This window comes from Elaeis guineensis, chromosome 2 (genome assembly GCF_000442705.2).
Source record: "Elaeis guineensis isolate ETL-2024a chromosome 2, EG11, whole genome shotgun sequence".
In the NCBI taxonomy this organism is placed as follows: Eukaryota; Viridiplantae; Streptophyta; class Magnoliopsida; order Arecales; family Arecaceae; genus Elaeis; species Elaeis guineensis.
Genome location: NC_025994.2, coordinates 104,570,900 through 104,625,820, shown reverse-complemented (window position 1 = coordinate 104,625,820; position 54,921 = coordinate 104,570,900). Strand labels below are relative to the sequence as shown.

At 40.7% G+C, this 54,921-nt stretch overlaps 4 protein-coding genes across 6 annotated transcripts; 3 read left to right on the top strand and 1 right to left on the bottom strand.

Annotated features, from left to right (window-relative positions):
- Positions 1–9,968: 9,968 nt before the first annotated feature.
- On the bottom strand, positions 9,969–21,120 carry LOC105049195 (LEAF RUST 10 DISEASE-RESISTANCE LOCUS RECEPTOR-LIKE PROTEIN KINASE-like 2.1). Its single transcript, XM_073252498.1, has 3 exons — positions 20,283–21,120; positions 12,388–12,423; positions 9,969–11,164 (listed from the first exon to the last, which is right to left on the bottom strand). Exons 1-3 carry the CDS (start codon positions 21,046–21,048, stop codon positions 10,131–10,133), a joined length of 1,836 nt encoding a protein of 611 aa, XP_073108599.1. The 5' UTR covers positions 21,049–21,120; the 3' UTR covers positions 9,969–10,130.
- A 3,905-nt stretch (positions 21,121–25,025) lies between these two features.
- On the top strand, positions 25,026–29,096 carry LOC105049184 (LEAF RUST 10 DISEASE-RESISTANCE LOCUS RECEPTOR-LIKE PROTEIN KINASE-like 1.2). Its single transcript, XM_010928753.4, has 2 exons — positions 25,026–26,032; positions 27,268–29,096. The coding sequence occupies exons 1-2, from the start codon at positions 25,120–25,122 to the stop codon at positions 27,327–27,329; spliced, it is 975 nt and encodes a 324-aa protein (XP_010927055.3). The 5' UTR covers positions 25,026–25,119; the 3' UTR covers positions 27,330–29,096.
- Positions 29,097–32,710: 3,614 nt separating this feature from the next.
- Positions 32,711–48,410, top strand: LOC105045580 (LEAF RUST 10 DISEASE-RESISTANCE LOCUS RECEPTOR-LIKE PROTEIN KINASE-like 1.2). Of its 3 annotated transcripts, none has more exons than XM_029266360.2 (5): positions 32,711–33,749; positions 46,056–46,088; positions 46,911–47,174; positions 47,274–48,194; positions 48,276–48,410. In XM_029266360.2, the coding sequence occupies exons 1-5, from the start codon at positions 32,897–32,899 to the stop codon at positions 48,293–48,295; spliced, it is 2,091 nt and encodes a 696-aa protein (XP_029122193.1). In that variant the 5' UTR covers positions 32,711–32,896; the 3' UTR covers positions 48,296–48,410. The 3 variants fall into 3 exon arrangements, with proteins under 3 accessions (XP_029122193.1, XP_029122196.2, XP_029122195.1); XM_029266363.2 differs by lacking the exon at positions 32,711–33,749 and adding an exon at positions 37,966–39,013; XM_029266362.2 differs by lacking the exon at positions 32,711–33,749 and adding an exon at positions 39,875–41,057.
- Positions 48,411–48,561: 151 nt separating this feature from the next.
- On the top strand, positions 48,562–49,813 carry LOC105045573 (uncharacterized). Its single transcript, XM_010923914.4, has one exon. It carries the CDS (start codon positions 48,959–48,961, stop codon positions 49,466–49,468), a length of 510 nt encoding a protein of 169 aa, XP_010922216.1. The 5' UTR covers positions 48,562–48,958; the 3' UTR covers positions 49,469–49,813.
- Positions 49,814–54,921: the final 5,108 nt, after the last annotated feature.

The window sequence follows — 54,921 nt, the reverse complement described above, 5'->3', positions numbered from 1 at the left end:
GCCGTGTGTGGCAAGATTCATGCTCGTGGACTCCTTGTTTGATGATCGTTCATCTCCTAAGTTGTCACCGATGGCTACACTGCACTCTATACTGCCATCCACACACTATAAAAAATAATGATTGACGCTAAATAAAAAAATTAAATATTTTTATAGTATATCTAAAATATTTATAATTTTAATATTTTTTATTTTTCATCTCATCATTTTTTTTTGATTATATATTTTTCTTACAATAATTTATTTCGATTTTTTTTTTCTCAATTCACAAACAAATCTTAGAAGAAAGCCTTCTCATTGTCATCATAAACCAACATTATCTATCGGCACCCATCATGAATGGCTGCCATCTAGCTCAACCAAACACTCTTTCCTCATTCAATTTATAAAATAATACACATGAAAAATATAATCTTAGCATGAATCTTATATTAAACAAACAATAATAAAAATACCCTTTAGGCCCTATCTCTCTTATATATGCAGTGAAAAGACCTTATCAATATAATAATATTTATCTAAAAAATAATATTAATATGTATTATTGTGACTAAAATCTATTTTGAGCCGGAGGCGCTAGAGTGAGATGATGTCCTGTGGGTCGGCGACGACCAGACCTACGAGAAAAGTATCCAACTTCGATGGGAACCCTCCGACGCTCAAATCAGATTTTCCATAACAGATGGAAAAGAGCGAACGTTTATGAGAGAAAAAATAGACATACTTTTCTTGAGATCTCCAGATTATCTTTTATAGATGAGGTTAGAGCCTTGAGGAGAAGAGGGAGGCCGTAGAAAACCTTTTTGCCCCTCATTATGTCTCTGAGTGTCACCGTGCCTAGCCTTTTGACTTTCTTGAGTTGGTAAGTATTTTCAGCTCATAGCATGGGAGACTGCCACTTGTTAAAGACAGGAGCCGTCTGATAAGGGCTGCTTGCCTTATTAATTTGATGGATGATGTGATTTGGCCGTAGAGGGCCTCTCAGCGTCATCATGACTTTTCTGACTTGGCCTGATAGTTGCATGGAGGGTTCAGCTGATGGCAACTAACCTAAGGATCAAGAGGAATAGGCCTCAGGGGTTGGTCATACACCGAGATGCGGCGAGTTTAGTGTGAATGCTGGAGTCAGGGCCAGGAGTTGAAGTTCGAAGTCTATTGGCCTGGGTCAAATGCCGAAGAGGCTTGGTGCCGTGGGGTGACATAGCCCAATGGAACTGTGCGACGGCCAACTCCCCTAAATAATAAGTTTCAATAGTGAATGGCCTCAAGGCCGATTAGGAATAAAGATCGGTCAAAGATCTCCAAGGAAGATGCCAGAGTTGGGGCTTCTCTTGACTCGATGCCTGATGTCCGGATATCACATTTGGATCGGTAGCTAAGGGCTCGAATGAGGCAAGCATCAGCCATCTAAGTCGAGATCATCTGTCGAAGTCCCAATTGATGGATGAAGCCAAGTGATCATAGTAGAAATTTCGTTTATCTAGAAACCGAGGCTAGCAGCTGAGGTGGGGTCGGACGCCCGCAAAGGGTGCGGGCATCCGTGGGTCGAAATTGGACATCTCAGAATATTTTGATAGAGTCACTACCGTGATATATGATTAAGAGTAATAATCAGCCGAAGATCTTTGAAAAAGAAGCTTGAGCCGTAGTATCTCTTGGATCGGTACCCGAATTTCGAAAGCCATCTCTAGGCTAAAACCTAACTTGGCTATGGGTATCTGCTTTATGTCTTTCTTTTGTCTTGTTACGACTCTCATGGAAGGATGAGACAAGAGGGAGAGGGATAATTAACATCTCTATCAGGTTCATATGACCCAGGGCAGTCATGTAATACATGCACAGTGGATGATGCATAATCGAAAATTAATGAAATATATGGGGCAATGTGGCCGACAAAAATCTTTTAGCACCGATAGTGAGCCGGTAAAATTGATAACGTGCTGGGCTTCCGATCTCTTCTTATCTTTGGCTCAGACGAAATTTTCTCCAACACGTGTCTTTGAACTAATCAAATAATAGCTCCCTATACTGTTTTTGGTCCTAATCTCTGTTATTCTTTAGATGGATTCAAGATTTTGGGAAACAAGGAATATATAATCTTCTAATGAAAGGGAACTACGTACGGTCATCATTAAACCATGGAAGTTGAATTTCATGCCTCTCGTGGACAATGAAGGCGACGAAGACGTACACTATTCCAGTTGGAGAATACGAAAAGGTAGAAACCAGCTGCCGTAGCCATCCAGACTGGGGATCTTAGAACCAACCAATAGTTCACCCATCCCGTTTCACCGAAGCCACCAAGAAATAAAATAGAAGCCACAGTGAAAAGTGATTTGGAGGACGATGAACTGCAAGGTTGTCGTGCAGTCTTTCTGGGTGGAAAGTAGTTGGAACACCTCAGTAGGGTCGTTGGTTTTGTTGTAGTCGAAACACCGACCTGTACGTGCAAAAATCCTAAAAGACTATGGTCTGCAATTGTACCAAGTTGGCAGTGGCTATCTATGCTTAATTATAATTCATATTATAAAAATATAAGATCATATTCGAAAAAATTAATCAAAAAATATTATTTAAATTTTTTGATCCTATATAACTATCCGAGATTTATTCATTGCATAGTCAATATGGAACTAAACATTCATTCACATGGATCCTCATATACTTCTTTCATTTAAATCATGTTGTCCTTACTAGGGTTAAGAATTCAAATCTATACAAATCTAATTACAAGCACCACAAATTCAATTTAGACCTGTTAGGTATAAAATACCCACAGCCGAAGTCCTCAGTGGAATCGACTACATGACAACTCCGCCCGAACTCCTACGGGAGCCGGACTCCGTCACCGATAACTCCAACAGCTACGAGCAAATTTCGCCCGGACTCCTACGGGAGCCGGGCTCCGCCGCCGACATCGACTACGGGACAGCTCCGCCCGGACTCCTACGGGAGCCGGGCTCCGTCCTCAGCATCAACCGCTGATAGGCCTCGTCCGGACTCCTACGGGAGCCGGACCTTCCCTCTGACTTTAATTACAGGGAGACTCCGCCCGGACTCTTATGGGAGCCGGGCTTCATCCTCGACGCCAACAACTTCAGCCGCAAGCAAACTCCGCCCGGACTCCTACGGGGGCCGGGCTCCGCCGCCGACATCGACTACGGGACAGCTCCGCCCGGACTCCTACGGGAGCCGGGCTCCGTCCTCAGCGTCAACTGCTGGTAAGCCCCGCCCGGACTCCTACGGGAGCCGGACTTCGCCTTTAACCTTGATTGCAGGAAAACTTCGCTCGGACTCCTACGGGAGCCAAGCTTCGTCCTCGACTCCAACGGCTGCAAGACAGACTGCGTCCGGACTCCTACGGGAGCCGGACTCCGCCGATAACTTTAGCCGCAAGCAGACTCCGCTCGGACTCCTACGGGAGCCGGGCTCCGCCGCCGACATCGACTACAGGACAGCTCCGCCCGGACTCCTACGGGAGCCGGGCTCGGTCCTCAACGTCAACTGCTGGCAAGCTTCGTCCGGACTCCTACGGGAGCCGGACTTCGCCCTCGACTCCAATGGCTGCAAAACAGACTGCGTCCGGACTCCTACGGGAGCCGGACTCCACCGACGACTTCAACAGCAAGGGGACTCCGCCTGGACTCCTACGGGAGCCGGGCTCGGTCCTCAACGTCAACTGCTGGTAAACCCCGTCCGGACTCCTATGGGAGCCGGGCTTCACCTTTAACTTTGATTACAGGAAGACTCCGCCCGGATTCCTACAGAGGCCGGACTCCGACCGCTGCCGAGCTTCAGCCGATAGATCTGCGCCCCTTGGCGGCCCTGCTCCACTTCCTACAACGGATCCCGCACTGCTCCATCACCCCTGACAGGCCACAGTAACGGTCGCAGCCCTGCTCCACTCTCTGCGGCGGACCCTGCGCGACCCCATTACTCTCTGACAGGCTGTATCAACGGTCATGATTCTGCTCCGCTCCCTGCGGCAGGTGCTGCGTGGCTCCACTACTTCATGGCAGGCCGCAATAACGGCCACGATCCTGCTCCACTCCTCGCAACTGATTCCACGTGGCGAGCTACGGCGATAGCCACGATTCCGCTCCACTATTCTTCGCAATAAAGTCCCCCTGACTACGAGCGACTCACTACCAGACGGTTACCAACGTCGCCATCAATCCGTTACCTCCTCCGCCTATAAAAGGGGGACTCAGATACGTTATTCGATAAGCTCATTTCTTATCTCAAAACTCTGCTAAATTCTCCGTTTGAGCACTCCATTCTTGTTGAGGTAGAGAACTGACTTGAGCGTCGGAGGGTCTTGCCGGAGCAACCCCACCTCCGGTTTAGACTTCCTTTGCAGGTCCCGACGGCGACCGCGACTTCCCCGACTCCAGCTCCTCCGACGCAAGCAGATTTTTGCACCAACAGGATTGGCGCTAGAGGAAGGGCGGCCTCTGAACCTTCGCAGTACCCTTGTTCTTAAAGGAGTGTTCAACGGAGCCACCTCCGATCGTCTCTCCGACACCCACTCCTAATTTTTCTCCGCGAGATCCACGCTCGATGCCTCCACGCAAGGCGTCCACACGACGGTCCACGGCCTCCGTGGCCAGATCTCAGGCTCCGGCCTCCCCTCCTGTTTCCCAGCCTCCTCCTCCTCCTCCAGCGGCGGCGGTCGCCGCGGAGCAATTTGACTTGCTGGCACAGCAGGTCAGAGGCCTCATCGAAGCAGTGCAAGCAATGCAGCAGCAGCAACCGCAAGCGTCGGCGCACCCGGAAAGGGCATCTCCGGAATGTCAGAACCCGGCGGCGGGGCGGGCCACCTGGGCCAGCCGCCCCATCCTTCCCGGGAAAACAAATCCGAGGGTAGAGAGCCCTCAATCGGACCACGACTCCACCCCTGGAAGATCCCTGCCCCCGCTCTGCCAGAGGACCCTCGAGACTCGAAGTCGAGAGGATTTCCTGGACCGGAGGCTCCAGGAGATGAACCGGCGGATTGAAGAACTCCGCCACGCGCCCCCGCTCATGGTGAGGATATTTGTACTGACCCTCCCTTCTCTCAAATGATCATGCAGGAATCGATCCCGTCAAACTTCAAGCTTCCCCAGTTCGAAAGCTACGACGGGACTTCGGACCCGGTTGATCATCTGGAGGCCTTCCGGACGATGATGCTGCTTCACGGCGCTCCTGACGCCATCTTATGCCGGGCTTTCCCGTCTACTTTGAAGGGAGCAGCGAGGAACTGGTACTCGACTTTGAAGCCGGGTACCATCTTTTCCTTCGATCAAATGAGCCACCAATTTGTGGCCCATTTTGACAGCAGCCGGCGCCCCCGGAAGGGTTCGGAGTCCCTCATCAACATCAAGCAGAGGGAAGGGGAGTCCATACGGGCCTACGTCAACCGCTTTAACATCGCGGCATTGGAGGTCCGGAACTTGGACCAATCAGTTGCCATGGCCGCCCTGAAAGGTGGCCTTCAGAAGAATGATCTTTTGTTCTCCCTGGAGAAGAAGTACCCCAGGGATTTTGTCGATTTACTGGCTCGGGCTGAAGGATACGCCCGAGCGGAAGAAGCCTTCAAAATGAAGGATGAAGAGACAGCAAGGGAGCGGCAAGCGGGAGATTCGAGTAAGCCCGCAGTTGAGAAAAGGCCAAAGGAAGCCCGGCCGCGTTTCCGATCCCCTCCTGGACATAAGCGCGCCCATACTCCACCCCGGGCACGCAGACAGAGAAGCCCGGACCGCGGGGTTCGGCGGGGCTCCCCACCAGGGAGATTTCGCAACTACGCCCCCCTCAACGCCTCGAAGGCCCAGGTATTAATGGAGGTCAGGGAGCAGCTCCCTAGACCGGAGAGGATGCGCACACACCCCGGGAAGCGTAACCCCAACAAGTTCTGCCTCTACCACCGCGACCACGGCCACGACACAGAGGAATGCATCCAGCTCTAGGACGAGATCGAGGAGCTCATTCGGCGAGGTCGACTCGACAGATTCATCCGCCGCAGGCCTGAGGGTAGAGGAGACCGGCTAAGAGCCCTTCCACAGCCTGAACCGCAGAGAAGGGAGGAGCAACCCGGGGACCGACCTCCCATCGGGACCATCGACTCCATCATCGGAGGGCCCCAAGGAGGAGCGGGAAAACTGTAAATGTATCACTTACGATTTCACCTTGAATCTACTTTCCTTTCTACCTAACGTGTCCCACTCCCCCTGGCAGACGGCTAAAAGCGGCTGACGGTTGGCAGGATCATAATTGCGCCGTACCTAGGCCAGTGTACCTGTGGAAATTTCGAAGCGTCCCCTCGTATCGCTCCAATTCGAAAAGACTCCGGCACGCGCATATTTAATGCCAAAATATCTGGAGGCGGCAGTGCGCAGGATTCGAAGGGACGGTTTCGGCTGTGCCCATCTCTCTCTCTGTACTTCCTTCATTTGAAATTCAAACTCGAAAGTAGGGGGACTGATGTTGGGTATAAAATATCCACAGCCGAAGTCCTCAGTGGAATCGACTACATGACAACTCCGCCCGGACTCCTACGGGAGCCGGGCTCCGTCACCGACAACTCCAACAGCTACGAGCAAATTTCGCCCGGACTCCTACGGGAGCCGGGCTCCGCCGCCGACATCGACTACGGGACAGCTCCGCCCGGACTCCTACGGGAGCCGGGCTCCGTCCTCAGCATCAACCGCTGATAGGCCTCGTCCGGACTCCTACGGGAGCCGGACCTCCCCTCTGACTTTAATTACAGGGAGACTCCGCCCGGACTCTTATGGGAGCCGGGCTTCATCCTCGACGCCAACAACTTCAGCCGCAAGCAAACTCCGCCCGGACTCCTACGGGGGCCGGGCTCCACCGCCGACATCGACTACGGGACAGCTCCGTCCGGACTCCTACGGGAGTCGGGCTCCATCCTTAGCGTCAACTACTGGTAAGCCCCGCCCGGACTCCTACGGGAGCCGGACTTCGCCTTTAACCTTGATTGCAGGAAAACTTCGCTCGGACTCCGACGGGAGCCGAGCTTCGTCCTCGACTCCAACGGCTGCAAGACAGACTGCGTCCGGACTCCTACGGGAGCCGGACTCCGCCGATAACTTCAGCCGCAAGCAGACTCCGCCTGGACTCCTACGGGAGCCGGGCTCCGCCGCCGACATCGACTACAGGACAGCTCCGCCCGGACTCCTACGGGAGCCGGGCTCGGTCCTCAACGTCAACTGCTGGCAAGCTTCGTCCGGACTCCTACGGGAGACGGACTTCGCCCTCGACTCCAACGGCTGCAAAACAGACTGCGTCCGGACTCCTACGGGAGCCGGACTCCGCCGACGACTTCAACAGCAAGGAGACTCCGCCCGGACTCCTACGGGAGCCGGGCTCGGTCCTCAACGTCAACTGCTGGTAAACCCCGTCCGGACTCCTATGGGAGCCGGGCTTCACTTTTAACTTTGATTACAGGAAGACTCCGCTCGGATTCCTACAGAGACCGGACTCCGACCGCTGCCGAGCTTCAGCCGATAGATCTGCGCCCCTTGGCGGCCCTGCTCCACTTCCTACAACGGATCCCGCACTACTCCATCACCCCTGACAGGCCACAGTAACGGTCGCAGCCCTGCTCCACTCTCTGCGGCAGACCCTGCGTGACCCCATTACTCTCTGACAGGCTGTATCAACAGCCATGATTCTGCTCCGCTCCCTGCGGCAGGTGCTGCGTGGCTCCACTACTTCATGGCAGGCCGCAATAACGGCCACGATCCTGCTCCACTCCTCGCAACTGATTTCACGTGGCGAGCTACGGCGATAGCCACGATTCCGCTCCACTACCCTTCGCAATAAAGTCTCCCTGACTACGAGCAACCCACTACCAGACGGTTACCAACGTCGCCATCAATCCGTTACCTCCTCCGCCTATAAAAGGGGGACTCAGATACGTTATTCGATAAGCTCATTTCTTATCTCAAAACTCTGCTAAATTCTCCGTTCGAGCACTCCATTCTTGTTGAGGCAGAGAACTGACTTGAGCGTCGGAGGGTCTTGCCGGAGCAACCCCACCTCCGGTTTAGACTTCCTTTGCAGGTCCCGGCGGCGACCGCGACTTCTCCGACTCCAGCTCCTCCGGCGCAAGCAGATTTTTGCACCAACAAGACCCATGTAACAGTGTTTCCTAATCTATATGAGCTATTAGCTAGGTCCACTTTGATAATTATATTTGTAGCAATCTAAAATCTAATCTAAAAAAAAAATAGTTAGAAGATATTGTTTGAATTCTTTGATTTTATATAAATCTAGAATCCAATCATTGTATAGTCGATATATGACTAAATATATGCCGATATAATTTTCTCATTGTATAGCCGATATGAGACTAAATATATGCCCGTATAAGTCCTCATATATATGGTGGACATAGAATAAACAAAAATCCTAAAACTTTTGCCTACCCTCTCCAATGCTGCCATATTCAGCAAATGCATCTTAGTTGCCATTACCAATATCTTCCATTCCCATCTTGTGTGATACACCTAAATTTGAGTTTATGATATTACAGATTATTTGGGCTTACTTATCAATTTGCAAATTGAAATTTTACTAAGAAGTTAGTTTTTTCAAGGTTCTTATGTCGGTGAACGTGGAAGACCACTTGTGTTGCCAATAAGGCAAGGGATCTGGTTCTCAAGTGTGTCATCAAAGCAACAGAAGCAGGAGTGATTCTCAATTGGGGGATTTCGTTCCTGACCTGGTTCTCAAGTGTGTCATCAAAGCACGGTAGCTATACCATCACCAAGGCTTATCTAAATCGAACTCTTTAACAATCTTAGAATATTATTGCATCTCTCTTCTTGCTCTCATCCTCTCCTCTTGCTAGTGAGACGCCCTCTTGGCCGATGAGAGAGATGAAAGGGCGTAGAGAGAGAAGTGAGAGACGCCCTCTTGGCCGATGAGAGAGATGAATTAACTCCAAACTGTAAACTTCATATTACAAACTCGAAAGTGCAGACGGTCCATGTTCCGTTTCAAATGGTCGGTCGAAAGTGAACTCCGTGCTAGCTCACTGACCATATCTCTCTGTTTCAAATGGACGGTCCATAATCCGGGTCTTGAGTGGTGTGATCCCTCAAGATTTCACCACAACATATGGGTTGGAGTTACTTCCAGGTAAAAATCCTAGGTGTCCTGGACTATGATGGGACTTCCTCCTAGCCTCAAAATGAATGAACTGAATGAATGAATGGACCTCCAAATGAATGAGTGAACGAATTAATCAAAAGATAGAAGATAGGTCTGACACAAGACACAAACCATTATAGCTCTTATTTGCAGCACATGCTCTGACCAATAAATCACATTATTCAAGGTGCAATCTTGAGCAGCAAAACAAATCGGAGCAAAATTGAAGCAGATAATATATGTCCGGATTTGTTTCCACATCCGAATCTAGTGAATATCGATATAGATTTGAGTATTCTATTATCCATATCTATCTCAAAGGAAAACAGATATGCACATGTAGCTACCTCAATCCCTTGACAAATATCCGGTTCTGTTAGCAGTCCCATTGAGTCTTATACAATTTCTGTCAACGAAAATATGTGACAACATAAACATTTTCTTAGCTTAATTACCTTTCATATAATGAAATTTTCAACTTGTCGATCCATAATGTTTAACTACCCGACTTATATCTACATTTATACCCATATCAGTATTTGATTTGCATCTATATTCATTTAAAGCAAATAAAGGAATGAATTTTAGCATCTGATTAATGTCCTTATCCCTATCTATATCCATTAAATAAAAAGTGGATATAGACATGAATATAATGATGTCCAATGTATGTTTGATCAGTTTTCAGCCCACAGACCAAATTATTTTTTTTCTAATTAACCATGTTCTTCTAAACCCAAAAGTTTTGAAAAACATTATTAAGCCTCATTTACATAATATAATATAGTATATACTTATTGCAACAGTACAAGTAGCAAAATAAATGAGATTAACTATGTTATTTCATGGTGGCTCAAACATAAGCGTAGAGATTATCCTTTAACGAGCTAAAAAGTACAATGAGTTTTGCACCTCATAAGGAATACATGCCGTTGAAATATTAGAATCATTGATGATTCTAAAATAGAAATTAACTATGGTTTTGGTGGCATTTGTAAGTCACTAATGCTTCCTTCCAACATATCCACTACTCTACTCATTGAAGGTCGATCTGTAGGCTGCATTTGTATACACCATAACCCAACTATTATCATCTTTTTGACAATCTCTTCAGTCTCACTAGTCACTCTACAAGCTTCTAGGGTATTGTATTGATCGAGGTGATCAAAAATCCAATGTGGAAAATAAATTTCACTGGTATTTTCTACTCTTGCATCTATATTTTTCCGTCCACCAACCATTTCTAGCACCATCATTCCATAACTGTAAACATCAGACTTGCTAGAGATAACTCCAAAATTTCTAGAGAAAACTTCAGGGGCAATGTACCCAACCGTTCCCCTAGCACCATTTATTGAAATGATGCTCTCTTTTGGAGGGCATAATTTTGCCAGCCCAAAATCAGAAATTTTGGGACAAAAATCTTGGTCTAGCAGGATGTTATGAGGCTTGATATCAAAATGTACTATCCGAGTGTTACACCCACGATGCAAGTACTCTAGTCCTCGAGCTACACCGACAGTGATCTCATATAATTTTTCCCAACCAAGTTTAATGTTTGCATTTGGTATCTCTGTGTATATAAATTTCTCTAGTGATCCATTTGGCATGAATTCGTAGACAAGAGCACGCTTGGACCCCTCTATACAGAAGCCTAGTAGACAAACAATGTTTACATGAGAAGTTTTGCCGATGCTAACTACTTCGTTGACAAATTCCTCACCATTTCCTTTGGACTCACTCAAGACTTTCACAGCTACCGGACTGCCATCATAGAGACTACCCTTGAACACATTTCCATAACCACCTTGTCCTAACTTGTGACTAAAGGATTTGGTCATCCTCTTAATTTCTGAATACTTATACCTTTTTGGCACCAGGGAACCATATTTTCGTAGCAAGTCTTCAACACTGTGCACATTCTCTGGGTGAGACTTTCTGTAACGAAGGAGATAGGCTAAAAGGAATAAGCACCACAAAGATAATCCTGCCAAGGCAACAAAGGTTCCTGCAAAGGAGGAAAAGCATAACTACCATTTGATTGTTCTATTGAAGTATTTCACACATCAGTTCAAAACTTTAGTATTAATCTGATAATTTGCATTTGCACACAAACAACACTAAACATATCATTTTGCATCTATAAAATTTTAAGAGCATTCATGGCTATAGTCTTGAGAAAAAAGGCATCCAATGATTGAGATTTTGATATTAGGATTTTACATCATGCACTTGCTTATAAAGTGATTAACTATTTATCACTACTTAGCATTTGAGTTTTCACCCCTTGGTCCACTATTTCCCCTTCGGTATACCTGTCATACATATGAATGCTATAACTCTAACTATAGCTTTTAACCACCTGGCAAATTGCCAATAATTTCCAGTAGACTATAGGCTGTAGTTTTATAGATGTGTTTAAGCCACGACTCTTTTTAAACTACAAAATTTAATCTGAAGAATTCCTTATCGTTTCCTATTTGACGACCCATAACTCTTTCTTGGATTTGTTAACGCTTATTTCTCGGCTATAAATTATGTATATAGCACGGCCTAACAGAAAAGCTTTCTGGGTTTAAGATGATATGAGGAGGCTTGGGTTCCCTTAAAGTTAAGTTGCGCCATTGAAATCTTCATGCAATTATTGTAATGAATAAGGTGGCAAACCCAAAAAATATGGAATAAGGTTCAATGAAGGGATTAAAGGATCTTAAATTGCCCAGAGTTATTGTTTTACGGTCCTATAATTGGGAGTTGAGTTCAGTTTACAAGTGAACTGACAAGGTTCACTAAGTGAAAGAAATAAAGATGACTAACTTAGGTTTTTGAAACTCAGAGTAAGGCTACAAGGGAGATAGAGCACCCATAATTTACAGACATAGGGCTATTTTAACCAATTGACACAGCCGTGGGACATTTATAATTACAGATTCACGGGACTAGGCAAGCTGGCAAGCCTTCGTATTGGATGGGGGGGGGGGGGGGGGGTGGGGGGGGGGCGCGGGGCGGGGTGGTGTGTGGACCATTGTGAGGCTATCCATAATGTATTAGGTGCAATAGACTATCCATAATGTATTAGGTAGATAATTTTCCAATGTGTACTTTGGATAATGCTTCATTTACTTCATTGAGTATCATAAATAAATTAATAAACCAGAAAAATTATTGCCCAATGGAAAGGAAAAAGATAAAAGCCTTAAATGGTAGGCTTAGGAGAGGTATGTTGGTTACCTATCATGATTTTCCTCTTCTTCAATTTGTGAGTTCCTGCAGCATATGAAAACAATTACTTTCAACTGTTAGAACTCAATCCTCTTAATTAGGAAAAATATATAATTACATCGTCTGTTATTCTACAAATATTCTGTCAAACAACCATTCTTCATGAACAGAGACTTGCAAACAGAATTGTGCTTTAAAAGAAAATTGAAAAGAAGTAATGATAAACCTGACAATATTGCTTAAATTAGTAGGGACAAAAATACAAAGAAGTGAGGATGTTGGTTTGCGTCATCTGTCTTGACTTTTTTACTAGAAGTTGGGTAAACTGTTTGTTGCGGTCAAGGGTACTCCTGACTCAAATAGATGGGGCGATCTCCGCTCTCACATGCGTAAGGTATTGTCCGTTTTGACCTGCGGCCTGCAGTTCGAGGGCTGCATGGGTCGTTTTGAGCCTTACGATTTTATTTTTTAAAAAACACCTCATGGAGGAGAGAATATCCTATTTCATATAAACAATACTCTCCCTTGACTCACAACTAATATCGGACTAAACCTATCCTCCTCTCACAACAATAGCCCCTCAGTCAAAGAGGAGTATGTGTAGGGCTGGAGGCGAAGGCTTAGATCCTTCTTCTAGCATCAAATATTGTGGTCAATGATACTCCTGACTCGAATGAATGGATCGGTCTCCACTTCCTCATACATGAAGTATTGTCTGCTTTGATCTGCGGTCTATAGTTCGAGGGCTGTATGGGTCATTTCGGGCTCATGATTTTATCCTTTAAAAGATCCCTCGTGAAGGAGCGAAGGTCTCATTCATAAAAGCCATACTCCCCCTAACTCACAACCAAGATGGGACTAAAGCTGCACTCCTATTCCATCGATGTATGGTGCATTAAAACCTTGTAGCAGAGATCGAAAATCATTTTTCAAACTGACTTCCTACACTTGATGTGATAAAAATCACTTCGTATCTAAGAAGTGGGGGCATATATTGGTGCACCTAACCAACCTCTGGTCATGTGGTAATACCAGAGAAGATCCGTATTACACCGATATGTAGGTGAAGCATCATTTCAGATCAGATTGGGTGGATGCCAACCTCATATCGATGTTCAGTTGATCCGACTGTTTCTACATTTGATTGATATCAAAAGGACATCAAATGTTGACCAACCTCCCATAAGCAACAACAAGATTCCTAAGCTAATTATTCTTCACATGGGTCAACCCACGATCTTTCTATGGCTGGTCAATCTGTTATAACCAATACTTAACAAATTAGAGTGGTTATCCAAAATCGCTTAGTAAATAAGATTCTCCGAATCAGGTGGTTATCAACAGCTTAACAAACTCTTCTATATAAAGAGGAGAAAGTGACTCTCTAAAGATAAATCGAAACTAAATTCTAAAGGTAGAAACTCTGCAGAACCCATAGCACTCAAGTTCCCTCCACTGAAAGAAACTTGATTTTTCCTATTCCTCTCACTCCACTCTTCTTGTTCTCTATTTTTTTTTTCTATTATCTGTTCTTGAGCTCGAGCTGATTTAACTATCGGAGGATCCTGAATCGAAGGATCTTCTCTTTTGATTCGTGGACTTCTTTGTAGGTTTATCGATAGATTACACTATTTTGGTTTACCACCGGTCTCTTGCTCGATATTGGATTAACCTCATCTATCTCACTCAAAGCATCGTAGCAACACTATTAAAACAAACGATGATAAAATTGTGATAATAAGCTCACTTTTTTGGTAGGTGTATCAAGGTAAGATTGGTGGCGGTCTTCATGCAAGCTTGTCCTCAGAATATATAATAGATTTGTTGAGAGGGAAGTAAGATGTATCTTGGAGAATTCAACAAGTAGAAAAGAGTAGAAAAGATACATTATGAAAATGAATAACTGAATGTGGTATCTTTGAATTTATGAAGCTTACATATTAGAGCGAAAAATACACTAAAGCTACCGATTGTACATGTTTCCTTTGTAGATGAGCTTGTCCAATTATTTAAGATAAATATGATGTAACTATAGTAATTTAACCTATCTGGTGATATTTTTTTAGCCAAAATCTTCCCAATTTCATACATACAATGTATCTTTATTTTTAATATGTAGGGTATCTGATATGATAGGCAGGTCTTGGAATACATGCAGCTCTTTTGGCTGACTTCGTTGGATGGTATAAATAATTGATAAAATTCATGAAACCTAGAAGAATTGGTTGTGCATAACAAAGGAACACATCGAACAATTTAGGCTTAATTATGGCAAAACCTTAAACATTTTGACATTTTCAATTTCTTTTTGAAGTTTTATTTAGTGCAATCAAGTTATCCAACTTTGAATTTAATTCAATTCAGATCTTGACTATAATTTATGTTAACCTACTATAACAAAGTTGTCTTATGATGTCACATAGTTGCTTATATGGCAAAAGGTAATGAAATAGAAATAATGGAGCTTTTGTTCTCTAGATTAGTCTCTCTTTGATTAGGGTTTCGACTTCCATTCTTATCCAAATTCCATCTCTTTTTTTTGATGTCTAAACACCAGCGACACTGGTGATAGGGATGTTGTTTTAGTTAGTTTCGGTGACAAGCATCTAAGGCCCATCCTCCATTTTGGCAATGATGTCAATGTTTTTATCTTACATTAGATTTTACTATGCCGTAAGTTTGTTAGAATTTCAGCTAGATTTTCTTGTAAACTCTAATCCTTTCATCCTACATCCCTCACTTAATAGGAAATATCATATAAGGATTGCCTTAATATCAAATTTTAGTAGTAATTTTGAGCAGAAAGTGACCCAACTCTCTTATTTGTGATCTCTTCCAACTCTCCTCTCTTTTTGTCATAGTAGGCATACAGAAATCATAACTAGGATATGAATTAAACTAATTTGAATGTTGGATGATCTAATTGCACTAAATTAAAGTTCTAAATAAAATTAAAAAAACCAAAAGGATTCATGATGGTTTGCATAATTAAGCCAACAATTTATCTATTAAAACCGCTTATGATATAAAACTTAGAAATCCTTCTGATATTCAATCATCCTGCAGTGCACACTCTTCACCAAATATGCCAATATTTCTACAGGAAATAAGTATAATATGCTCAAATATCTCTATGGAGACTCATCTATCTTTACAATATGCTCTGCAAACTGCAATAACTTAGTATACTATGCCTTCTTTTCCTCGTATACTGCAATAAGTATTCATCGTATGTTCTAAAACTTTTCCTCTCACGAAGATAATGAAGAAAAGAGGAGAAAAAAAGATCCATTCCAATTGACTGCTTCGTTACGTACTTCAATCAAGTGAAATCTTCCAAGAAGAAGCAGAAGAAGAATAACGGAGTGTTTATCTGGCCATAATGTCAGATACATCATTAGTGGACTAATGTTTAATTCAGTCCCACAGCTCTTGTCTCTGTCCTCCATTACTGGACTTGTACCAGAGGCTAACCCACCTATCTACAAGGAGACGAGGAAACACAAGATAGAAAAAGGTCCCTACCGACTCTAGTAAGTTTTGGAATTCATTTGAGACGAAGGTTATAGAAAAGCAGAAGCGGACGGGAAAGAATGGATGAGAAGCGAAGAATGTAGGGTGTGGAATGAACAATTGTGTGATGCCATTACGCTGATGTGACCGTAATTTTGGACCAGCGGCTGGTGGTGGGATGACTGACCAAATAACCTCTCTCATCCTTGTTGACGCGGTCAGAAAGAGAGAGGATTGCTGTAAATCTTGACTTCTCAAAAGTAATCTTGCTGACAGAGGTGTGCAAGCAAATTTGATCAAATTGTAAGATCGATCCGAACCACTAATTTCAATTTGGTTTGGATCGGTTTTTTTAGATTCGATTTAGCTTTGGTCTAAAAATTTTAGAAATTTAAGAAATCAGCTCAATTTTGATTTAAATTTTGAAAAACCTATTTAAACCAAGACAAATTTAAAATATGTGTGTATATATAATATAAATCACTATCGGTTCACTTATATTTTGCCCCAGCTGCCCCATCCCTCACGTGAAGTTCTCCGTATCTCCAAAATTTAAAAAATACTTATCTTATATGATCGTACCCTCGTATCCTCCCATTTCAGCTTGACGTCTCTGGATCTAGTGGCTCAAGCCTCCGCTCTCTTCCCACTTTGACTTCTGCGTCTTCTTCTTAAATGTTCTATGAAATATGATCATAGTTTGAGGTCTTATAATAATATCATTGATTGGTTTCTATCTTTTGATAGAGCCATCCTTAATCACAAGCATTTTTTATCCTCCCACTCCGACCCAATATTGGATGTTTTTTTTTTTTTTTTTGATTCTCTTAATCTATTTATTTTGTTGGGCGATGTTGATGTAATATTGAAAATGTGATCACTGTCAGATTATTATTATACTATTATTTATACTGAAGTTGATTAATTTTGATTATTTGATTTTAAAACATTGTAAATGTTGCCAGGCTGATGGATAATTCTTTACCAATTATTATTATGGGCGACAAATTATCCAAATTTTTCTCAAAATATCCTTTAAATGTAGTCACATATTCCCATTTCCTGCTTTCTAATTGAGTGTTATTAGTTCATCTCATCCTGTTTAACAATCTATTAACTATAAATGAACCGGCCATGCTCTATCTAGTACACTCACACCAAATTTTATATGCATTCAGCTAAATTCTGATTTACCATAGTATTCTGATCATTTATCCACCTCAAGATTGGAGAGGATGCTACTTTAGTTCAATCTAGGCCAATTTTCATAGTTGTCGCTTGGAAGTATATTACTTTTATATTGTCTGCATTTTACTGTCTTGATGAATGGTAGAAACACGTCTTTAATAAATTACTTATTGTATGTCCACATAAAGAATTATTCCACATTTGCTGTTTTGATGAATGTTAAAAGCCCATTTACTGTTTTGATGAATATTAAAAATTTTATTTGACAGAAGTCTACAATCTGATAAAATCAAATTAAATCGAACTGATTTTTTTGATTCGATCGAAATAAGTTTTTATATATAGTCAGTTTGATTTTAATTTTGATTTTAAAAAATCAATTCAAATTAATCTAATTTAAAAATTAATTTCAAATCAATAGGATCCAAACCATGCATGTCTCTGCTTGCTGATTGAATCGTATTCATTCACCCGGCTGAGGAACAAGCCATCTTCTGCGCCCAGCGGTGAACCACGCACTGGATCTTAGCATTGTATCATTAAAAAAAAAAGAGAGAGAAAAAAAAAAAAAATCGCAAGCACCGGACCTTAGCACATCGTTGACCCTCCTCTCGTTCTATTTCACCCAATCCACCGAAAGACAAAATGACAACGGTACGAAAAAATAGTTGTAGAGAATAATTTATCGCAATATTTGTCACAGCTGGAGTGCAAATGGATTGAAAAAAATTCAAAATCCAAACCGAGCTAGAGAGTTAGGTCAAATTTTTTGACTTTAATTTTAAATTTAAAATTAATTTTTAAAAATTTTAGATATTAGATTTGAATTTGGATTTAATGTCATAAAATGCAAATTCAATCTAAAATCCAAACTATAGATCCAAACCAAATACAACCTATTTTTTTAGTTTAAATTTTTAAATTTTACACACACACATATATATATATATATATATATATATATATATATATATATATATATATATATATATATGTGTGTGTGTGTGTTTCAAGTTTAATTTTTTTTAAATATTATAGAATTTATTTTATATATATATATATATATATATATGTGTGTGTTTCAAGTTTAATTTTTTTTAAATATTATAGAATTTTTTATTATTATTATTATTATTATTATTATTATTATTATTATTATTATATATATATATATATATATATATATATATATATATATATATATATATATATATATATATATATATATGTATGTATTTCAAATTTAATTTTTTTTTAAAATCTAAAACTTATGTTTTTAATGTGATGTTATTATTGTACGGGTTATTGAAATTTTTGGTATTGAAATTTATATTTTTTATTTCTTATTCATTATTATTATAATATTAATTATTAGATATAGAATAATATTATAGGATATCTATAAATAATATATATTTTGAATTTATATAATTTATTTTTAAATTATTATCTAAATTGCAGCCTAAAAGTCTAAAAATTCAGCCTAATGCAATCTGAGCTTTTCGGGTTGGATTGGATTGTACCGGTAGAGTCGGAGCAAAAGCGGACGAAGACCCAACCGGTGCTGCCCGTTTGGTTGTACCCGCAGCGCCCACCGGAGAGCTCGCAGCGGCCACATTCCCCCAAGGGCTCCCCGGACCAGTGCAGCTGGAAGCCTTTCTTCAGCACCCCTCCGAAGTCACCAAGCAAATGGCTCCCGTTAACACTGAGCTCATTCAGGACGGGCGCCACCACTATACCTTGGCACCTCTGCGCCAAACCGTACTCTTTGGCGGTCGGAAGATCATCGTCAGTGAAGATGTAAGACGAGTTGCTAGCTATCGCTGCCGGGAAGGCAGGTTATTTGGTTGTTGCTAAGATCTTTTTCCAAGGAGCAATTGAGGAAGAAGGTGAGGTCGATGTCCGAGGAGGTGTAGTTGAGGAAGGAGTTGTGCTCGAAGGTGAGGTTGTGCCTGGGCCAGGGACAGGTGCCAGCGTCGACGACATCGGTGTCGACAAGAGAAATAGTTTGGTTGTGGTAATCGATGTTGGTTACGTTGTACTCGTGGGAGCCGAGGGAAAGGATTGGGTGGCCATCTTTGCATATCAGCATAAATCCTTCATAACCGCAGTAGTAGGAGGGGTTCTGGATTTACCCAGAATGGATAAGCAGTAAGTTGTCCGCCACAGGTCGTGGAGTTTGGACAGAATGAGGCTGGGGGGCTGTTCGCAGGGTAACCGTTGATGGAGATGAAGAGGAGGAGGAAGACGAGGGACATGTGGACGGGAGATGGTGATGAGAAGATTCTACAACGCATGGTTGATACTTGATAAATTGGTTGGACAAAGGCCAGGGATTCGATGCCGTAATGGGGAGGAGAGCGATATATATCAATCAGGTCGTTTCTGGATTTCGCATCGGTCATGTTCAGTGGGCCCTGCAGCTGCTGAGAAGATGAGCAAGAAGATTATTGAAGGGGTTTAGTCAAGATTTTGACTGTTCCAAGGGGTTAATATCATTATGATTTATTTATGTTACCTTTGCCGTTTAATTACTTGCCTGGCTGCATGCTCGTTGCTGCAGAGAAATTATTGATTGGACCTGATCCAAAGCAGACCTTAGATAATTGGTTGCTTAAATGAGGGAAACGAGATTAGATATAGGGTAACGCATGTTGTTAAGGTGGAAAAAGATGTTAAGTGGATGATAATATATGCGTTACGAGTAAAAATAGAGAAAAAAAGGATTAAATAATCTATGGTCCACTGTAGATCAGAATTAACTAATAATTGACCATTGTTGTGGGTCAAGATGTTAGATGAGAATGAAGAGATCTACGGTAGAGATAGCATGTAGAGGAAGACCTCTAATAAACTTAGGTAGATCCGTCATGTCATGCAGGTAGGAACAAAAATGCAGGGCACCAGACAAGAAATTTCGGGGCAGCCAAGTCTATCTTTTTTTTTTTAATTCTTGTTTACCCTTTTTGACTCCTACTGTTGACTTCTAAAACTCATTTTTATTTTTTTTATTAAGACGGATAATTTATACAGATCAAAAGGCCAGAAAGTAAAATATCCCTAAACTGTCGACCATCCATTGGACTAAACTTTACCAAATCCATCACTCAAGAAACGAGACAAAATGGAAGGAAGAAGTAAAAATGAAAGGGTTCTGTTGGAGGACAGCGGACCGGAAAAGGATTTGTTAGAGGACAACGTACCGCAATTGTGGTCGCGCATCCCGTCGGAGCAAAAGCAGCCGAAGGCCCAACTGGTGCTGGTTGTTTGGTTGTACCCGCAGCGCCTACCGGAGCGCTTGCAGCCCTCGCAGGTCTCGTCGGGCCAGTGCAACTGGAAGCCTCTCATCAACAGCCTTCCGACCAAATGGTCCCAGTAAGCACCGATGATCTCCTGATCATAGAGCATGGGCACCACCACTATGCCTTGGCACCGCTGCGCCAAACCGTATTCTTCGGCGGTCGGAAGATCATCATCGGTGAAGATGTAAGACGAGTTGCCATCGCTGCCGGGAAAGCAGGTTATTTGGTTCTTGCTTAGATCTTTTCCGAAGGAGCAATTGAGGAAGAAGGTGAGGTTGATGTCCGAGGAGGTGTAGTCGAGGAAGGATTTGTCCTCGAAGGTGAGGTTGTGCCTGGGCATGGGACAGAAGCCAGCGTCGACGACATCCGTGTCGACCAGAGAAATGGTTTGGTTGGGGTAATCGATGCTGGCTACGTTGTACTCGTGGGAGCCGAGGGAAAGGATTAATGTTTGGTCATCTTTGCATATCAGCATAAATCCTTCATAATCGCAGTGGTACTGGGGGTTCTGGACCCAGAATGGATAAGTAATAAGTTGTCCGCCACAGGTCGTCGAATTTGGACAGAATGATGTTGGGGGGCTGTTCGCAGGGTGACCGTTGATGGAGATGAAGAGGAGGAGGAAGACGAGGGGAGAAGAAGGTGATGAGAGGATTCTACAAGGCATGGTTCCGTGGCTGGCGTGTAGGAGTACGAGTGCTGAAAGAAAGGTTTGGCCCTTGGATAGTTTTAGGAGAGAATGGTGGGTGGGCATAAAATTTTATCTTTTAAAAGGCGGTTCATGTAGGAGAAAAAATTTCAATTTATATAAATTATATTTTTTTTAACTCATAATTGATATGGATCTAAAGAGGTTCTTTCTACAACACAATAATATCTATATTTATTTTATCTGATAAATATAAATATAGATACGAATATTATTTAGATATAAAAATTAATATCTATATTTATTTTAAACGAATATCCATACGATCCGGATGTTGGAAGTATAGATATAATTAAGAATATAAGTTAAATAATTAAATTTTATGTCCATAGAATCAAAGATATTACTATATACATGATAAATTAAATTAGTAGTACGTTTAGATAATTATATATTTTTTTAAAAATTAATAAAAATTATATAAAATTATATAGAATTATAAACAGATTCAGATATTTAGATATGAATCAGATAGTTGTCTATCTATCAATATTCATTACTTTTTGACGGATACGTATATGAATATGAATATTAGTTAAATTTTTAAATTTTTATTTATATTTTAATTAATTTAAATATAAAAATAAATTTATATTGATATTATCCTTATTATTTTCATTCCTAATTAACGAGAGCCCCCCCAGAGAGATATGGAGTCAACAGTGGACTACTTGCGTGATAAAATGCGGAAGAGTCCTAAAATGAGTCATCCTTTTCCACCTATTCCATCAAACCGATCGAGATAGGAGCCCAAACCCTTTAAAGCTGCAATATTACGTAGACTAAGTCTACAATGTCACGTCTCGTAGACTAGCCAATAAAAGCCAAGTAGTTGGAGATTTAGAGTTTAGAATTAAAAAAAATAAATATATGGAAGCCCCAGCTCCTCTTGGTCTTCAACATGACCCCATGTCCCTGCTCTTTCGACCGTGGTTAGAACAATTAATAAAAAAAAGAATAGTTGATAACCCCATGTCAGTGTAGATTTATTTTGTACGTCATCCATCGTCGGACGAATTCACCGCAACAATACTGCTCTTGAGCATAAATTGTTTAGCTATTTAAACATCCATAATAAACGTTTCAATATCCAGTAATCATAGGTTTGCCTTTTTGGCTTTTGCTACGATGCTTCATGGGGATGGCAATCTCATTCAATCCATCGGATATTCGATTCAAATGATAGATTTAAATATTTAGATACGAATCGAATAGTTATCTATTTTTATTCATATTTATTTTTTTAATTATTATTAATATAAATATAATATTAATTAAATTTTTAAATTTTTATTTATATTTTAATTAATTTAAATATAAAAATAAATATAATAGATGCTATCTATACCATTTTCATCCCTAATAAAGACCCAGCAAAAGATGGAGTCAACGGTCAACCACTTGGATGGCAAAATGTGGAAGAGACCTAAAACAAGCCATCCTTTCCCAGTTCTTCCATCAAACCGATCAGACACGGGCTTCGAGCCATGAGCCCACACCCTTTAAAGCTGCATTATGACGTAGACTAAGTTTACGAAATGTCACGTCTCGTAGGCTTGTCTAATAAAAATCGGATACATCAGCCAGTGGTAGACGGAGATTTAGAGTTTAGAATGAAAAAAGATAAACATGTGGAAACCCCGGCTCCTCTTGGGCTTCAGCGCGACCCAACGTCCCTGCTCTCTCGACCGTGGTTAGAAGAATAATAGAAAAAAAAGGAGAAAAAGAAGGGAAAAAAAATTGCCAAGGTGCACTTTTAAATATTTTTTATAAAAATAATAAAAACATTCTCACTGACTATTAAATAGAGATAATTAAAAAAAATATATTCCAGCAAATGATCAAATTGATTAACATATAGCGCCGCGGCCCCCTCCCCCTTTTTTTTTATTTTTTTTTGAGAAAAAGGTGGATTTTTTTTTTTTTTGAGAAAGGGGTGGACTTTCCTAATTAAAAAATTTCCACCGTCCGCCCCAACCTCCCCTCGCCCGCTTCTTCTATGCATCGACACCACTCCGCACCAAGAGCCACTACGTCCTCCTCTCTTGCCCAAGTTTTTTTCTAAAAAGAAGAGAAACGATTTTCTTTGAAACTTGTTTTACCATCCACCGTGCTGCCCCCCATCTCGTCTGCCACCTTCAGGTGCCAGTCCGGCCACCTTTTTTTGCCAACCACATCTATTGTGCCATGCCTCTTTCCTTCCCCGCCACCTCCCCATGATTATATATATCAGGTCGGATATTTTTTTTTTTTTCATTTGAATCGGATACCCGATGGGCCGGGTGAGATTGCCATCCCCATGAAGCATCGTAGCAAAAGCCAAAAAAGCAAACCTATAATTACTGGATATTGAAACGTTTATTGTGGATGTTTAAATAGCTAAATAATTTATGCTCAAGAGCAGTATTGTTGCGGTCAATCTTTGAATTCCTCCGATGACGGATGATGTACAAAATAAATCTACACTGACATGGGGTTATCAACTATTCTTTTTTTTATTAATTGTTCTAACCACGGTCGAAAGAGCAGGGACATGGGGTCATGTTGAAGACCAAGAGGAGCTAGGGCTTCCATATATTTATTTTTTTTAATTCTAAACTCTAAATCTCCAGCTACTTGGCTTTTATTGGCTAGTCTACGAGACGTGACATTGTAGACTTAGTCTACGTAATATTGCAGCTTTAAAGGGTTTGGGCTCCTATCTCGATCGGTTTGATGGAATAGGTGGAAAAGGATGACTCATTTTAGGACTCTTCCGCATTTTATCACGCAAGTAGTCCACTGTTGACTCCATATCTCTCTCTGGGGGGCTCTCGTTAATTAGGAATGAAAATAATAAGGATAATATCAATATAAATTTATTTTTATATTTAAATTAATTAAAATATAAATAAAAATTTAAAAATTTAACTAATATTCATATTCATATACGTATCCGTCAAAAAGTAATAAATATAGATAAATAGACAACTATCTGATTCATATCTAAATATCTGAATCTGTTTGTAATTCTATATAATTTTATATAATTTTTATTAATTTTTTTAAAAAAATATAATTATCTAAATGTACTACTAATTTAATTTATCATGTATATAGTAATATCTTTGATTCTATGGACATAAAATTTAATTATCTAACTTATATCCTTAATTATATCCATATTTTCAACATCCGGATTGTATAGATATCCGTTTAAAATAAATATAGATATTAATTTTTGTATCCAAATAATATCCATATCTATATTTATATTTATCAGATAAAATAAATATAGATATTGTTGTGTTGTAGAGAGGGTCTCTTTAGTCCCACATCAGTTATGAGTCAAGAAAAAGTATAGCTTATATAAATTGGAACCTTTTCTCCTATGTGAGACGTCTTTTAAAGAACAAAATTTTAAGGTTCTAAATGATCAAGATCCATTGAAGTTAAAGGTCCACTGAAACCTAAAGATGGTCATTAGTTAAAGCGGACAATATCTCACGTATGCGAAGGTGGAAATATAAGTCCAGCCATCTGAGCCATTCGACCTCTTGACCCATGACTACAATATTGACGCTCCCACCTATCCACACATAGATTGGAACCTTTTCTCCCACATAAGATATTTTTTAAAGGATAAAAGTATAAACCAACTATATGAGCCATTCGATTTTTTGATTCATGACCCCAATAGATATAAATATGTTGATTTGTGATCTATTTTTTATCCAATTTCAACTCTGGCCATCACTAAATGCCTCGGCTTGATTTTTTTTTTTTAATTTTTGCTATAATAAAAGAAGAATGTTTACATTAGCACCTAACCGTGGGCACCAGAAACATCCACGTGTATAAAACCTAAAATAGACCGAGGGCAAGGACCACGTGAGAACAATAAAGGGGTCTGTTTGCAAACCCAGCCACCGAATCCATACAATCAGCGGGGTCGTTGAGGCATGCGTGGCGACGGAGGGGTTGGATAACTTTTGGAGAAATTAGAAAGCCTGCGAGCCAGCCAGCCGACGGTTTCGCGAGCCAAGGGGGATGGGCACGGTGGATCCATTTTTCCAGCAAGCAGTCAAGCACCAAGTCAATATGCCCACCCACCATTCTCTCCGAAAATTATCCAAGGGCCGAACCTTTCTTTCAGCACTCATACTCCTACACGCCAGCCACGGAACCATGCCTTGTAGAATCCTCTCATCACCTTCTTCTCCCCTCGTCTTCCTCCTCCTCTTCATCTCCATCAACGGTCACCCTGCGAACAGTCCCCCAACCTCATTCTGTCCAAATTCGACGACCTGTGGCGGACAACTTATTACTTATCCATTCTGGGTCCAGAACCCCTACTTATACCACTGCGATTATCAAGGATTTATGCTGATATGCAAAGATGACCACCCAATCCTTTCCCTCGGCTCCCACGAGTACACCGTAACCAACATCGATTACCACAACCAAACCATTTCTCTTGCCGACACGGATGTCGTCGACGCTGGCACCTGTCCCAGGCCTCGGCACAACCTCACCTTCGAGGACAAATTCTTCCTCGACTACACCTCCTCGGACACCAACCTCACCTTCTTCCTCAATTGCTCCTTGGAAAAAGATCTAAGCAAGAACCAAATAACCTGCTTTCCCGACAGCGATGGCAACTCGTCTTACATCTTCACCGATGATGATCTTCCGACCGCCAAAGAATACGGTTTGATGCAGCGGTGCCAACGTATAGTGGTGGTGCCCGTGCTCCATGATCGGGAGATCATCGGTGCTTACTGGGACCATTTGGTCGATGACTTCGGAAGGCTGTTGATGAGAGGCTTCCAGTTGCACTGGTCCGACGAGACCTGCGAGGGCTGCAAGCGCTCCGGTAGGCGCTGCGGGTGTAACCAGACAACCAGCACCAGGTGGGCCTTCGGCTGCTTTTGCTCCGACGGGATGCGCGACCACAATTGCGGTACGTTGTCCTCTAACAAATCCTTTTCCGGTACGCTGTCCTGTAACAGAACCCTTTCATTTTTACTTCTTCCTTCCATTTTGTCTCGTTTCTTGAGTGGTGGATTTGGTAAAGTTTAGTCCAATGGATGGTCGACAGCTAGAACGCTTGCTTTTAAATGAGTTTGAGAAGTCAAAGCTAGGAGTCAAGAACGGAAAACAAATATAGAACAAATAGATGGACTTAATTGCCCGGAAACTTGAGGACTTGGTGCCTTAAAGACGTGACAGCACGATGGTGATTTCATTGTGAAAGAGAAGACCGCGTGACAGCCTCCTTGCTGTTCTCTCGTAAGCCAGAAATATTACCGACTCCGGGGAAAATTTTACATGCGGTCTAACTAGCTCGGTCCCATTTATCTAACCTATTTATTAGTTTGGTTTGAATTAAAATTTTATAAATTGAAATTAATTTAATTCTAGAAATTTGGAATCAATCTGAAATAGAATCATGGGTGAGGATTCATCTTCAAGACAACTCAAATTCCATACTAATTTACTCGACCCAACATAAATTAATCTGATCCAACTCAATATACAAATAATAAGATTATTCGGATTCATTTCTTTAATGTATATTATACTTTGCTATATATCAAAATTGATGAATGATTTAATCCTCAATTCAATAAATATTAGTTCAGTAAAAATATTTGACACAGCCTGACATGGCTAGCTCGGATCAACTCAAATTTAGTTTAAAATGGAGGCTGAGTTAGGTTAGGTTAGACAAATCTAAACTTGAGCCTGAGTTGGGTTGGCATTATATTTGGAAGATATCTAGGTACGGTTAGGTCTACTTTTGCACTCAACATGAAGCTTAATTTTGATTGAGCCTCCGTGGGACTTATCATCCAAATAATGTTCTGAATCTCATTTCTTGGCTGTATAGATATGGCATGATTTGGAGATTTTTGGACTCAAAATAGATTTTTGAATCCACCCAAACTCCCCCTTCCATTCTGGATAAGATATAGTCTCACACATGGCCGTGACATTTTTTTCAGCTTCCCACAAAAATAGCATTGTGATTGTAACCACCTGATATTACCCTCAGAAAAAAAAAAAAAAAAAAAAAAAAAAAAAAGATTGTTACCATCTAATACGTTTTTTCTTTTCAAATATAAGAGATCTGTAAGTACTGTACCATAGCAGGCAATAGTCTTTGAGCATTTTATTCCCTATTCAACTTTGCAGATTTAAGCAGTACGGAGAATTCAATCTTGTCGACCTATGTTTTTGTTTGTTTATTGTTTTAACGGAAAAGGGTTAGTCTTAGAACGACATACTTCCAAGACAGTTGCCTGAAATTGAAGGGTAATCAAAGGGGGAAAGTCCAACATCCAAAATCTTGGAGAGTGTATGGCTGTAGATATAGCTGCAGCACGTCATCTACTTGTTGCCCTCGTAGTAGATACGAGTGCAGCAGAAGCCCATCAGAATTACGACCATATGACAATGCTGCTTGTTTGTATGTTTGTTTTCACGAGAATGCTTTGGCAACTCAACAATGCAACTCCAAAAATCACTCAGCTGGTGTGGTGTGGTTGTTCTTGTTGCTCCCTTTGTATTTCCACATTTCTATTGTGCCATGAGTAGTTCTTTGTGCACCGTATGCGGTGCAATAAGAGTGCACCGCTCTTTTTCATTGAATCATGTAGCCACACTTTTCAACGCAAATTAAATGCGTTAGTTCTATTTTTTATTTTGAAATTTTGAATGACGAAAATATCTTTCTATTCTGAAAAAATTATAATATCCCATGGCCTGTTATGATATTCTGAAGACATATCATGACTTTCTGAAAACAGAAAGTCATAAGAGGGAGGGACATTTTCATCATTAAAATTTTTTTATTTCAAATTTTGAATGATAAAAATACCACTTTGTTCTGAAAAAAAATTACGATATCCCGCGGTCTGTTATGATATCCTAAAGACATATTATAACTTCCTAGAAACAGAAAGTCATACGGGAGAAGGGTATTTTCATCATTGAAAAATTTCATAAATTTCTCAATGACGAAAATGCCCTTCCCCCTTATGGCTTCTTATTTTCAGGAAGTCATAATACGTTTTCAGAATGTCATAATAGGTCACGGGATGTCATAATTTTTTTAGAACAGAGGGGTATTTTTGTCATTCAAAATTTCTAATAAAAAAGTGGAACTGCAGGCATTTAATGAGTATTGGAAAACAGAAGCTACATGGTCCAATGGGATGGTGCAGTGCACTCCACATCGATTTTATTGCACTACATGCGGTGCACAAAGTATTTTTCATTGTGCCATATAATGAAGCAACATGATGGACAGTTGAGTGACTTTTTTAAATGATTCTTGTGAGTTATCGTAGCTTTTTCTTTTTCTTTGTGGTTCAAAAATATGGGCATATGTCAAATTCAATCATTCAACAGGGTAATAAACTTTACTAAGTCAGGAATCTTTTAATACATTATATTATGGGATTTTGCAATTCTTTTTCAAGATCATCTTGCATAAAGATCCATATAGATATATATATTTAGTCTCTCATCAGTTTTTTGTTGAAAAAATTTTGGATTCCTATACAGAATTAAGAAATCCAAATAATATCTTCCAACTGATATTTTTAGGTGAGGTCCTATATTGTTACAAATAATATCAGAGTTGATCTAGTGTATAATCTATGTGAACTAGGAGATACTCCAACACGAGCTTATTAGAGCTAACCATGGATTGATCATAGTATTTATGAATGGATGCATAAATTTAAACTCTTAACTAGGTGAAGATACCGGGAATTAAACGAGGAAAGTATGTGAGGACACGTGCAAGCATATATGTAGTCTCACATTAATTATTTATTAGAAAGATCTTGGATATTTATGCAAGATCAAAGAATACAAACAATACCTTCTGACTAGCTTTTTTGGATAAGACTTTGAGTCATTAAAATGGCATCAAAGTGGATTCAACTCATAACTCAAGTGGACTAGCTGATATTACGGTATGGATTCTTTGGGCTGACTATAGAATGATTGTAGTATTTATGAATGGATGTATGGATTTGACCTTTAACCTGCCGAGAATGCTATGTCTTAAACAGGAGGAGTATATGAGGATCTATGTGGATGTGTATTTAGTCCTACATCGATTATTCACTGAAAAGATCTTATATACTTATGCAGAACTAAGAAATTCAAATAATACTTTCCGACTAGCCTTTTGGAATAAGGTCCTGTGTTGTTATAAAAGTATGAGAGTCGATCGAATCTATAATTTATGTAGAATAGAGGATCCTACAGTATGGATTTATTGAGACTGACCATAAACTGATCATGATATTTATGAATGGATGTATGAATTTGAACCTTTATCTTGGTGAAAACTCTAGGGCTTAAACAGAGAGAATATATAAGAATTCAGATGGATGTGTATTTAGTCCCACGTGATTATTCATTGAAAAGATTTTGAATACTTATATAGGACCAAAGAACCCAAGCAATACTTTACAGCTAGTCTTTTTGGATGAGATCCTGAGTTGTTAAAATAATATCAGAACCGATTCAACCTATAACCTATATAAACTAGGGAATACTATAGCACGAATTTATTAGGACTAACCATGGATTGATCGTGGTATTTATGAATAGATACATAGGTTTGGATCCTTAGCTTGGTGAGGATGCCATGGTTTATAAATGAAAGGAGTATGTGAGGACCTATGTGGGCATATTTTAGTCTCACATTGGTTATTTGCTGAAAAGATTTTAAGTACTTATATAGGACCAAAGAATCTAAATAGCACCTTCTGACTAATTTTTTTTAGGTGAAGTCTTGAATTGTTATGTCTTGTTTCTAGGATTCTTTAGGATTATAGGATACTGAAGTCCACTAATTGAGGAATGTTGAATTGTCTTGAGCCATTCGATTTGGGGTATGCCAGGCCCTATTGGCAGCGGACTAGAATAGTTCCAGCATTCAAAACAAGAAATCAATGAGGAGAGGAGAAAGAAAGAGAGAAAAAAGAAAAAGAGTGGGAGAAAAGGAGAGGGAAAGGCTGGAGAAGTCATTGGAGGTGGCTGAAGGGCCCTCGTAGTCCCTAAAAGACCACGGATATCGATGGTGCATGGGATAGGGTGAATCAGAGAGAGGCAAAGAAAGAGGGAGGGAGAAGGGACTAGGAGGAAAGGAGAGGAAGAGTCGATCGTGGCTGGCGTTGGCTATCGAAAGGCCCTCCCACCCTCGTGTGGCTAAAATAAAGGCGAAAGGCTTCTGTCTGGATCTTGAAAATATGATTTTTTTTGATTATTTAATAGTGAGGTCAGCAACTAGTTTGCTTGCTTCATTTCATGAAATCATAATTTTTTTTTTGATCATTTAATAGTGAAATCAGCAACTAGTTTGCTGGCTTCACTTAAGTGAAGCCAGCAATGGGATTATCGACTTCATCTTAAATTACAAAAGTAAATTCATATGAAATAAGAGTTGATCATCTTCGATGGTCTCTCGCTATATTCCCCTCCCCGTTACATTTCCCTCCTTCCTTTTCTCTTCCTCCCTCTCTCTCTATTCTTGTCTCTTTCAAGAGAGGGTAGAGCTCCAATGACCCCTATAGCCCTCCGATGACCGCCATGAGCATCTTTCACCTGTCTTTCTTTAATTCTTTCCCTCTCTCCCTTCTCTCTCTGGTTCTCCCTTTCCCTCGCTTTCATTTCTAAGTTGGTTCAGACACAATACAGTCCAATATGAGACATATCGATCCATGCGGTCGGCCAATCAGCATGAGGCCCGGTTCCAATCCGACAGGCCTTGCCACTAATAAATGTGTCTCAATCCTTCATTTCATGTTTCACTCTAATTGTTGTTAATTAACAGACCGTGGCCCATAATGAATGTTCTGTTTTCTAGCATGACTAAGCATTCTTTTTGGTTAGAACCTTGGTTGCTAGATCCACTCTTAAATTTCAATTATAATGTTTCTGCCAATAAAGAAACCCCTCTTATATAATGTTAGACCTCTCAACCTTTGTTCCGAGTCATTGTGTTGCAACACCAACTAATCATTTCGCCGCAAGTAAAGAGATTCCATCCACCATCTTCATTGGCCTCCGTTACCAAATTGCTGCAAAACAAAATCTACCTCTAGGCTTTTTTTTTTTTTGGGTCTCCGAGCAAAGAGATTCAGTTGTCAGTCCTCCACATATTTTGTCTAATTACTGAGAATCATAACTCAATAAATCATCGTAGTGAAGTACTTAACTTTCAGAACAATGGCAAAACATCAAATTCATTAGGTAAATGAATCTTACAACAAAGAGAAGACGCAGCCATCTACCAAAAAAAAAAAAGAGAGAGAGAGAGAAGACGCAACCCGTGGAAAAGAAGAGGAAATATCATTCTTTCCACCTTATCAGGAAAAGAGAAAAAGGTCCGAGTAGGACTCTGGTCGCTGGCTGCTAAGTGGAATTTGATCCCACTTGATAGTTAGTCCCCATGTACATGTTGAAAAGGTCCCCCTCCCCCTGGATTCATGCAATAAATAAGAAAATTGGTTTCTCTTCGATTATAAAAGGACCATGGTGAACGTGGGAAGTGTTCCGGACTTGGGACGTGTGGGAGAAAAAGAGAAAAGAAGAAGGAGAAGAGAAAAAGAGCAAGAGAGAGAAAGGAGGAGGGACAAGGGGTATTTTTTTCACGGGTTTTATCTTGGTCTCCATATCTGAGCGTTCCCTACATTGACTTCTCCGGATATACCCTACAAGAAGCGCATACTTTGAATAATATAATGGACCTCCTGCTCTTTGGAGATGTCGTTTGGACTTTGGTTGAGCCATGATCAGTTCATGATTAATCCAAATGAGTCATGGGTTAGATTCACGGATACTATCTTTAACAATCCAAAGCCTTACCCAAAAATGGACTAAAAGATATATTTTTTAATTTCTTAAATCTACATAAATATCAAATGTCTATCCCGTGCATGGTCCCTATGGAACTAAATACATATTTTCATGGATCATTACAAACTGACAGTGCAGAGAGAACCGGATGGCAGAGGCGTAGGCAAGTGAGGTTTGGAGGACAATCTCCGGTCTCTTTCATTTCTCCACGAAAAAGCCAGCTGGATGGAGTCCAACTGGTTGGTGGCACGGATAGGTGAGGCTTTGGCCTATAGACAGAACAGCAATCTGCGATCCCCATTTGTGTTTTTTTTAATAGAAAGCCAGCTAGATAGAGTCCAGTTGGATGGAGGCGCAGGCAGGTGAGGCTTCTGCTTGCGCGTGGGGAACAATCTCTGACCCCTATGCATTCTTTTACAAAAAGAGCCTAACTCGATCATGAGTTCTGAAATAATGAACCCACTAGGCCGCATCTTGGGGAGTCGGTCGAATCCAGCGGCTCATATTGAACTAGGATTGTGCGAATTTTTTAATTCTGTGGGTTGAATTTTCTTTTTGACTGGGCTTTATTCTCAGACTGCTTGAGATCTCCGGTTGCTTCCTTCTTCTTGCTTTTCTTTTAATTTTTATTTTAATTTTTTTTAATTTTAATTAATATGACGTGCGGTGCTCGGTCGCTGTTTTGTTTCATTTAAAGGTCCATTATGTAATCACAATTTGATCAGACCGCACCAAATATCTGGGTTTGAAAGTTGGAAAACCCCACCGAATTCTCTCCAGTAGCTTCGACGAGCAAGGGGATGCGCATTAACATAAAACAGCGTCTTGTCCACCGCGATGTCCCAGTTTCCACCACCATCATCCTCCTCCAAAAACCTCCAAAATAAGGCGACGGCCTAAACTTTCTTTCAACGCTCATGCCCCTGCATCCACCCACCAAACCATGCCTCATAGAATCCCCTCTTCACCTCCTCCCGCCCTCCTGATCATCACCCTCGTCTTCCTCCTATCCCTCCTCATCTCCACCAACGCTTACCCTGTGAACAGCCCCTCTCCCCGACTCTGTCCCAACTCCACCTGCGGCACCCACGTTATCGCTTACCCATTCTGGAAGACTCCGAATGAATTCACCCTCCCCTTCACCTACTGTGGCTACCCAGAACTTATGCTGATTTGCCAAGGTGACACCCCAATCCTTTCTCTCGGCTCCAACAACTATACCGTGACCGACATCCATTACCACAGCCAAACCATCTCCCTTGCAGACCCGGACCTCCTCGCCGCCGGAAGCTGCCCCAGGCCCCGCCACAACCTCACCCTCACGGACACCTGGTTCCTGAGCAACACCTCCTACGAAACCTACCTAAAAGACACCCCTTACCAAAACTACCTAAACTACACCTCCTCAGACACCAGCCTCACCTTCTTTCTCAATTGCTCGGACGGTCCATCGGACCACCGAATAACCTGCTTTTCCGAAAGCGGGGATAAGAAGTCTTACGTCTTCACCGAACGCGAAAAATCGGACATCAAAGTATACGAAGGGGTGCGGGAGTGCCAAGATATTGTGGTGGTGCCGGTCCTCGATCAGGAGGTGAACCGGGCAAACTCGAGCACTTTGTCTCATGACTTTGGAATGGTGTTGAATAGTGGCTTCCAGTTGGGCTGGTCTAACGAGACCTGGGAAGCGTGCGATATCTGCGAGCTCTCCGGCGGGCGCTGCGGGTACCAGATAACCAAGACCAGCCTGACCTTCGCCTGCTTTTGCTCCAACCGAACGAGTGACCGACATTGCGGTATGTTGTCGATCGTTTTATCACCCTTTCCTTCCCCCTTTTTTTCCTTTTTTCTTCTTTCTTGATGGATTTGGTGAAATTTAGACTAATGGCCGGCTGAGAGCCGGAACGTATGCTGACCTCTAAGCCTTGAGGGGAGAATAGGAATTCCGCTTTAAAAGAGTTCAATGCGGAAGTCAAAGTAGGAGCCTGTCAGGGGCTTGAACAAATCCTCTTTCTGACCGGTTCAGCGGGCAACTTTTTCTTTTTTTTTTATTTATTTGAAGGAACAAGGGAAAACGAGAGTTAAACCGAATAGGATAGCAGTAGGTGGAGAAAATTCATGCCCGGTGTGTCACAAAGATGACGGTGACTTTTCTTGTGGCTTCTTAATAGGGATGTGTTTTTCTTTTTCCCTCAGAAAATTTACTTTGTGAGCATCGTCTGGTGAGAATTCTTTCCTGCAGGTCCACGATTTCTGTTTCTCTGTTTCGTAGCAAAAATCGGGCAGTGCCCAATCAAATTCTCTGATTCATTAAGGTAACATAACTTATTGAGTCTGTTGCCTAGAAAAAGAATTGCAATATCCCATCTTGTTTCCAGGATTTCTTTTAGGATTACAGTATCCTGAGGCCCACCAAATCTTTCTTATTCCGACTAACGAATGCATGACTAGACTTGGTTGAGAAACTACCATCCCTGAACCATCTCCAAGCGACCGGATCATGAAGATTCTCTTATGAATATTGTATAATTTACAAGCATCCTCTTTTACAAGCTCGATTCACCTGGGTGAAGCAGAGTTGCCACACATTTCCACTCCAACAATTAGGGACCCCGAGCTTAAGAAAATCAAATAATATTGAACAAACCTGGGAATAGAGAAGCAAACAAGCACCCCCCAGCCCACATTTTGAGCCAGCATCAGGTCGCATTCGCAATTCTCCCGCCTCGAAACATCTGCCGGGTGGGAAAAAATCTCCATATCTCTGCTTGTACCTTCCAAAACTGTGAACTTCTGAAAGACAAGCGACCTGAAATTTCGGAAACTACATGGTCGATAGCGTGCACAACAGAGATTAGTTCCTTCCAAAGTCCCCATCATTATTGAAGAGTTTCCACTGCCACTTACGTAGCAATTTTTGATTCATATTTTTATTTCCAGCCCTCTTAGTCCACTCCTTTCCCTTGCAGGGAGTGAAGCTTTTCTTTATTTGGAATGAACAAAAGATTCTTTTTTTTTATTTTTGGGCTAGATTTGTCTATATTTGTGTTAAAAGTGTTGTGCTCCCTTTTTTTTTTTTTTTTTTTTGTTACATGTGTTCTGAAGTTCCTTAGGTGTTGTTAGCTAGGGCAATGCTTTGCATAAGGTAAGGAGTTACATTCACTAATAAGTTAAGAAAAAATTTTCACCTAGCTTATAAATGCGATACAGTTGGACTTTGGCGATGGTGAATGGTTATCAAGCAAAACCCGCATGCCAGGGTAAATTTCCAGACTATGCAGCATGTGTAGGAAAGGTAGTTATCTTGGATATGTTTCTTGGTAAACCAAAATTCAATTGTCAGCTAAGCAGCACTTGCATGTGGCCAAGTAAGGACTATTGACAAATAAATGAGAAAATGAGCTTGAGGAGTTGGTGCATATTTAAGGGTTAGCAACACTTTATTGGGGTGCTTGTTTGAATTGTAGAGATGAATGACCCATAGAAGAGTTGCAGCTAGATTGATACCTCAAGCCTTCAATGACGCGTGACCAATTTTTTTTTCTGCACTGAATGACTTGGGAATGATCACACCTAATAGAAAATAAATAACCAACAGCACCTTTGCTTTAAAGTCTTCAGAGATGAAGAGATTTTTATTAGGATGTGCTGTGAACTAGTTTGAATAAGCTCATGTTTCTGCAAAGGTAATCTTTATACTGGAGGGTGGAGATAGACAAATTAGTGGTAATTCTAAGAATATGATAAGTCAGCTCCATAGAGACGGTAGTTTCTAGGAAGCTGAACAGATAAAAGAATCCCCTTCGTTGGGAATTTCTTCTAGGAGGGTTGGTCGTTTATTAAGCTAGAACTTACCAAAGAAATCTTCAGCAAAGGAGAACTAGCCAGATGTAGAAACAAATTCAACTTAGATAAAACTAAGAAGCAGAGATAGATATGACAAACTGCATTAGCTTTGTTGGAATATGCCGACCGGTCCCTCTCACGCCGATTCACCGTCGGGCCCGCCTGACCGGTGTCCGACTCTACCGACCGACGACTGCCAACACCGTCCGACCGAGTATATGTCGGTCGGGCAAATCCTCTCCGTTCCCAATTGGTCGAACTGCGGAGCCCGATATCCGACTCCCGCAATGCGTCTGACTGACCGACGGAGGGTCCCTGGATCTTCACCCGACATTCCACAACCAGACGCCGACGTACAGTCGGTCGGCTCCCCCGAATGCCGTACGACTGCTGTGGGCCGCCACCCTGACAAAGGCATGCGGCGTAGCCGTCCTGAGACGTCGTCCTACCCTAGACAGGGATCAACTCTAGTGATTTGACAGTCCCACGGTGATTTGACAGTCCCACGACGACTCTAACAGTCTTCGACGATCTGACAACTCTCCTATTGTCTGTGCCATTAATGACGGCGCCATGCCGCGCTCTACTATAAAATGGAGAAGGCAACAGTGCTGGAGGAGGTTTCTTCGAAACCCTTGGGCTTACTCTACCCCCTCTCTCTCGCTGAGCTCCTGATTCTTTTCTACTGTTGCCTAGTCTCTTCTCTGACTTGACCGTCGGAGGATCTCGTCAAAGTCATCTCCGATCAGTGCGGACTTCTTTTATAGGTGCTCGTTCCCGACGACCAGACGACGAGGGGATTAGCCGCAACAAGCTTCAATATCACCAACATACATAATGCCCATACTTCTGACACTTTTGTTGAAGGGCTTCTAGCATGATGAAAAACTGGTAGCATGCTACAATAAAGAGTGGTTAGCCCATATTTATAACGAATATATATTTGCTAGACAACTTCGAAAGGCTGATTATCTAAAGCTTAGTTTGGTAAATAAGTAAAAGATTTAATTAAAGTAATCAAATCGAATGAATCTAAATCAAAGGTTACGAGAAGTAGTTGAAGGATGGTGCCCTTCAATGAGAAGCTCTAGAAGAGTTTATCTAATAAATACAATAGATATGGCATGGCAGATCATTTTATAATTGACTAGACCTTGTAAGTGATAACTAGGACAAATTGTGGACGGAGATGAAACTGATATAGTGGGATTTCAAGAAGCATAGTTAGTGCAAATTAGGTGCAGCTCAACCATCGGATTGCTTCTCAGTGCTTTTCTGAATTTGTACACTCGTAGTAGCATAATAACCTATGATACGTAGGATCACCGCCTGCACACTTTTTTTGTAGACTAAAAAAGAATAAACTTGGTAGAAATCAAGCCAATTCACAAAAGAAACTGACAGCCAGTTGTGCTTCTCTTTTTTTGGTTTTTATGTATTTTCTTTATAAAGTATTCATAAAATCTTCTCAAAAATATATTATCCCCTCGTTTCCTCTCCTTTAATCCAGGTTACAGAATTCTCTTGTTGTTCTCTCAGAATGATTATTAGCCTGTACTCAAGTAATTGTATTAGGTAAGGCCTTCTGTAGGCCGAGCTGTGACGGTTGTTTGGCTGTCATAGGAGTGATTTTGAGCAATGCCCCAAAGCTGCTCACTCTTGAGCTTTATGTTATGGCAAATACTAGGTTAGCAGAATGAAGCTTATTTCATTTGGAATGGGTGGAATCTATTGCAATTCAAATGTAAACTGAGCAGAACAGAGTCAGTCAATCATGTTCTTGCTTAGCTACTATTGATATTAAAACAGTAACATGTCTAATTAATATACTATTAAGGACAAAAAAAAGATGCCTAGGGAATATATAGATATATATATATATATATATATAGCAGATCTCAAGACACCATGATTTGAAGACCTCATGTTTGCCATCTGTTTCCTGCCGCCTTTTTGGACCCGGCTACAACACTGTGGCCTGACCAGGGACCTCATGATATTGAAACAAAACTTTGATACTGGCCACGCGTACGAGCCAAACTTGCACTCCTCTGGAGAGAGGACTCCACTTACCTGATGTGCTCCCGAGTACTTTAATTTCAAGCTAGAAATTGTAACTTTGGGCCCTATGCTTCTCACCCTTTGTTCCACAATCAAGCTGTCCATCCTCCCACGGCATGACGTATGAGCAAACCATTAGTAAACTCTTCCTTGACCACAACGCCTGCCCTTTTCTACGGGTTAAAAGCTTAGAATAACATGCCGTGTCTATTCGACCATCTTTTTCGCCCAACTTCTTAGACATTATAAAGTGATCTACTCATTGACCGCCAACAATCTCATTCACCTTCCAATATCTATCCCCTCTTCCTCTTCCATTTCGTTCCATTGGTTCGGCAATACTATCAACCGAACCAAATGCATCCGCCATCTCTCTTCATGCCCTTCTATCGCCTAGTTATATTCCTCTTCTTCCTAAAATTATCATTGCTGCCGGTTTCGTTCTGCGAAAGCTACTACAGCCGATATAAGAATTGCGCACCGATCGTGTATGCATGCGGCGAGAGCAAATTCAACCTAAGCTACCCTTTCCGAGTGGATGGCCGGCCTGACTACTGCGGCCACCCCGGGTACTACCTCAGCTGCAGCAATAACGACACCACTCTAATGATCGACATCAACAACAAGAGATACCAGGTGAAGGACATCGACTACTTGAACCACTTGCTCACCGTTGGGGACCTGAGCCTCATCAGCCAGTCATGCCCTGAACCATATGAGAACACGACCATCGATTTCTCCCTTTTCAATTACACTGACCGCGACCGGAATGTCACTTTATATGTCAACTGCACAACCTTGAGTCTGATTCCAACGCTGTATGAGATCGGTTGTTTGTTGGATGACACTGGGCAGCACCACTCTTATTACAGGCTTGACAATACAAGTTTTTTGGATGTGTTGGGCAACTGCAGCTCGACGGTTCTATTGCCGATGAGCCGGACGGCAGCGGACCGGCTAGTGAGTGGGAACGGGAGCTTTGGAAGTGTATTGAAGGAGGGGTTCATTTTGAGGTGGACGGCGGGGATCGCTTGGTGCAGTGATTGTATCAGTTCTGGTGGGTGGTGTGGATATAATTTTAGCTCTTCAAATGATCACACTTGCTACTGCCCCCAAGGACCGGCTCTTGGTTCATGTCCTTCAGGAAATAGAGGTATGCTTTTAGATGCTCTTCTCTCTCTCTCCTCTCAAATCCATTGGTTTGCCGTCCTATTTCGTTCCCATTCCAAGTATATTTATAGGGTTGGAAAAAGTTATGGTTTGTGAATCAAAGCCAGAGGCTCAAACGGATTTAAAGGTTAAAGATCTGATGACTAAAAGATCATGGAATCTCAATTAGTTGCTGCTTTGGGTTTAGAGGAAGCTGAGGAAGAGCCAATTGGAATCACCTGAGGGATTGATAAACATATGATGAAAAACAAGTTAACGTATTGCCCTCTACAAACCTCGATGTCCGCCCATTACCTATTCATCTATTGGTAATTGGTAGATGGCCGTGATATATAGTATAATAGATTGTCTTGCTGATTCAAGTTGCATTTTTATTATTAGGGTAAAAGTGGAATCATATTGAATCCATTTTCATGTCCAAATCTAACTTAGATATGGGTATAAATTTCGATATTGAATTAATAACGAATATATATATATATATATATATATATATATATATATATATATATATATATATATATATATATATATATATATATATAGCTTGAGTTAATTTCTATCTCAATTTAGGATTTTCAAGCTGATAACGAGGTTTCCTGTTTGGCTTGGTTTGACCTTAAATTTGAATCAACCTTAAAATAATGATAAATAAATTGAGTCTAATCTCAATCTTTAAACTTAAAATTAATTATAAATCAAGTTTGATTAGACTTAGGCTGGGTCAAGCTCAATTTGATTATAAAATAATCATCATGCTGAAAATGAAGATGGTGATGACGCAAATGCATATTGTCATTGCTCCAAGACGCATCTCTATGTCCCAAGAGGCGTTGAAGGTTCCCTCCACCATCCATGACCTTGTGGCTCGCACGAAACCAACCATGCCCTCCAGCCCAATTAGGGTCAAACAATTCAACATGTGGCTCGGATAAAAGATTTGGAGCCTTCATATCCTACCGGTGTCTGTCTGGGATAAAATCAATTTTGTTTCGACAAAGGCTGTCACCATTGTGTGCTAAAGTCAACGGAACGCCGCTCCTCTTCAATAATTATAGAAGAATAGTCGAAAAGAAAGTATCCCGCGTGGATCGCATCGACCTTTCCGTGTTCCAAATCCGAATCCTGCGATTTTTCATTTTTTAGCTTGCGGCCGTCGTTGATGACCGGTCATCGCTGCTCTTTTGTTCAGTCCTTTGCCTAGGCTTGGTCAACGAAACCCTCTGGCTTCAACTTCTCCAACTCTTCTTCCCCTCCCTCTCCTTCTCTTCTATTCTCTTCATCCCATAAAATGAATCCCAGAATCTTACTGCGATCCAAAGGGTCCTTCTCTCTCTTATTCTTCCTCATCTCCTCATTGTTGAGAGAGGGGCTAATCTTTGCTGCCAACCCAAAAGCAGAAGACTGTGAGCCAAAGAACTGCGGGAATGGCTTAAACATAAGCTACCCGTTCTGGCTCCAGGGTCAACACCCGTCTTATTGTGGGTATCCGTCTTTTGTGGTGACCTGCAAGAGCTCCGCCCCTGTTCTTAAACTCCTCGGCTATGACTATCGTATCGAGCAGATCTTCTACGATAGCAGATCAGTTCGTGTCACTCGAACTGATTTCTTCCTTGAAAGCGATTGCCCGTTCCCAGACTACAATCTCACGCTCAACCGAACCCTGTTTCATGTTAACTCAGATAACAAGATTCTCTTCTTTCTCTTCAATTGTTCGGAGGGGCTACGCAGCTACCAAGAGATACCTTGTCGTAATGCTATCACGCCGGCGTATCTCGTCGGAGAGTATTCGATGTCAGATCGGCTGAGTTTTTACGGTACATGCGAGTCTGTAATTGCGCCCGTGTTTTTGGGTTCTGAGATGGTCAGCGGTGACTATGCGGAGGTTTTGAAGCTTGGTTTCTTGTTGGACTGGACCCCAGAGGATTGCACAGAATGCAGCACGAGCGGGGGCCGATGTGGATACGATTACAACACGGCCAGTTTCATGTGTATCTGCCATGATAGAACCCATCTGAGTAGTTGCAGTGAGTCCTCGCCTCACCTAAAGGATTTCATGTAGGGATTATAGCAAGATAGATGTTACTTTATAGCTCCTTGGCCCTCACTCAGGTTTTTTATTTTTTTCTCTGCTGATAATTTTTTTAGATGTGAATTTGAGCATTTTGAAGCATAAGATGTAGCAGATACATGGCATGGTTTAGTTTATAAGGTTGATGCATACGGTCAATTAATGACTGCTTCCTCTTAGGTTTCTGCAAATATAATGACAAGATGCCAATTTTATGGGCATCTGCCCTGATCAACCGCATCAGGGAAGTTGCCGTTTGTTAGACTACGTTATGTTCAGTTCATCTGTAAAATTTTCACAGTGATTGATGGAAAGATTAGTTTATTGATCTCAGCGTATTTCCTATGATGCCAATTGGTTTCAGTTGATCGATTGATACCTTTATATGTTGCATGATAGTTTTCAAGCCTAGGAAGCATGCCCTTGATCAAGACTAAAACCTCTCTGCTACTGCCATCTTCAATCTTATAAGCATTGCAAGCATTCCCTGTTGAACACTTAATTTCCATGGATTGGTCCTCTTAGTCCTACATAGTTCTTCTTTAGTGTTTGTGTCTGCATATGTTTCTCTGTGGTGTGTGCATGCTTTTCAAAAGAATAATAATAATGAGAGTGTGTAGATGATATCATGTCTACAGATAGAATTGTTTTACTTCTGGGGGCCATGCAATCATAATTATTTATTAGTTATTTGGGCTATCTTAGATGCTTTGTCACATATAGGCTGCTTGAACTATTTTTTTCTTTACTCATTTCTAGTCTTTTGGTGTTTTTCTTGTATTATGAGTCCTTGATTACCAACATAAGCAGTTTCTAAAATATGTCACATTCTAGTTGTTATAAGCATATTCTTTTTCCAAAAAAACAAAAAATTATACTTATTTGTGCAATCCAAATTCTATAAGCTTCCAATTTATATAAAATTCCATTCAAATTAAAACTTTTCCGTTAGAAAAACTAACATTGGTTGGTTTGACAATATAGATGTTCTATGGAGGCACTGTCTGCTTTTATCTCTTAGAAAGGGCAAACCAGGAATGACAGGCAAAATTATCTCTGGTATAGACCCATGATTGTTGTACATTGGATTTAGAAAAGAAAAGGAGCCATGAGCCCATGAATATTCAGGTGAATGGACTTGACACTTGAGAAAGAGAGACGAAAATTTCACTCACACAAAATTAAGTTATGGAACTCTTATCCATGGTCTAGGTTTATGTGGAAACCGGTTGACAAGGTTTGCCAAGCCCGTACCAGAAGGCATATCGCCTGGCAACCGGTTCAGCATGGTATAGCGAACCATGGTGGTTGATATATGAAATGGTTGGTTTCATGTATGTTTGTGATTGAATTTGGATTCTGATTTCAGCATCTGTCAGCTGCAGCCATACACATAGGATGAAAAACCAGGTTACTCTGTCATGTCTTTTTGGAATTACAAAATGATTTCGTCTCAAAAAAATAAAGGAGGGCTAAGAGAGGGCTAAGAGAGGAGAAAATGGGAAGAGAAAATCTTTGATTTGTGGTAGCTAAAGGTGAAAGATTTATTAGTAAAATTACACAATACTGGTGAGGGAAGAAATTGACAACTAATTTGCTCAAAAAAGAAACTATCACCGATGACAAATCACAGCTAGGAAGGGATAGGGCTGAGGGCACTGAGCACCACTCTCCTTTGTCTTGTAGATAACGTGATGCATTACATGATTTGCAAGGAATCAAATTCAAAATAAGACAAACCTTTAGACTCTAATAAGCACAAACTGTTGGAAACCACAAAGGAAAGAGGGCTTGGTAAAGAAAAGTAATAGGTCTTCCATCCTTGTTGCTTCAGATGGCTTTTGTGACCAGGAGATTAGAATATTGAGGTATTATCAAAGATCACTCTTACTCTCGTGCATGGTTTCTTGACTGGGTTTGTTTGATTTTCCAGTGTCCACACTGGAGTAGTTTGAAAGCAATAGCCCATAGTTACTGGAAGCAGGTTGGATGTGGATAAGGGGAGGGGAGCATCTCTTAATAAAAGCCAGTAAGAAAATACTTAGGAAGCAGATGCATGAACAAGTTTAGGGGTTATTCAGAAGCGGGTGCACCACCCTGAATGAAAGAATCGTGCTACTAAGAGCCCATATGATGGTGAGTATTCTAAGGTAGTTCAAAGTTCAAGATCAAGATACAATAAATTAGAGACTATCATTTCCCTTTGGTCTGTTTTTTAATTTGGTTGTCAGTTTTATGAATGGAATTTCTCTGTAATCAACTTCCTATTCCATAGCTTTTAAAATTACTTTCAAATTGTTTGTGCTTTTCTTTTCTTCTTTATTTTTGTTCTTCAACCTTTTCGTTTGTTTATTCCTTGCTGCACATCGTCATCATCAAGCTTGATATATATGCTTAAATTTTTCTGTCATCTGAATTTTGATTCATGAACTATCTGTTATCAGTCAATAAACAGATATTTGCAATCAGTGATTTGAATCCTGAATTGACCACAAAAGATATCAGAAACCTTCGAACCAAAAAAAAAAGGAAAAAGAAAAACTATTTTAGTAAAATTTACTACCCTTTGTTCCATTTTAGGAAGAGATTCCTAGGAGTTACAGTAATAAACCGACTTCATAGCAGAAAAGAACGGAAAAAAATGAGAAGTTACACTGACTCAGAGAAATGACATGGATTGAATCTAGTATTGGTAATATGCCTGAAGTACTTCATATGTTAATGTGAATTTTGTGAGACGGGAGTTCTGAATCTTATGGTAAAATGAAACTAATCCATCATTTTTATCCTTCTTATTAACACAGAGCAGTACTGATATACTTGATCATTGCTTTTGGATCTGAAAATATAGAAAGGCACATGAAACGATAATGCTTTTTGCATGCTAAATAATAGATTTAAATGGAGAGTTCTATCCTCTAATCAATTTTTTGAGCTTTTTCATACCATAGGATCCCTACCTTATGTTTGCACTAAATAATGCAATTAATAAAGTGGTGATGCCAAAAGTAACTCACTTGCATATTTAAATTTTTGCATATTGTACTTTATCTCCTGGGGATATCATTGCTTTTCCCCAACAAATTTGTTGAAAACTGTGGGCTGATTGAATATTCAAAAAATTTCTTGGTCTATAATCTATATTCTCTGTAATCACTCCAATATCTTTTAGTATCTTCCCCATCCATGTAACATGAACAATTTAAATAGTAATGGTGTCATATGGTCTCCTGTTCTTCAAAACCAATGACTTCTGTTTTCATTGATTTTATGATCATTTTCACTCTCTACTCAAGTCAGCTGAAATAACTGTATGCAAACAAAGCTCTTCATGTAAGATTAGATGTAGTGCATATTTTCTTAGGTAGTGAAAGTGACATGTACAGAGTCATGGTGCAAAAAGACAATCAGGAAGACTTGGACTCAAGACTATCATCTAATAAACCAAATTACTCATTGATCATCATGACTCAAGACTATCATCTAATAAACCAAACTACTCATTGAACATCCTGCTCATCTTCTCTAATTAATAGACCGATCCATGGAAGTAATACTAGGTTATTATAATTTTTGTTCTAAGCTCTGTTTCCTGAACTTGTGCATTTTACTGCAAAAATTTCACATTTTATTTCCTTCCCTTATATCTGTTTGGTTCTATTCTTCTCTATCTATAAATCATCTTGGCAAAGAGCCATATTATTGTATACCAGTTCAATGCATCTAAATTCTCTCCAGAAATGGGTTATACATTCTGAGGGTTGAATTTCCATGAGGCCCAACTAGGCTTATCATGCACTCAGCAAGAAAAATAGAAGCTCTCTCACCTTTCTCTTGTTGATTTTCTCTCTCCATGGTTCACCCACCTCCTCTTCTTGCCAAAATAGTCATGGTAGAGAACCCAGACATTAGGATCCTCCCTTCCTCAACATAAGATTTAATGTAAGTAGTATAAGTAGTTGGCTTGCTCTTGTGTTCACTTTAATCTTTACCCTCTGTTAGTCCTATCAGTGGCTGTCCCTGATACATAAAATCAAATTCCTTTGGCATTGAAGGTTTTCTTGAAGATATATTAGAAGGTTCTTTTGTTCACTTCGCGCAGGGGAAGATGTTATTGGAATAGTTTCTGTTGTTTCACATCTCTGTCTTTTCATTTCTCCTCTACTTTTTCCTTTGCCACAACCAGACTTTACTATAGAAATCTCATTATCGATTTTTTCTTCACAAACAATGCAGCACTAGAATGCCAAAAACTTCATTACATCCAATGTATCCATCAGAGATCTATCATCTGATTCAATGGACATCGTTTCTGGTACCCTCTGAAAAATATTTCGTACCCTGAAAGGGCACTTATAATTAATGACTTCAAACTCATCTATATCTCTTGGGTATCCGACTTGTTTGCTATACAATTTCACTTCCCCTATCTGTCATGATGAAATTACCAAAACTTTCTCTACTGATAAGCTTCAAGCAATCACTATTCAATTGCTAGCAGAGAGACCATGATTATCAGAATATGTTGCCATGTTCTGTGGTTCCTCTATGCAAAAATTATTTTCTATTCTTTACATGAAATTTTGAGGATCAACTGAAACATGATCTTCCTGCTTACTGTTATACCTCTAGTCCCCACCAATTTGCCCAAACGTTGCCATTCAGCGAAGACAAAGAAAGTGACATCTCTCAGCTTTCTGACCTGTAAATGTTGAAGTAGCTTGAATCATGCTTCTTATAATTTACATCACTTGCTGCTGATTCAAGCAATATTTTGTGGTTTATGTTTCTTTTTTTCTTGAAGAAATAGTTTATGTGAAGGCCTGTATATGAAAATTAGCCATTTAAATTGTTGATTGAATATAGAAAGAAACATGGATGATGTGATTGTATTTATTTTAATCACAGTGATCAATTTCTAAAGTTTGAAGGAAATTGTTTTCTGATGGTGCAGGTCACAAGCAAATGACGAAGACTATTATAATAGGTAACACATACTTCTCTACCTGCTATCTATTAAGAGAATTATCTTATCTTAGGCTTTATTTGTATTGCTCTCCTATTTGATTGGTAAGCATGCAGTGTTCCCGGAGTTCATTTGAATTTTCTTTTGCCAATTCCAATATCATCTTTTCCAAATACACTGATGAATTCTTCTTTTATATTTATCTTGAGTAAACAATACACTAATGAATTTAGATCAATAATTTATGGCAGCTGATATGACAAATGTTAATAAAAACTATGGCATCATTATTTTCAGATAACAGAAAGAAGGAATCATTCTTTGGAAATACATAAACCAATGGGTTTGCTCATGTTTGAATGTTCAAAACAGAAGATGCTGTCTTGTTCTAAGCTGAAGCTGTATCGAGTTGATTGCTTAATTCCATTAATCATAAACCTGTTTCCATCTCGGATTCTATAGTCTGTATCCAATATATTGAGCTTCCTAGAATATCAAAGAGAGAAAATCATAACGGTGGAGGAAATTGTTAAGGAATTGTTGTGTGTCAACAATGGTTTCTTAAGAAAGAAATCCTTGTAGAGATTTATGAACATGGGACCCTTATTTCTTCAGGGAACAAGTCACCAGGCTTCTGGAGAAGAAAACTACAATATCACCTTAGGATTGCTTCTCTTATGGGGGAAAAAATCCACTCCAGAAGACTGCTGACTCATTCCAAGAGCTGGTGAATCTCCTGTAATAATGAATGAAGCATTCAAACAATTCAGAACTCTTAATTCTGTGCTGCTATTTCTCCTCCTTTGACTACTCTTGCTACTTTTGTATTGTTGTGAACAACAGGTGTGTGCACTGGAGTCGGATGCATCTTGATAACGTCTGCCCTCTGCCTTATCTGGTTTAGGTACAAGAAGAGGAAGCAGCATTCCCCGTCCTCCAAACACCTCATCCGGAATTCCTCGGAGCCATCCCCTAAGAAGGACCTTGAATTGGGCAGCACCCATTACCAGACCCATGTCTTCACCTACGAGGAACTCCTGGAGGCCACAAACCACTTCGATTCCTCCAAAGAACTCGGTGACGGGGGCTTCGGCACAGTCTACAAAGGTACTTGCTTGCCACTCCCAAATGAGTCCCAACAAAGAACCTGCAATGTTCATCCTTGCTTGTGCCTGCTGCTACCTTCACTGCCTTCTCTTTCTTCAGGAAAGCTTCGAGACGGCCGCGTTGTTGCTGTCAAACGCTTATATGAAAACAACTACAAGCGGGTCGAGCAGTTCATGAACGAGGTCGCCATCCTCTCCTGCCTCCGCCACCAGAACCTGGTAAGCCTCTATGGCTGCACCTCCCACCGCAGCCGTGAGCTTCTCCTCGTGTACGAGTTCGTGCCCAACGGCACCGTCGCCGACCACCTTCACGGGCCCCGAGCTAGCGAGCGGGCTCTTTCCTGGCCCATCCGTTTGAGCATTGCCATCGAGACTGCGGACGCGCTCGGCTACCTCCATGCCGTGGAGCCACAGATCATACATCGCGATGTCAAAACCAACAACATTCTGCTCGACGCCAGCTTCCATGTAAAAGTTGCGGATTTCGGGCTCTCACGTCTCTTTCCTACTGATGCCACCCATGTGTCTACTGCTCCTCAGGGCACACCAGGGTACCTGGACCCTGAGTACCACCAGTGCTACCAGCTCACAGATAAAAGTGATGTTTATAGCTTTGGAGTGGTACTGGTGGAGCTCATATCCTCGAAGCCTGCCGTTGACATCACGCGGCACCGGCACGAGATCAATTTGGCCAGCATGGCGATCAACAAGATCCAGAACTGTCAGCTGGAGCAGTTGGTGGACCCGGATCTTGTGTATCAGTCGGATTGGGCGATAAAGAAGACGATAACCATGGTCGCGGAACTGGCTTTCAGATGCTTGCAATCGGATGGAGACATGAGGCCGCCCATTAAAGAGGTACTCGAGGTGTTGAGAGAGATAGAGATCGAGGGTCACAAGACTCGGAAAGAAGAGGCGACGGATGCCCGTGATGATGCTGGCTTGCTGAAGAACATTGCACCGTTCTCACCTGATTCTGTTACGGCTAAGTGGGTGAGCAGGTCTACCACACCTAACACCAGTGAGTAATATATATGCTGAATTGCTTCTTGATTACTGTTTCGTATATGATCTGCAATAAATTGTATCTTCAACTTGGCAGGCTTTCCTGTGTTTGTGTAAAGGTATTCATAAGGCTTCGCTGATTGAGCTTGAGATCAAGGGGAATGTACATAATATGTAGAGTTTCTATATTTCGTACAAGTTTTCACTATTTCTATGTGGAAATCTCTAGTCATGGCTGGATTGTTCGTTGGTTTCTCTCTCTTTTGATGTTCTGATTAAGCTCCCAAGCTGATGATTTTGAGTTGTAAGCATTCACAGGTACCTAAGCGTATGGTGTTTTGTGGATCATTTTTATCACCATAATCCACCAAAAGTTGAGATTGGGTCAAGTTTCTGTGTTTGCGATAGGTGTGAAGCTAAAACAAAGATAGTAGTAACCTCACGGTTGGATTGGGTAGCCCAGCGAAATCATGTGGCTGTAGCGTCCATTTCTTCCTCGGTGCCCATCCTGTTTATTAGCGCGACATGGTAACCCGTAACCGTCAGCCCGGTCGCCGAGACAGCCGGCTTCCCCACCATTTTCTCTCGTCTTTACGAAAAGTGACGCGACCGCACCCACTATCCACGTGGCGCGTGCCCTCCCCTCTCTCCTACTCCTGCTCATCGATCTATCCACATAAAAAGCACCCAAGGTTCTTTCAACCCTCCCTATCTTCCTGCGCTTCTTTCTTCGCCTCTCCTGACCGAAACCCAAAACCCAATGTGAAGAAGAGAGATTAGATGGCGACGTTGCAGAAATTTAAGCTTCTCGCGACACAATGCGCCACGGCGGCGAGGAGCCCATCTCGGAGTCCCGCCCCCGCTGCGGCGGCCGCGGCCGCCAGCCCGGCCTTCCGCCTCCGTCGGCGGAAGACTTTGAGGAGGCTCCTCGGCCGGTCGTCGAGCCGGCAGCTGCTCGGCCTGGCTAAGCCAGACTCCGCCGGGGAGGCGGCGGATCCGGGGGAGAAGAAGGGGCTTCTAAGCCGCACGCTCAGGGATCTGTTCGTGTCCTCACCTCCGGCGGTAGGAGGGGAAGCAGGGGGTGAAAACGGCCGTGGTGGCGGCGGGGATGAGGGTGGTCGTAGTGGCGTCGGGAGGAGGTTCGGGTTCGGGGGATTGGGTGTCGGGAGGTTCGCCGGCCGGCGCGGCAGCGGCGGCGGCGGCGGCGGCCTGAGGTTCGGATCCGGGAGCCTTCGGTATCGCTTGCTGCGGCGGGCTTGGCGGCCCATACTCGTCACCATCCCTGAGTGATTCTAAATCAGAAGAATAGTTTGAAAAAAAAAAAAAATGTGTAAAAACCGAGTGGTGGGACTTGGAGATCGTCGGATGTATTTTTCGCTATTTTTTCTTCTAGATTTTTTTTTTTTGTTTTTGGCTGCTGTTGTTGTATGTGTTTCTTCGTAAAAGATTCTGGTTTTTTCTTTCAGAGATCTGGCACAAAATGAATGATGGAAGCTGATTCTTAGCTACTGATGAGTTCACTCCTTGATGACAGCGACCGATACATACATGCTCCCTGTGTAAAAATGTAACCAACGAACCATGAGAAATTTTACTGTTTCTCTTAACCCTATGTTTAAGTGAAAAATTAAAATGTGGGGATGGTGAAGCTACATAAGTTGGTTTTCATCTCAGTTTTAGTTGGTGGCTGTCATGAATTATTTGTTAGGTCCATGACTGGCTTTGGGTTAGAATCTGTTTTATTCCTGTGATCAAGAGGTGTATTTGATTCACCAGCCCGCAAAATAAAATTGACACGGATAATGTCCCACATGATTATGTGCATAATTATGATTCCATCATATTGCATGCACATTGTGCTTTAATTTCGAGTGCTTGGTCAAGGATTGGTATACCAGATGCTGACCGTTCGTTGTGATTTAGTGGAATATTCTTATAGTTTTAATGTCTTTCCCTTAATGGCTCAACTTAGGATTAAAATGGATTTCCGAAATGATGAAAATTATTGTTTTCATGGCACAAAACAATTTAAAAGAAAATAAAATTGAAAAGTAAGCAATAGTAATTGATGGGCGGATACAGGCATTTCATTTATACAACGATGGTTTATGTGTTGGCATCTGCACGAGGGTGGTCCAGAGTTTGTAGCTCCCTCATTTATATGATAATAGCAAGGCAACTGGATTTGCATCAACTTCTTTAATTATAGTGTTTGCTTAATGCTAATAGACTTCTTGTTATCAAGTGCCATGGGTCAAAACGACATAACCAATAGGTTGATAGACTTCATCAAACATTTGGATATCAACCCTGGTTGGGTTTCTATATGATTCTATGGACTTGTTCAAATTAATTTATTTTCGCTTAACAGAAACGCCAATGGTTACTACCAAGTTCTGGCCTGCAAACTACAAGCATTAACAACGGCAATCTCTTGTGCTGGAAAGAATATTTAGTAATCAGAACGGATTATTGCATGATGACAGCATTTCAAGAATTAAGAATCCTTGTGTTTGGTGGATGTGTCAGATAACTAATGTCTCTGGGGACTTAGCAACAGGTTACAGCCATCAGAGGATAAAGTATGAAAAAGTAAAACATCCGAGTTTTTTTTACCGTGGTCCCCGTGCATGCTGCTGCGATTGGGTACCAGTGGCAGTCAAATTCGCTGACGTAAAGAAACAGTGAGCCGTCCGGTTGTCCAACGTGGCCGAGATCAATTCAAGAGGGTGTCGTTGGTTGAGCACTGCAAGTTGTTCATTTAACCACTTTACTTTATTATGCTGTCAAATCGAACAAAAATCTGATCACGCAGGTACAAGAAATATTGGGCGAGCTCCCATTTTTTATATTTTCTTTATACCAATTTTAATTTAAAAAAATTAAAAATTAAAAATTTCTACTGGTGACTAAAAGTTAAAAAATATATTTTTTCTTTATTTTTAAAATATATTTTTTATTAATATAATAATATAATTAAATGATATATATTAAATAAATTAATTATTAAATAAATCGATATGCATCTCCAAATAAATCGTTGCATAATTTTTAAAATTTAAAATTTATTAATCTATAATATATAATTAAATAATATATATTTAATAAATTAATCATTTAACAATCTATTACATCAATTGATATATAATTTTCAGGACACCATATCCATCGTTATACATTACATGATTCAGTGACGTATTCATTAACTTTTCAGTACATACTGTAAACTTCTTTAATATCACTCAACAATAATTTAATACATATGATCAAGTAAAAAATATATTTTAAAAATTATATATTAATTTATTCAAAAGTATCTCTTGGATCGCTACCAGTAGATTTGATCATTTCATGAGCGACCCGTCCAATCCATTCAAGTTTGGCCTGTTTAAAACAAGCTTAGGCTAAAATTTTCTCAACCCGATGAGTCAGGCTAGACCTAAAAGTCAAAGTCAATTTAGAAAATGAGCCGAACTCAGGTTTACGTCGACTTGATCTGAAATTGTATATCAATCCCCTATGTCCCTCTTCTTTGTCTTTGGAATGTGCTCGACATGCTTGGCTTCATTTCGGCATCCCCGCCGTCTCCTCTATCGGCTCTCGACTGCCTCCTTACATTATCATGGCCTCTCCATCTCGCCTCTTTCCTAATATCCCCACCTCCTTCTCAACCCTTTCGTTGTCTAGTCCTCCTCCTAAGCCCTTGCCATCTTCCCACCGTCCCACCATCTCCTCCCCGCAGCCCCACCATTGCCTCCCTGCAATCTCAACCTTCTTCTTAAGTTGAAGAAAAAAAATCCTTAAAGCCCATGATCTGAGCGGCCTTTTCTTTTGGTTGAAGAAAAAACCCTAAAGCCCACAGATAGAGCAAGCTCGTGCATGGAAAGGAGGCCTGAAGACTAGGCCAGACTGAACTCAAGCCCAAAAAATTACTGTTGTCTGAGCCTAATCCACTCGATAAGCATGTCTAACTATTAGATGTGTGTCAAAAATGTTTGCATGCATGTATTAGAAAGCCAATGAATGAGTATTACTAGAACATATAATGTATTCTGATGAACATGATATTTTAAAAATTGTATATCAATTTGTGTAAAAATATATACTGAATTGTCAAATGATTGATTTGTTAAATGTATATTACTTGACTTATATTATATATTAGTAAATTTTATATTCTGAAACTGTATATTAATTTTTTAAAAATATATTAAATTATTTGATAATTAATTTATTTGATGTGTACCATATGATCATCATATAATATGTATCGATAAAAAAATATATTTTTTAATAAAAAAATATTATATTTTTTTATTTTTAATCACAAAATCGGTGACTCCATTGGTTGGAGAAGTCTTTGGTTTTTTTTTTTAAATAAATATTAAAAAATGTGATAAAATACAAAATCTGTCCCTGTTTCTCTCTCTTGTGCGCGTCTTATACGATTTTTGTTCCGTCAAATCATGGGCAAGCTACACTTCATTTGCGAAGGTACTTGGATTATTTTTGCTGTCACGGGAGGTGGTTTGTTGGCCCGCCCGCGTACCTTCCTTTATCGTAGGGCCAAGCTTCCGTAGTTCAGCTCACCAACTTCTCAAACAGTTCGCGAACAAATCATAAAAAACAAACAGTAACTTAACATTTAATTCTTCGACAAAGACTTCGCACGGTACTGACGTCTTTGCAATGGATGCTCTTCAAAATTGTTTGCTTCCATTAGAACCAAACAATAGGCTCTCACTTATCTCATTCTTAAGCTCCTTTAGATGTATCTATACTCTCTAAGAAGCACTACAGTATTCAAAACTATTGCCGACGTAAATAACTACTATTTCCGACATTTATAAACGTTGCAAAATTTCAATCTTCAAGTAGTTCCAATCCTACGTTCCGTGATTCCAGCTTCTTACTTGCTTACGTTCTACTAACTGATGCTGATTATGTTGGGACTTTGTTCCATAGAGTGAAAGTTGTTTGTTCTAAGGATGTCTTCCCAAAAAAAGAAACGAGGATAAAGAAACATGGGTATCATTTGTCACGGCTGATATTATGGTATTGATAACGATCGTCTAGTTAAACTTTGGGGTGACAATGAATTGGATTACATTGAAGCATTAGGTAAAAGAGAAAAATTATCGATGTGAACTTGATACACTAATTAAATGGGTAAAAATGAAAACATGGACTTAATTCATTTAATAAATGGGTTGTGTAGCATGACACATGTAACTCGTCTAGGAAAACATGTCAAACGTTTTCCTACTAACCCAATCGATTTGACATGAATAAAAATTCTGACTTAACTTATTCAATAGGTCTCCACAGTTAAACATATCAAAAATTATAAACTTAAACCCTATACATTTCATAAATGAGTTCAATTGGGTTGACTTGTCATGTTGCTATATTGCATTTTAGAAACAGATAGAAAAAGATGAAAAGAGCTATATCATGCGCACTATATAAGTTAAATGCTGGTATATATCTAAAATCAAAGTTCATATTCTGTAGAATTTTTTATTCGATGAATAGATGCTTTGTATCAATGTGCTTGGCCATCATTAAAGCACATTACTTAATATATAACAAAAATTTGGCCATTAAGAGGCCTTTTATTTTTTATAGCTTGGTACATGTCTGGCATTTCAAGAGTAAAAAAAAAAAGGAAAAAAAGCATACCCTATTTATCATGTGGGGCTGGCTTATTAACATTAATACTAGTGATGAGAATTTGTGCATCGAAACGAAGCTCATTACTTGACCCTATTTAGGCATTGGTGTAGTTCTTCTCCATATTCAAAGTTTCCTATTTCATGGTTACCTTCTCCCTTGGAAGTGATTAAGGTTAGTTTAATGGCTCTGTGACCTCTATACATGCAGCGGCTGGTTATGTCATAAAAGATCATAATGCTAGATTATTACAAGCAGATGGTAAATTTCTTTTACATGCATCAGTGTTTTTTGCAGAATTATTTTGTCTGATTAGGTGTGCGGACTGCTATATCTGAGTTAAATGCCTCTAATATTCTTTAAGAAGGGGACTTTGCTACCATTGTTTCGTGGCTTAGTTCCTTGCATTTGCATAAGCATGTTCACAATCCTTTGTAGCAGGATATATGGCATTGGAAATTATCTCTTTGTTCCTTTTATGTGTGACACATTTATCGCAAGGCTAATCAAGTTGCTGATTTTTTTTTTGGCTAAGTAGGTTCTATGTGGTGATTTTAAATGGACTACAAACACTGATATATATGCATGTGGTGTTATCTTCCATCGACACTAATCATCTCATGCAAGGTTTTATTGTGATCAGCTGTAATCCATTTCACAACCTGATGGACTGCCGCGGCTGTCTTTGGCTCATGCCTTTCATTGCCTTCTGTCTTAGTGATTTTTTTTTTTTTTTTTTTTGTTGCAGGATATATCTCTGTTTGGGTGGTGGCATTCTCACGCGGTGCCTGGATATCTACGTTTTACTTCTCTTTTATTTACCTTTCTCTCCTCCAGCTCCTTACTTACCTTGCTGCCACTCATTCCACATTTTCCCTTCCAATTATTTCCCTAACGTTTTCCACTCACTCTACTTCCTTTACTTCTTCTGGGCCTTTGGGAAGATATTGTCTTTTGTTCCTCAACGGGAAAATTCATTTATTTCAATATTCCGGCTCTTTTTTTCTCAGAGTCATGCCGTTATGCCTCCATTCAACAATTCATGCAGTTTATTCCATACTCTACATATT

Excerpts from the sequence above, each read along its gene's own strand:
- LOC105049195 (XM_073252498.1), bottom strand. The coding sequence starts at position 21,048 with ATGCCTTGTAGAATCCTCTCATCACCTTCTTCTCCCCTCGTCTTCCTC. Across the intron at positions 12,424-20,282 it reads GATGCGCGACCACAATTGCG|GAACTCACAAATTGAAGAAG; the intron begins GTACGTTGTCCT and ends CATATGCTGCAG. Across the intron at positions 11,165-12,387 it reads GAAGAGGAAAATCATGATAG|GAACCTTTGTTGCCTTGGCA; the intron begins GTAACCAACATA and ends CCTCCTTTGCAG.
- LOC105049184 (XM_010928753.4), top strand. The coding sequence starts at position 25,120 with ATGGGCACGGTGGATCCATTTTTCCAGCAAGCAGTCAAGCACCAAGTC. Across the intron at positions 26,033-27,267 it reads GATGCGCGACCACAATTGCG|ATTTAAGCAGTACGGAGAAT; the intron begins GTACGTTGTCCT and ends TCAACTTTGCAG.
- LOC105045580 (XM_029266360.2), top strand. The coding sequence starts at position 32,897 with ATGCCTCATAGAATCCCCTCTTCACCTCCTCCCGCCCTCCTGATCATC. Across the intron at positions 33,750-46,055 it reads AACGAGTGACCGACATTGCG|GTCACAAGCAAATGACGAAG; the intron begins GTATGTTGTCGA and ends CTGATGGTGCAG. Across the intron at positions 46,089-46,910 it reads GACGAAGACTATTATAATAG|GTGTGTGCACTGGAGTCGGA; the intron begins GTAACACATACT and ends TGTGAACAACAG.
- LOC105045573 (XM_010923914.4), top strand. The coding sequence starts at position 48,959 with ATGGCGACGTTGCAGAAATTTAAGCTTCTCGCGACACAATGCGCCACG.